The sequence below is a fragment of the Bombus vancouverensis genome, unplaced genomic scaffold (genome assembly GCF_051014615.1).
Source record: "Bombus vancouverensis nearcticus unplaced genomic scaffold, iyBomVanc1_principal scaffold0030, whole genome shotgun sequence".
Classification (NCBI taxonomy): Eukaryota; Metazoa; Arthropoda; class Insecta; order Hymenoptera; family Apidae; genus Bombus; species Bombus vancouverensis.
Window position 1 is genome coordinate 726,627 of NW_027468921.1, and position 54,013 is coordinate 780,639.

Genomic DNA, 54,013 nt, shown 5'->3' on the forward strand with positions numbered 1-54,013 from the left:
TAATAAAGTTTAGAAAGCGTGCTGGGAATTGTTCTTTGTTCAAGACCTGATGGAAGATCACAGCGTGAAGTAGAAGTTTCAGATCGTCGATTGGGGTTAGGTTGATTTCCACTCGACGCTCATTGTGTACATTGACGTAAGAAAGAGCAAGTGTCGTTTGTGCAGTGTACGTATAAATCTATTGGTGTATTTGCGAACAATAGCTTATCGAGTAGGAATTTCACAAGAAGCAGTAAGAAGAATAATACGTAAAGAAGGTCTATGTTTTTATATGGTTCATATAATGCAAGAACTTTGTACGGTAGATTATACGGTACGGTAAATAAAAAAAAACCGATATTTCTTAGGCAATCTGTCCACGATACTACATATCTGACTTTAAAATATGAACAAAATCAGTTTAAAAATTCAGGACACTTTAAATACCTGTTCCTAAGAGAACAGATTTTTGCAACAGCAAAAAATTTGGCCTTGTTAATCATGTTCAGTGTTGAGGTTATTCGATGTGTAAACAGAGAGAACACGTGGATAAATTGTAAGACAGAAAATATATTTAAATAGAAGTGTAATTATAAGTAAGAATACAATTTGAGCTGGTCCAGATCCGCACGCTAGCTGTGTTACCCAATAACTGAAAACCCCGAAGCCAACGTCGCCTGTCTACTGTTTATGGCCTGACTTCGTCGCAGTCTTTTGTCTACGCGCTGTCAATGGCTTCAGTGCTTGAGAAAACTAAAAAGACCAGATGTAGAATTTTCTTAGAAGTGGTAACCATTTCAACATTCAGGAAATTTAGCGTTCCACTTTTTTGACAAATAAATTTTTTAACACGCTGTACATAGTAGTAGCAATATGCTTCTGTTAATAAATTTTTAAGGACTAACGAGTGATGGCTAAAATCTTCTGGAAGTTAATCAGAAGTGTGTCCTTGTCAACATATATCAAGGCCCAAGGTATTGGTGCTGGCTTCCCTTTTGTTAGTATTTATTTGACTATGTAATTGTATATATGTACTATTTGATCCGCTTCAATGTGATTTCGGCCTATTTTCAAGAAGGAAAGGGGAAATATAACCCTCCCTCCTTTTTATCGATTTACTTTCGCGTTTCGTCTCAAAATTATGTTAAATTTTGCTTGTTACAGTACCACGCCAAAAGAATTTACCTATAATTCTCAATGAGAGTTGATTGAAAATAGTTCAGTCGAGTAATAATAACTCCATTTGATTTTAGGATTGAGTTCGACTCTATTTTATTTTGAATTTCTTGAATTTCCTTATAAGATTTCGAGTATGTTGCTGGTCCGTGATTGAATGTTGCTTTTTTCACTATGAAGTGATATGTGTCATCAACGGCATCAAAAGACACAATGAGGAACCGAACGCACAAGACAAGATAGATAGTTTATTTTCTAACTGTGAGCACAGGAACTACTACATACTTAATCCTTAAAGAACAGGGCACAGTAGATAATTATTATTATTAAATAATTTCCATTGAAGTACTTTTTACTATCAACTCAACATATGTATAAATATATGTATATAAATGAAATGAATGCAAATGAATTTTAGAGAATTTTAAAGAATGCTTTGCACTGTTTCGGTAAAGTTATAATTCAGTCCTAAGCGGTACAAAGTAAAGTGTATAATTTATTTATTTTAATTTACAATGAAGAACGCAAGAATGATCATTAGATCGCTTATGCAAATAATAAATTTTCATTATTTTTAAAAATGCAATAATTATTTTAAGTTTAACTGGGAATTGTCAAAATCTATAGCTACTTCGTTTATGATTAATAAATATTGATTGGGTGAAACTATAGAACCGTAACATCTTTTCCGATTTCAATGACTTTTGAATATGTTGTCAAGTGCATGATTGCGAACAACTACCTTCTTTAACTATCTAAGAAATCTATCTATATCATTACAATGAATTCTGTTTATAAATTACATATCATATATGTAGGGTTTACATTAGAATTAGGGTTAGGGGCGTGAAACGAATCTGCGTTTGGGTTACACGTTGTCGTTATGCAATAGAGAAGACATTGACTAGTGCAAATACGATTATTATAGAACCGGACAAGTAACCGTGGTAGTTAGGTACTCGAGAAACTAATGACAATGATCCTAGGTTCAATAACGAATCCGCGGTCGACGGGATGATAGATGAACGTACTCACAAAATCTAAGTCGGACGCGTAATATTCACTGGTCGTAAAGAGTTACTCCTTTCATCAGTGAGATCGCGAGCGAGAGAATGCCTTTCCCGTCCCGATGATGCCACAGAGGAAAACTATAATGGGGTGTGTCTAAGGACACGAGATCATCGGATTCGTCGAGAAAAGCCTTCGTTCAGAAAGTAAGGGAAATTGGCGTTGCTGCTAATTGGTCAATCTCCATATCGGTGGTTAGAAAAAGATGCTAGCCGCCCTCGAGGGAAAGTTGCTAGTGGGAGACGCCGCTCGTTGAAAAATATGTCTCCCCTATCTTCCCGTAGTTGGGACAAAGACTGTTTGTCTGTTTGAAGGACTTTAGTTAACTAAACCTTAAGATTTATAACGGGCCCTCGGGCTAGCCGAACATGTACTGCGGAGACGCATCGACATCTGGCAATCATCTTACTCGAAGAATAGGGTCTGCGTGTGGCGAGCCACGGGACAGAAACCGTTGGAATGTTTACAGTCGCGTGTCGCCACGAATATTTCTTTTAAGGAGAGCTATAGAATTACTCCATACCTTTGTTAGGCAAAGCGTTCATCAGACTGTCAGACAGACTGTCACCTCGAGCCAAAGCTCACCGTCACTAATCTCGAACAATTACAATCGGATTGAATAACTACAATAGTTTAGTTACAGTTATAGTAGACTTTAGATTGCAATGTTGCGGGGCTATCCAAAGGTTCCGATGTCCTTTCATCTCCGACATATAGATATACATGTATATGTGACGAAATATACTAAAGCAATATTGACCCTTTGTCGCTGAAAGTATCAAACTACAAAACTTTCTTTCAAATTTTCAGAATAAGGAAATCAGGATCATGATAAATAATTGGAACATAATTAAAAATAATATATCTTCTCTATAAGATAATGAATACATTGGTTCATTTAATTTTTATGGATATTCAAACGCTTCTGTGAAATAAAACGTCAAGATTATAGAGTATAAAATTCATAGCTATGAAATAACTAAAACTCTGATGTATTATTAAAAATATACGTTAGGTTGTATGTAGTGATACATACAAAGATTACATGTACAAACCCATAATTAACACAATGCTACCGCAACCATTCTGCAATCTACCTTGCCCAAAACACTCTTCCAGTCACCTCCAAACTCTTCAATTCTCTCCACCTAACCACCCACAAACCATTCACAAACATGCAATTCTCGACAAAAGAAGAACTTATCGTCAGTTGTCCTTAACATCTCGTTCATTCATTTGGTCCCTATCCCCCTATTTCCTCCCACTGCGATGATCGCACTACATTTTTCCACGTCTCTATTCTATTCTCTGGATGATCTGAATTCTCGAGCAGTCGAGTGACGATTGATCTGTACAATTGATCGATTTCTTTTTACTACAGACATGCAAGAAATTCCGTGTTGGAGAGCGATGTTGCGAGTTCGAGTGCCTGGACCATCTGAAGAACGTTACCGGAACTGGTATAGTTTATGTCGTTGATGATAAGAATTCCTCCACGACTCAGCAACAAGAGCTACTCTGGGTAATGAGCTGAATGGTGCTGTTGCGGCTATTTTAATTTTTCAACAAGGATCCAGATGGCGCCGTTGACGAAATTCTTTCATTATAAACGTCAACGATCAACATCAGCCATCAGGCAATTTCATATTTGTGACTTATTTCTTCTGTGTTATTTCTTCTAATTTTATTGTTAGTTCTTCAATTTGTATTCCAAAAGATTGAACTCTTTTTACGTGCGTGTGTGTTTTTCTTTTTTTTGTAACTCGTCGAGTTGCAATTCTAATTTTTGCACTTCCTCCTTCATGTCCTCTATGTGCTTCTCGAACTCTTGTGTCGTCCTGTCTTTGTCGGAACATTCTACTTGAAGATCAGCGAGTTGATGCTCGGGATCGTAATTCAATTTTTGGTCGTTAGCAGTAATAAGCTCACGTAACTTCACTTTTGAACTTGATCTTGTTTGGTCTTGATTGTGTTTTCGTGGTGCTTGTGGTGTTCTAAAAGTAATCGTCACGTCGCTTGCATTTTTAGTGCACATTGATACACTGCACTCTGCAGTTCTCCTATTTTCAAACTTGCTTCATTTAAGGTAACTTTATGAATTTCCGATTGGTGCTTTAACATTTGATGTAAGTCTTCTATTGCTGTTTCACGTTCTTTCAACTGTTCATTAAATTCGTTGTTTAGCATATCCACTCGAGAAATTCCGAGTTCTTGAGCATCGTTTCTTCTTTTAGAAATTTGGCTTATTTTCTCTCGCCTGCTGCTACATGTTGCTGTCATTTTATCAACTTCTTTCTTCTTTTTTTTTTTGAACTTAAAATCTTGATTTAAGGTTTGTGTTTCACTATATGATTTATTATTATTAACTAGTTCAACATTATTTTCAGTAGATTTTTTTTTCGCGTGATTTTTATACTTATTTAAATAGTTTAACATGAGCAAATGCATCGTACGTCAGATATACCATTTTTAATAAATTGTCGCCTTTACAACTCGAGTTACCTCTGAACGAGTCGCATGATTGATCAATAAGCCATGAGTAATTATGCAAATTCAGTTTTTTTTCATCTATCTATCTGAATATTATAACAGAGACTTCACATTGAATATTTTATTAAAATTGTAAGTTTTTCATAAACGCTTCAAAATCCACACTCTATTGATCAACTCCTCTATCCTTTCTCTTTGTCCCCACTAAAATAGATAAATTCCTAATGTAGTTTGTGGATAATATTTTTTTTTTTTTTCTAAAGCAAATCACATTTATCATCTGATATATTTTTTGAAATAATTTCTGTCTGTACATTTTCTTCTTTTCCCTTACTCCTCTTTCTCTTTCTAATGAATTCTTTTTATTCCGTAAAATAGTTTTTGTATATTCAATTTTGTTAAGTGCAATCCTTATTTCTGATAACTTACTTTTATTAGATAATTCTTGTGAAACTTCTACTACATCTTCCATATCATTTTGAGTGCGGCTTCTACCTTCAGTGAATTTAATATCTTGAACCGTATCATTAATTTCAATAGCTCTTTCGGTATCAAGTAAATCGCACTTATTATTTAATATACCTTTTGAATTGACTTCTGTCTCTGTATCTTCTTCGAGTTTTCTTCGTTCTTCTAATCCACCCTTCTCATTTTCTAGGATCTTCCTTGTTGTTACGCCGCCTAAAACATCTGCACGCCAGCCCGCGCCAGCCCGCGCGACCGGACAACAACCGGCCTGCGTAACGTCACTTCGACCCTCAATAAACCTAAGGACCCACCATAACTTTCACTTCCCTGTATTGTTTCGCCATGTGTCTTCAATCCGTTTGTCTTGAAGAATTTCTAAAGCTTAAAAATATTCTCGAAACACAGTCGGTTTTTAGAGAGGTCCTTGGGTTTATTAGGCGTACTTAAAACACGGAGAAAGCGGGTATGCACCCATTAGGAAAATCCGAATAGCCCTCTAATAAAACAAGCTATGTTTTCCTCACGCACACAGTCATCTATCCACCACGATGGTAGGAGACTTCCTACTCATCCCTTCGAGCAGTAGTGCAGGTCATGACCATCGACACCGCGGTTCGTTACCCTCACTTTTCCTAACGAAAGTGGGAACAACGAATCCGCGTTCTTTAGGCACAGGGGCACACCCACACCGAACTGTTCTTCTGTATTAGAAAAAGAGCGACAGTCAGTCTAAAAACTAACGCCTAACGCGGCAGTCTACACATAGCGCGAGAGTCGCATACTTCACGAAAATCTTTTGTCGGTTCTCGGTGTTGTCGAACATACATCTTCTCTCCTAAATATATTATAGTGCTAAGTCCATTAATACATTAATTTCCATTATAAGAGCCCTGCTCTAGCGTACATATCTATCACATCTTCGTGCGACAAGTTGTTAACTATTTATTTCTCTACGTCAGTGTAATCTAAGTGTTGGAAATATATAATTTATAATTCAGTGAATCACAGTGTTATACAAACTCAATCACCCCTATTATCTCAACGGAAATCAGGGGATCGATCAATTCGTGGTGTCGATTGTTATAATCGTAACGGGGATTTACGACCCCCGTTGACGTCTCTCCTCGCGGTTACGTCTCCCCGCAATTGGTCGGAATTTACACTTGTATTTTCATCTTCTTTAACTTCGACTTTATCCGATCTCCTAGGTCTGCCTCTATGTTTCGCTTCATCAGTTGCTATTATTACACCCGTTACTGCATTATCATTTTCTACAGATTTATACCTATCGCTATCACTAGCTGTGTTCGTTAAAAGAACTTCCCTTCGTTGACGAACTTATCAGTTGTTTCGTTTTCACTATCTGAAATTGATTTTTGTTTAACACCTCTTTTTTCTTCTTTGGCAAATTTATTTTCTACATTTTCCGATGCCTTTTGTTTATTAATTATTTCAGACTTGACGACGACCAGGAAGCGTTCAAGGGGTACGCCGTGGAACCAGGACCGGTTAACTGTCCCCCGGTAGTCGTACCCTGAAGAGCAGGTGCAGGCGAAGGTGTCGCCTGACTGGGTAATCTGGACAGTCTCGAGATATCAAAGCCTCCATTCGCTTTAGGTCTGCTGTCCTGGTGCAACGGCGCCGGGGATATCACCCCCAATGTAGTCGACAGATTATTATTATTGTTATTGTTATTCCCACCGGCAACAGGACTGACGCTGTTCACAGAATGCTTCGACGTGGACAACGTGGACAGATTAAGAGTGTGCGAGTGATTCAATCGTTGAGAAAGATTGTTCACGCTCAACTGAGAATGATTCAAAGGGTGTCTGTGAGTGGAAGATGGCGTGGTGGCAGCCTGATGCACGTTGGCTCTTTGATGGACCACCGAGTCGTAAACGTCGACTCCCCGTCCTTGGCTCCCCCCTGTCGTTCCACGAACGTTGCTGTTTTGGTTGTAATGATGGTGTTGCTGTTGATCCTGTTGGTGACCAGAATGATGGTGGTGGTGGTGGCCGCCGTGCAACGAGCCCGAGCTCGCCTGGTAGTCATTGTGCTGGTGCCTGGAGCCCGCTGACGACGGTTGCCCCGTCAGGATATGCTTCAGCATTACTCGACGCTGGAATGCCTGAGGAAGACTGCGCTTCTTCCTGCTCCTCTACATGGCGCTACGCGGGACTCGCTTCTGAGCACGTCTTTCTCGTTGAAGGTTTCTTCTTTCTTTTCTTTCCCAGTAGAATTTTTACACAATTCTTTCTCCCTTTTATCATTAAATTACCTTTAATTCTTAACGACCTTTAATCTTTGTCTCTTCTTTCCTATATATATATTTTTGTTTACTTTTCTCCGTAGCGAATTTTGTCTTTCTGACGCGGGATTAGGTTCCTGGACTTAGGGAGTTGCTACACGCCAGCTCCACCATGGCGACGGCATTCACTAGGCAGCCTACATAGCCACCTTTCAGCTCACGCCTCGGGACACTTTTTTCGCTGAGATTCTCCGCGATGAGGCATGAAAGCAGAGACCACCGTCTGCGGAGGCATGATTATTCTATTGTTCCTTTTAACGAGTAATCGTTTTACTCGAGTCCTCTTACTAAACAGTAAGTACAAAAGACTATTATACTTAGATATGTACTTGGTCTCAAGAAATACTTTTTTTGGTCTTTCGATTAAGTTCTTAATTAAATGCTCAATTAGATATTCATAAATATATCTTCATAATATTTCCCTCATCTATTTCTTTGACATTCTAGCAACCTCGTTAAGACGTCCGCCACTTCAACTTCTATCTACAAGTGGCAAAAACTGAAGCTGACCTTCTTCATGGAGAAACATGCCGGAAATGGCATCCGCACGTGTGAATAATTATACTCAGTGTCCAGGTAGTTCTTTCGATCATCCGATAGAAGTCGTTTCTGTTTTTCAGAGTTCGTTCACGCCTCCAGAATGTAAAAATATCCAAGGAAGTACCATTAGGAAGCAATGAAATTCAGAGCTTCTGTGGTTATTCCTTTTTCTGATTGTTTCTTTTCTTTGCCCAAAATGGATGATTTCTATATCAAATTGTTTATTCGTATTTTTTTTTTTTTTAATATTCCTTGAGATTTTCAATCAACTCGATTTCGAATTTTTTACCACCCGATCTTCTGGTTGACGTCGTTAAGAAAGAGGAACGAGTGCACAGGAAGCATGGTCGGCGTGAGCATGATTAGATCCGGTCTGCCCGATGACCTTGCCAGTGATAATAGCGGTTCGTTAAGGTGGTTGCAGTCTTGGTTTGCTTCTGTTTCGATTTCCAGCGAACTCGTCAGCCGGCATGGCTTCCGAGATGCTCCCCCTGAAACAAGTCGAAGGGAAATAATTAATGGACTCTCTGTTCGATTGTACGTGGATGACAAGCTGACCGTAAAAAGAAATATACAAATACGATTAGAAAATATAATCCGAACCCCTTTCGGTTTGATCTGAAGGTTTCTTTTTCTAGATGGAACCAAAGATTCTTATCTGGTTTATGGTGAGCTAAGGAACTCTTTGAAAACAGCATTTATAACTTTCGAAAAAGAGACAGGTACTGAGTATTTCTTGCGCGAACAATTGAATAATTAATTCGTTCTCTAAATATCCTTATTTGTTGTTCCTAAAATACATAATGATTGGAAGCTTCTTACGGGAAGCGCAATCAGCCGCTGATATCATTGAAGTCGAAACGCCATTAAAACCATATTACGATTCGCATGCAACATGCTCCATTCATGAAAACACAAAAGCAATAAACAAGTACAAATCAACGAAATAAATCCTCCGAGAACGAGACGTTACAGGAATTATACCATTGCGAGGATACAAAAGACTTGCTCATGAGCTACTTCCTTCAAGTAGTCGAGCGGTGTATTTTCCGGTCGTTAACTTCCATATAATGGGATATTAAAGAGTACGGACACAACGCTGCTATTTTTCAACTGTTCATTATCAAATTACGCAGCGGGAATCGTTGCAACGACAAAACTGTAACGACTCGTACCTGCGTATCTCCCATTTAGCTGCGGTAAAAGCTGACTTATCTGCGTTTTTTTTTTCACTTCCTCGTTACGGAAACCAGGAAAAGTGATTCACAATACAGTTTCTAACTGTACTTCTCGCGATTCTTTCTTAGAAACAAGCAATTGCTTCTTTTCAATTTCCTAAACCTATAATAAAACAGTCCATTCCTTGAATAGAAATTAACTTTAAAACTTTAGGCGCATACATTGTACGTATCGTGTGTATGTATTTTGATTTGAAAAGAAACGCGGTAAACGCCTTTGAAAAGACGTTAGGTTTTCAACACCTTAACTAACTTAATTCCAGCGAGTCGTAAATCTGCTGCATCTCCAACATCTGAACATCCATCTTTTACAATGACTTGTTCTCCAATTTATTAAAATTACATCTCTCCCGTTGCACCGACCTTCTTTAAAGGTTCCCGCGGCAGGTTGAACCCGCATCACGTATCTTCCCTCTTCCTTCCACCCCCTGTTCCCTTTCTCTTTCTATCGGACGGGAAGAGCGGGAACGCTTAAAACGCGCGAATCACGCGAGCGCCTCACGATTTGCGAAACATCACGTGAAAATCACCGATCCGATCTCCGTGCGCGCGGTGCACCGTGGGGGTAACGATTAAATCGACAGGATATACTTTATTGGCTATTCCGTTATTACAGGCTGTAGCTGGCGGGGAAATAGTCATTATGGATCGTTGAACTCCATTGTAACAACGCACCTTCGAATTGCATCGGAAACGCTTCTGTATTGCGTCCACCGTATAACCTATCATCGTCTGTTTAGGGTAAATCAATGGATCGGAAGTTACGTTTCTATGTTTCTCGCCTGTCAGTATAACACTGTGCAAGAGATACAGCAAGATCCTAAAATCATTCGAGTACAAGTAGCGTAAAATGGTCGTTTAAATTTTAATAAATTAACTATTCATACGTTAATTGTTCGCGGTCAGGATTAAGGGGTACGGCGATGGAGAAGATTTTGTTAGCTAGATGTTGAGTAAACAATCGAAGATGATAATTTTATAAATGTTTCGTATTTATGATGATGGAAAAGATTTAATTTGAGTTACGTTACGTTTGAATAAGATAGACTTTTCCAAGAGTAGAGGAGTTGTAGAGATAGTGGACGTAATAGTAGTATGATTTAATACTTGATGTGTCTTTTTTTTCTTTGACATATAGGTCACTGTGGGGAGTAATATTGATCTAGATATAACTATCTTTTCTGAGAAGTACGTATATGCTTGCTTATGGGAACTATGTTTGGTTAATCAATAGAGCCATTCTTTTGAGAAATTGAATCTAGAAGAATTCGACGATATTTTGCCTTGTTTCAATGGTACATCATTTTAAAGAAACGCCTGCGATTATAGTATATAATTGCACATAGGTATATGCAAAATTGCATTTTCAAAAAATTAAATCAAAAATATAGATTTGTTAAAGATCTTTCCTTTTTAATCAAATTCGTCCAACAACCCCATTCTCGTCAAACATAAAATGAACGGTGCCTTTCTCAAAGAAACAAGAAGAAAATTGCTGTCGTTCTAAAGTTCTTCTCCATTGCTAAACTACCGTTCGTGTTTCTAGTTACACTCCAATTATTCGATTGTAAGAAGCAAGCAATCCCTCCATCCAAGGGCTAGATATAGTTTCTCGAGTAGTTCTCTTCAATACCGTTATATCGATGAACTCTTTTTGAATAAAGTTCACATTTATAAAGCAAACACAAGAAAATACGACAGGACAATTGTAATCGATAAATAACATTTTATTAGGATATTATAAGAAGCTAAGATATCGAGTTCTAATTGTGAATATCAAGCGCTCGTCGTTAGAGGAGATTACCAATATTTTCTTCCTTAACAGTATTAATTACGAAGTTTCGATACCGTTTATGACATTAAGATCTCTTGATAAAGTTGTATCGTTAAAATCTTACTGTTCCTAGGGAAAATATATAGTTAATATATATAGTCAAATATATGTCGGAGATGAAAGGAAAGCCGAAGCCCTTCCTTGGAAATTTTGGGAACATCCTCTAGTACCTTAGCCTAGATTTTATTATAGTTGTAATTGCTTAAGATTTGTAATAAGCGAGATTGGGTTCGAGGTGACAATCGGTCGCTGAACGTAGCCACGGTCACGGGATGGATGTTTTATCTAACGGAGGTCTGGAGTGGTTGTATGTGTTTTCCGAGAAATGTGGTTGTGGCGGCATGCGGCCTCGAGAGCGGGCCGAGCCACGTGTGATGTTGCCTCGGAGGTGCCGATGCAATGGGACATACATTGTATTTAGTAATCAAAACTCCAGGCAGAAACTGCCTAGCAACGGCGTTTGGAACTTTCTCGATGCTTCCAACGAGTGTGCCTAGCAACGGCGTTTGGAACCTTCTCGATGCTTCCAAACGGGTATAGAAAACAAAATGCAATCGTACAGGGAGAAAAATCTCCACGAGGCTGGCATTCTTGCGATTGCCTTGGAGAGTGATACATCGAGCATTTTCGACGATCGCATTTGCGTCTAAGTTAGTTTCGCTTAGTAAGGAGTTATCCCGGTGACCGTGGATTCGTTTGAACTCAAACATTGCTAATAGTATTATTTAATTTAATTATTCGTAGATCGTATTATTCATTAGGCTTAGTGTTTGTTAGACTTATTATTAGTTGTACTTATTATTTGTTAAGCTTAGTGATAGACCTGTATATACGTGTAAATAAAATCTCGGCTTTGTGAAACGATGGCTAGTCCACATGAAGAGTCGTCGCGCGCCCAAAATTCGAATCGTGATCCGACATATATATTCAGATTTCACCATCACATAAACGGTGCTATTGGAAACGTTTCACAATGGACGTCTTACAAGCGCCTGCGATGTCCGTCATATGTAAAGCTATACCACTGAATCACGGCCGCCATTTAGTGATTAAGGTCGATCACTTAGAGCTGTTAATCCGACATAATGGCGAGCAATACACGGAAGACATTATTGGAAACACAGTTACAGTTCAATTTCATTGAGCTTATTTGCAAATAAATGTGTACAATATATTTTAGAGGTTTTAAATATTATTGCTGACTAAACTTCGCGTCTGCGCATCATCTTTCTTTAACTTTTTTTGCATTTTCTTATCGACGCATGAAGACGAAATACGTCAATTTTATTATTTATTTAAACATTACTATATTGTGCTCAAAGTAGCGGAATATCGTTTTATTATCAATATATGAAGAACTAAAAGAATTAAAAAAGAATTAAAAAAATATGTAGTTCAATCAATACTTCGTGTATTTTTCTATCTCCACAAGACAATATCCGGACCAGTTACGCTTACAGTATCAACAAAGATTTGTCCAGCCATACGGAATAAGTCGTACTCAGTAGTTTAAAAGTATTAACCGCACGAACTCCAGAAACACTTTTGAAGTAACTTTCGAACCAATAAATCCCGGAACTAAGAACTGTCATATTTCGTCTCTATTTATCGAATATTGTTAGAAAATGCAAAAAAAAGAAGTTAAATAGAAAAAGTACTTGGAAACTTAAAAGAAAAAATCTCGAAAAATCTCTTAATACTTTTTACTGTCGTCTTGAGACGCACCATATGTTAAGCTTCTTCGTAGTTACAACTTTTACCGCAGATGTAACGAACTGACAAATGCTTCGAATGGCGCGCGCGCGTCGACGCCTACACTTTAATTTTAAATAAATGTTTTTAAATAAATGTTTAAAATAATACATTAAATGTATTAACTTTGTTGCGCAGTTTCATTTAATTTCTTACGATATGGAGGGTTTAATTACGTTTAAGATATCTATTTGAATCTTTTAAATTCGAAGTTTTTTAAAAAATTACCTTAAACTTTATAAAATTAAATCGTCTTTCCACTTTGTTGTATCATAAAACAGTTACTTAAATTCAAACCTTACCCTCGTCTTAAAATATTCTATATTTTCCTCGTCTTAAAAAATCTCCCTACAGAAAGAATAAAGAAGAATAAATTCCCATACGTTAAATTTCGCGTGATTGATGGAATACATAACGATAACGAGAACTAACTAGCGACAACAAGCAACCATTAGCAAGGACAACTGGCGACTATAACTGTCGTCTCTATGATGTATGGCGACTAAGGAGAACAGCCAGCAACTACGGATTACATGTAACAACCAACTGCCCCACTTCTAAAAGGCAACTAACTTGCAAACCCTTTGATGGTTTCTGTAGCGTGATATACCCCTTGAACGTGGTTAAAGAATGTGGTCGCCGCTGGACGGCGGTTTGACAGCAGAGCGATCTCGTCAATTCAAAGCTTGACATTACAAACTACCGAGAATCATTAGGCTCGTTATCGAGCATCTAGCTTTCAGAAGGTGCTTTATCATATGATATGACTTCACGATATTTTTATAGCAAGAAGAATGGCCAACCTCTAACAAAACAAATTTTTACTAAGTGCTGCATGTGAGCTGCAGGCCGGCCTACTAGGGAAATTTGACGAATGAATAAACTAAAATATATACGAATATATTCGTTATATCATAAAATGCCCGCATTATGTTCTCTAACACCATAGAGGAAACTAAATTTATATATTAAAAAATTGGAATACCTGTTATAAGAGAGTTAATTAAATTCTAACCTATCGATGACTCCATAAAAACCTTTATTTCCTAAAAATGTATATCTTCCAAATTCTCCTTAGAAAGTATCATAGAGGAAATATGAAACCTGAAAAGTACATCACGCTGATACCTCGATCAACCCTCGTGCTTCGCAGTCCATGTGTCCGAGCGATGAATTCCCTCCAAACAAGGAAAAACCAAAGGGAGGTCTTCTTCGAAGGACGTGAGAGGGTAAGGGAAGCAACGGGAACGATGATCACGCGATATACTGGCGGCGTACGTATAGAACGGCTGTTGCGAGAGAGTTCGCAAGAAACAAGAAGAAAAAAGGAATCGTAGGCCGACGCGACTATACGCTGTCGACGGACAAACAGCGACTGAGCCTAACTGAAACGAACTCTGTCGCAGTATGAGCACGGGCTACGTTCGCGGGTCGATCGAACACGTTCTGCGTCTCTCCTCGGCACCGGCGTCAAAACCACCCCCGACGAGCGCAACGCACTGGTGCACATGCAATATTAACCACTGGTCTTTCCTTTTTCGCGCGATATTATATCAGCACCTATGATACCATTTCAAAGACCGCAATCAAAACATTAAATACCGCATTAAAGCCATACAATAATTCGCAATATTCATTCGTAAACGTTATTGTATATGTACTTAATTAATCGTTATTATGTTTCGAATGATTTACTACCTCGTATTCCATAAGCAGATATATGGTTCATTTTCACCTCAAGTACGATATAATTTCTAACAAATGTTTATAATTCACAATGTAAAATATTTATAATTCATTGGAAATATTTTTCTATCACGGTATAGTGGTCAAATTTCACATAAATCACAAACATATGGTAGTCAGAAGCTATACTCACGACATGACAAATCATGAAGATGTCATGAAAAATGGCGTCCGTCCATATATATTCAAACGCAACGAACAAGTTCGAACTTTTCGAGAACAAACGATTTGTTCGATAACATCTGTCGCGAGCTTCTCTTCCTTTAACGATAACAATTGACAACTAAAGCTCGAGAGGCTCGTAAGGATGAACAGCGACGAGTATCTAGAAGCTATGTACTCACCTGGGCAAGGAGACTCCAACACCAAGGACGTTGGAAGTTTCGAGAAGCGAAGATGGAAACTGAAGTAGCACGTCAGGTCAACTCCGGCGAAAACTGCTAAAGAAAGAAAAATCCAACTAATTTGTTTCCAACGATAAAATGAAATTAATTTGTTTCACAAATTATTAACTGGATATTATTCAAAAATTATTCAAAATTCGCTTGATTGATTCACGACCCGGGACATTTGGGTCATACCATTTTGGTAATGGACGAAAATGGCAGAAGGAAGAACGACCGTTTTTTTCATATTTCTCTTTCCCCGGGAAACGATGGAATGCCCGAGCACCTTGTTTCATTTCTTCTCGACATCAATTTCAATCTTTTTAAACGAAATATAATCTGAACGATGAAAAGTTCATTCAAATAATGCTCCGCGCCAGACACTCACGAAAATTAAGAAGAAACACGGAAAATTCGCGAATAAAACGGATTTCTTTGTCCCAGTGAGATAATAAACCTCGTTCACGTATTGGTTTTTAAAATCAATATATCCACCAATGTGCACTCGTTTAACAAGGGTGATGGAACGTGCCAAAAATCTCTCAAGAGGGTCTTGGCAACGGAAGAGTCGAAAACGTCACAATTATGAATGAAAAATTCGAATAGTTGCTGATTTTACAGTCGAAACCGATAAAGAACTCCAGATATTCCCCCAATTAATTTACAATAAATTCGCGAAAATGATCGATTGCTGACGTCATTGTATTCTAGAAAGATTGTAAAACGATAAGAATTTATTGAAAAAACTTATATTCGATGATAACACTTCTAATAAGAGTACTAAGAGGAGCGATTCTGTACTCACCTTCCTGCCTCGAAGTACCGAACGCAATTAACCGTCCGCCCAGGATGGAACCGTTCGGAACTTTTGTAAGTCACTGCACGGCCGCTGCTTATGGTGGAAATGTAATAGATATAAGTACAGAGCGCGTGAGCGAACTAAAAACGCGATAGAGAAGTAGAGAGAGGATGTTCCGTCCTTGTCTAATGACGCGCACTTGTACAGGAAATATGTAACAGGGGTATACGAGCAGCGTCAGTGTCCACTAGTGTGCATGCCTGATTAAACAAGAACAGGAAGTATCTATACATGGTGTTCTCTTTCTATTTCCACGTTGCATCCATCTTACTATACAGTACACACACTCAGCTATTCTATCATTATATTTGTGCGTTGCTTATGTGTGAACCAAACATTTCCATGGCAACAAATCGTTTGTCTCTTGTTTGATGCTCGGTTTTCAACGGAGTTGAAAGAATTTTTTAAGAGAAACGTAATGGACGGGTTGTTTTTAAAGTAATAAACGGAAATTCTCGTATCCATTGAGAAACGATAGGCGATTTGAAAGTGTCACTATGAACGGTGATTTATCGATGCAAGGTAGTATGAATAAGATATTTTATAATCTGCGAAAAAAGGTAAGGAATATTCTAGATTTTAGATTTTAGAATTTCCACGTCACAGACGAGTGTGTTTTGTTATTTGATTTGTAATATTGCTGCAGTTCTCTTAATAGCTGTTCGTTTCATGCGATACTCGCACATAGTATCTATGACTTTTGCTTCTAACAATTTTTATAATTAGGCTGTATCAAATATTTTTAACGTTCGTGTTTCATGAAAAATCATGTGTAACTCGTTGAATTCGCAAATGTAACAAAAAATTACATGAAAAAACTTATTATTGTAATGAAAAAATAATTATATTAGGAGGAGAGTCGTATTTCGGAACGTCATCGGAACATATTATACCTTGTATGTGATTATTTGGAACACAATGGGTGAGTATATTATAATTAAAATATATTCCTAGTTCCAATTCTCTTGAATAGTGTCAGTGACCAATCGAAATAGAAATCAGTGGACATCGTGGAAAGAGAAGGCGAAACCAAATTTGAAAATTCGACATCGGTAATTCAGTAGTTAAGAATAACTCAATCGATAATGTAGATTAACTAGTTATAAACAAATATATGAAATATAAATTCAAATTATTCTTATCCATCTAAAAATTGGAAATTAAAGAGCAGAAGACAAGAAATTATCTTCGAGGATTTATATAGTAAATACATTCTTTTGCCTGTCTTACCTAGAGATAAAACAGTTGTTTGATGGTTATCTTATAGTGTTCAGTCATTGCGAAAAATATTTTTAATCGGTTAAAAACTATAATTAATTAAAAACTACATTTCTTTAGGTATATAGACATTAGCGATGTATTATTCCGGGAAGCTCGTCTATCTCCCGAACATCGGGTCTGCGACAACATCGATTTGGAAATTATCGTTGCAGAGTATGAAAATTATTACAAGATGAAATTTCAAAAATATCCCATATTGTGTAAGAAAATAACTGGAAGGGAAATGACGAGGGAAGTGACAAATGCAAGCAAAACGTAAGAATTTAAATTATTTAACGATATTAAACGGTATTCAACGTATCGTATTCAACGTATCGTATTCAACGTATCGTATTCAACGTATCGTATTACAATATGATCCAGTGTTTGTAGAAGTATTGAGACAAAAGCCAAATCTGTTAGTAAAGAAGCGAGAAGTGAGCCTGTGAAAGAGACGAATCTACAGCAGAAGATAACTGATGACAATACGAATCATATTAATCTCGCAATGACAGTGACGTCACTATTCCCCAATGAGAGTGATGGACGTTCATCAGAAGAGCTATTTAACGTCCCAATGGAACAATCCATGCAATCGAAGATATTGAAATGCATTGAAAAGCTTTATTCAGATAATCCGGAATTACGAAAGATTGCTGAGGACATCTCATGCGTAAGTTATTTTCGATTAATATACGTATCGTAAAGCTTTTAAACGATAAAATTCCCGTCGATAAACCGTCCAACGTATATCGACGATGACGTGATTTCAGTAACGCTTCAAATATCAAATTACGTAACGTTTACTTAATATAGAGAAGACGCCATTTTATCTTTGTATCGTCACAGGAGATCATAGTAAACAAATTAAATGTACATTGGGATGACGTTATAGGCCTAGAAGAATGTAAAACCGCTGTTAAGGAGGCCATTGTGTATCCCCTTGAGTATCCTATCTTTTTTGATGGCCCGTTTTCCCCCTGGAAAGGTATTTTGCTGTACGGCCCACCTGGTACAGGTAAGATACTCGCATTCTTTTCATTTCTGTACGTGTTTACAAGAAATATACAAAACAGGGAAAACGATGTTAGCGAAGGCAGTCGCGACAGAATGCCATTGCACCTTTTTTAACATAACTGCCAGCTCATTGGTCAGCAAATGGAGAGGCGATTCCGAGAAGTATATACGTGTAAGTTGCTTTGTCTATGTAAGTTTCTTTGTTCCTTTGTCTATGAAGGAGAGATTCTAGGTATAAAAAGATTTGATTTTATTTTTCGTCATTTATATATAAATAGAATAGTTGTTTGGAAAACGAAATGTTATCATATTCGTGATGAGGCAATGAATTTAAGGAATTTCGAATATAATATTTAATGAATAATACATTTGTTAAACTGAACAGGTTTTATTTGAACTTGCCTATAGTCATTCGCCTACAATTATTTTTATCGACGAGATTGACTGGATCGCCACAAATAAAGGAGACTGTATATTGTCTGAACCTGCAAAGAGATTCAGATCAGAACTTCTTTCTAGATTGGATGGATTAGCGTCTAATGAGAATTCTAATGTAGTTCTTCTGGCTACAACTAATTCCCCTTGGTACGTATATCACGTTATTTCAATGTTTTCTAAGTAGAAAATATCGTAATATTTCTCCAAATTCCAAATATGTTATTGTGTTGTTTGAAGTATTCCTTCATTATTATTAGTATAATAGAACGATAATATTTATTGTAAATATGTTATTAGGGGCATTGATGCAGCTTTACTCAGGCGTCTCGAAAAGCAAATATACGTATCATTACCCAATGAAGTTGCTCGACTTGGTATATTCAAATTGTACCTTAGCAACCACTTATTAGAAAATACAGATATTGTAAACCACATAGTAAAATGTACTGAAAGATATTCTTGTGCAGATATAAAATTGCTTTGTAAGCAAGCGTGGCTACTAGAAATAAGCCCGATATGGAGGAGACTTGAAAAGAAAGAAACACCTGTTACCACTTTGAAATATGAATGAAAAAGTTATGAAATATTAGCAAAATTGTTTAAAAAAATGTCACCTACAGTTATGCAAATAGATAAATATGATACGTGGAACAAATAAATACGCAATCGTAAGGACAGATATTGAAAAATATAAATAAATGGATTATCGTTCGAGAAATCATTCGCATGTGTGTGCATGTGTGTATGCGCGCGTGTGTATGCGCGCATGGGTGTGCGCGCATGTGTGTCATGTGTGTCATGTGTGTGCGTGTGTGTGCGCGCACGCGCTATAGGCTAAGTTTAAAATGTTCGGTTGTATTATATCCTTGTATTATATATGTCGGAGATGAAAGGAAAACCGGAGCCTTCCCTTTGCAATTTTGAGGAAGCCTTCTAATGCTTTAGCCTAGATTTTATCATAACTGTAATTAAGCAATTGTCATTTGTAATTGTTTGATATTTGTGAAAGCGAAAGTGGGTTCGAGGTGACAACTGGTCGCCGAACGTAGCCACGGTCACGGGATAAACGTTTTGCCTGACGAAGGTGTGGATCGGTTGTATTGTTCTCCCTAGAAATCACATAGAATTGTACTTTAGAGATGTCGATATAATGGGACACACGTTGTATTAGGAATCAATCTCCAGACAGAAACTGCCTAGTAACGGCGTTTGAATCTTTCTCGATGTTTCCAAAGAGTATACAACAAACTTTTGACAGAAATTGCCTAGCAACAACGATTGGAACCTTCTCGATGTTTCCAGCGAGCATATAACAAACAAATGCAGTCGTATAGCGAAAAAGATTTTCATCAGATATTCATTCGTGTGATCGCCTTGGAAAGTGATACATCGAGCAATTTACCGAGTGTCTCAGCAATTGTATTTTGTGTTTAAAATTATTCTACACATAGTAAAGAGTTATCCCGTTGACGGTGGATTCGTTTGAACCCCGGAACATTGTTAATAGCGTTAATTAAATTCATTATTCGTGAAACCTATCAATCGTTAATCTCATTATACGTTAAATTCATTATTCGTAAGACATATTATTCATTCCTCTTATTGTTCGTTAAACTTATTAATCTTTAATCTAATTATTAGTTAAACTTATCGTTTGTTAATCTTATTATTTATTAAACTCATTATTCATAATATTTTGTAAAATCTTGTTTATTCGCGTAAATATATTCTCTGTTTCGAAAAACAATGGCTAATTCAAACAAAGGATCATTACGCGCCTTAAATCCTAATTATAACCCGACATATATATGTGAGTGTATTTTATCAAAAATATGTTTTTTAGTTTTTCTTATCTTAGTAATTATTTTTAAAAAAATAAAGTCTTATATGAAAATAAAGCTGTTCTTTATTTCAAATAATTGAAGTAAATAAATACAATGAGTTTTATATTTTATATTATCTTATATTAATATCTTATATTTATCTTATATCTTATTATAATATCTTATTTTAATATCTTATATTATCGTTATATTGTTATTGAAAAAATTGATATAATCAACAGTTCTTCCTGTTCTCTTGATTGTTTCTTGCTTGTTTCAAACCATGATAATAACCTACAAAAGAAATAACATAGTCCATTGAAAATTTAATATACAATAAAATACTTATGTGAAATAATTACCTGTGTGAAAACCACTAATATACCATGACATCAACATACTTGAAAGTGCGTCTGTATCATTATCTGGTAATCTAGTACATTTTATTAAAATTTCGTATTTTTTTTCCAAATAAAATGTTAAACTTATTCCAAATTACTTATTAATATTAGAAGTATTCAGCATTCCATTAGAATTTTTAAATTGTACTTACTTGGCCATTAATTGTGGTGGTAAAGGAGGTGCAGGTGGCATTATATCAGTCATCGAATTGAAAGATGGTCCCGGTATGAAGCGATGTTTATACGCATTTGCTTCTTCAGAGTCACAATCCATTTTTTCTACATTATATTTTTTCGAATTTACATTTGTAGAAAAATTAGTCTCACAAGTCTCATCGTTCTCTTCATTGAATTTCTCTTCCAAAGCTTTCTTTTGTTGTGCTATTTGACTTTGCAAACCTTCTGATTCTAAAAGAGAACTCAACTCGACTTTCTCTGTATTACCATAGCCTAAACACAGAGTAAAAGAAATTTTTGTCATTTAATAGAATGACTGAGTGCCATTCAGTTACCGTCCTTACAGGCAATGTATTAGAATTTCCCGTGCATAAATGTATATGTATAAATGTTTGCCTTGATATATGTAGTAATAATCACTCGTCTAATGAGGAGAATTATATTCCAAGCAGCTAATAATGAACAATAAGTAACATGCATGTTTATGGTTCATGACCCTATATTCCACTATATCATCTATGGGTCTCCCCATAGACATTGACAGGTACTCCTGCCCAGTTAAGGACCTGCTGAATGACACTGTGATAGACTATGCGAAAGCCTTTACTTCATATATATATGTATTTTTAGTACATTTCTTAATTGACATAACCATCATGCTAAAGGTATTACCTACAAATTTTACAACACACGTGCCATTGTTTTCGTAAATTTTTTATATTATAGCTTCATAAATTTCTCCATCCTCTGAGTATATTGCACGACAAGGTGCTCCTATGATCCATTTCTATAGAGAAAAGATGTGTATACAAATAAATATAAGTAAATAGCAAAATAAAATAATTTGCTTCTTAATCAATATATTTAATAATATTCTGTATCAAATTTGTAATATTCTATCAAAATCACAACCTTGTGTAATTTACTTGCGTGTTTAGGCTGCTTAAGATTTTGTAGGTTTTCTTTCGGTTGAGAATTTCCAACATCCATTCCCATTCGCTTGATAACTTCTTCTTTTGCTAAATTTATTGCTTTATCATATGCTTCTATTAATGCACTATCATCCCAAACATTATCATTGGCTGTGTCTGTATCCTTTTGAGATAGCAAATTATATGTTATTAATATTGATACAAGTATTTTATTATCAAACTATTGCAAATTATCATATATGTCATTTTTCAAAAATTGACTAAAAGGTAATGGATACTGTTAATTACTATTATGCTAAGATCTTGTACTAAAATAATGTTAAAACCATTACGTTTCCATTACCATACATACGTTTCCATTTCCTCGTATAAAAAGAACATTCATATCATCTGCCATTTTAAAATAACATCATTTAAATATTGAATTTGCTTCTGAAATATTAATTTGTCTCATTTCTTTAACTCTAACACATTGTAAACAATGATGACATTATACCAACTATAATACTAAAAATCTATTCCCCATTCATTCGAAAGATTATTTTTTGAAGCAAGGTTAACATTGAATGTTCCCAGACTTCAATAACTGTATTTTACTTTCTTTACAATATCTAACAATATATTAGAATACTATAAAAAAATATTGTATGCACAAAAAACTGTTTATAGCGAAATAGCAAAAGAATTAATCACATATTATAACTAAAACGAGATTGTTAAGTAGATTATATTATACTGCATATGCGTTAGTGTTTCAGCTGGTAAATATAGTTTTTATATCTGAAGATAAATAAGATTTAATTCTATAAAATTGCATAATGAATTATACATCTATCTATTACTATTCGTATTTCCCCTTAGTTGTATGTTGTCAATAGCATCAATCACGAACATATAAATAAATATAGAAGAAACCGTTCGGAAATGGAAAGGGAAAAATGAACATGGAAGACAAGAAAGTTTTCTTCAGGTTTAGCGTATGCGTGATACGCTTTGAATGTCTCAGATAAAGATAAAGATACTCTGCTCATTTCTATTTGTTCCGCAGAACGAGAAATTTGTTGTCTTTCATATTGGTTTTTACGATTCAATTTTTGGGCAGTTTTCCCTAGCGAGTGTCGGTCCCTGTTTGATATAACCAGACCGTAATTTATACAGATATGTATTATAGATATATATTTGTAAAACTGAAATCAGATGAAATAAATGTTGCCTGAGGTTTTAAACGTTTAATAAAAACAATATTTCATTTGGAAAAAATGTAAGATATGTAAAATTACACATTGATCATTTTGCTGGTCTTGTATCATAAAACGTGTGGCCCGAAGAGCACGTGTCCGGTAGAGATACGTCACTTGCGTTAGGAATCGTTTTATAACCTATCACAGTAAAGGAACGTCCCAGTATAGCAGCCGAAGAATGCCGTGAAAGTTTCTGTACAAAGTACAATTGATCTACAATTGATATTTTCCGCAATATCTGGTGTTCGGTCAGGGTGTCCCATACTCATGATATTTATGACAGTGGAATGGCGTTAGTAAATCAATTACAAAAATTTTCGAGATCAATTCTCGGTATTGCATCAAATTATTCAAAATATACAAGCAACACAACGTTGCCCTTTTTGCAGGCAACAAGAGGAATATCGACCACGCAACCACTTTCAGAAAAACAAGAGTAAGTGATACAAATTTTCTTGTGCTTTCCTTCTTTTTTTAATAGAATTTCAGTACTTACCTTCCAATATAAAATTGGTGTCAAAATAATAATGCTAATAATAATGTCTAAGAAATTTTTCTCTTTGTAGGAGTACAACATCTAGAAAAATAACATAGTATTAATAGAATAGTATTAATAAGAACAACATTGACAGTGAACAACTAAAAATATAACACTGTTATAAATATATGATATACGAATTTTATTTATGTATTATTAAGACAAGTATATCTTATTTTTAAATTATTTCTATTATCATAAGTGATACATATAATTAAGGTATAATTAAGAGAAGATTAATTGAAGAAACACAAAAAATAAAGAAAATAATTATATTGAGATAATTTTTATCTTTCATAAATATTATTTTCAGAGTAAATATAACGTTTGTTAAAGCAAGTGGAGAGAGAATCAAAGCAAAGGGAAAGTTGGAGATACTATATTAGGCATAGTAGTAAATAATGAAATTGATTTAGATGGATATGGTATGTTTTAAAGAAGCATAATTTACTTAATTTAAAATAAATAATTTTGAGGTAGAAAATATTTGAAAATTTTCATTTTTATCAAGTTTAATATTCTTATTATTTTTAACTTTTGATACTTTATTATATAAGTATGTTGTAATATTAAAATATAATTGATATAGGTGCTTGTGAAGGAACATTAACTTGTAGTACGTGCCATTTAATATTTTCGAAAGAAGTTTATGATGCACTTCCTGACAAACCAACAGATGAAGAATTAGACATGTTGGATTGAGCATATGAATTAACAGATACGTTAGTTCATAATAATCAGTATCAAATCATTCACATTATTAATTCTATTACCTTTTAATATTTTATAAAGTGAATTTTTCTATTTAAATTTATGTAAAAACAGGTTAGTATTGGGTATTTCGAAATCTGCATCTCAATGTAGAATTTCAAATCGCTGTCTCTGAATACTACGAAACTGAAATTATAATAAATTTTCATAGTTTTTTATTTATGACCCTATAATCATTACAAATCTATGTTGGAATTAGCATATTTACAATGTTGATTTTCAAATGGATAAATAGAAATCTTATTGTGTATTAGTATTAATTTGTATAGCAATAAATATATTTATTGACATATTCAGTTATATAATATTTAATTTCAGGTCACGGCTAGGCTGTCAAATAGTAATGTCTAAGGAACTAGATGGAATTGAGGTAAGAGTTACATCAACAATTAATGATGCAAGAGCATAACTGAAATTATCTATAGGTTTTTGAAAATTTGTATACAATGTTATACATCTCTTGTTAAAAAACCCCTGTTATAATTATTAAAATATTGGTATTAAAAAAATATAATAAAGAATCTTGTGTTTAAATGTGAAGCTTATATATATATACATATGTTATAGTATAATTGCAATTTTGATATTTGTACATTGCCATTGTAAAAAGCCTATCCAATTATGAAGAAAATATATCTTTTATTTTTAATATACAGGGTGTCAATTTTAAAACGTTCATCTAAATTATTTTCGTTACTATTAAAGATAAGAAGAAATTACTAAGGAAGACTTAAATGGTTTTAAGATGTGTACTTGGTTATGATAAAAAAGACTCTTGTGGAATAAATTTTGCAACTTCTGAAAGATTAGATAAAAGCTTAGAACCTAAAAAATAATTTGAAATTAATTTCGTTTAGATATACTGTTTGATTTCTTAGCTGTGGGCAAGTTTAAAAGATCATCAAACTCATGGTCAACAAAACAACAGAAATGTACATGCAATGCTTTTTCGTTTCACAACAAGTTATCTGACACTATCATCATTTTCGTGGCACATGCAACATTATCGATTCAGTATAGTAATGTTTTGGATTAAAACAAATGTCTCGACATTGGGGCAAAATATTTCAACCTTTAAGGACTAAAATTAAAACTTATGAGTTGGTTTATAATTTTAATAGATTTTATTAATATTGTGTTTACTGGTTTATTAATTACAAGAAAGTTTGTAAAAGACTGAAGCTTTACGTAAAAAGTACAAATATTCTTTCAACAAAATTAGTCAAATCACATCATTATTTATACATATTGTATATAAATAAAATATGCGGATATATTACTTTACCCTAGAATTAAAATTCAATAATATTGAGGAATCTTATTTATTCAGATTTTGTACATTATCGCTTCTAACTTCGGATAATAGAACAACAAATTAAATATTTTTAAACAAAAGACTTTGTTCCTTTGTTTGATTTCCCTTGCTCGCGTTTCTTAACTACTTAGATATAAAATACTTACGTTTTCGAAAATTCATACTTCACAAGCTACTAAACGCTTTATCTGTTCAGAATAATTTATTGTTTTCTTAACTAGGTACATACCAAATACATCTATTAAGTTGGTATTTCTCATAATTACCAGTACATAAAGCTAAAACACTTTTATACTATGCTTGTTATACATGGATCTAACAAATAATTTAACTTGTGTATTGTCGTTTGTATATTTTGTTACGTGTAAAATATTCTATTTCTACACTACTTACAAGTTCGATAAAGTGTACATTACACATCGTGAAATTTACATATTTTCACTTGGTTACCCTGCACAATTCGAATATAATTCAGAACGTATGTGCTATATTTATATATTCTGCATTTGTTTTGTATATTATGTACACTGATCTGATCTTTGTAAACACGAGTTTTACGATATTAATGAGAAATTTGCCAATTTAATGGAAGTTGTTAATTTTTTCTGGCACGTTTCACGTTAGCAGACATTTTTCTTAAGTTACAGTCGAAAAGTGTTTTTATGTAAAAGAATAGGAATGATCAAGTTATTTTAAGATGACAAGATATTTCACGTTTTCTATTTAAATATAGCGTTAAATTTTAATTCCGTCAATTCGTATATACTCATACATCGAATTTCCTTTTCTCATGTCATTTCTTTTCTTTCATTTCACATTTAATTACAAAGATAAAGTGTAAGTACGTTCCTCATAAAATTAATATCAAATGTCGCAAAATATACAAAAGTAAACTAAGAAGAGGGGTACATATTATTACACAAACTGTCGTTCATATTGCACATGTACATATGCAGTATAAAAACAATACTTTTTAGTTTTTAATCTCTTGTTTAAATAATCCTAATATCTAAATTTGTATCGGTCATTGATTCGATATAACTGCGTTTATTGGAAGTAATTAAGCTATAGCCTGCGCACAAGAGAAGAAGGAACAAACACGTATAGTATACACGCTTAAATAACAAAATTAAGTCAGTTTACGTTCAATGTGAACTTGATCAAAGTTCCAGTCTCGAATTATAGAGTTTCTTACTATCAGTTTACAAAATTCGATATTACGATTATGTACCGTATTTGAAAAACATAAAATGCTTTGTTCAATTTTAAATAAAACTAATATTTACCAAAGCGAATACGAAAAAAATGTTATCATCAAACTCAATTTTCAATTATCAAACTTAATCCAGCACAAATACAAATGTTATTCGTGCTTTTTTACTTTTACTACTTTTCAACTCTCTATAGTTCGAGATTTGAGTTCCGCTAACTTTCTTTCTACTGCGCATGCGCAACAGGAAAACTTGAATTACACGTAATAGTCAAAAATTCGACTAGTCAAAAAATCTTATCCTTTCGTGGCAGCGAAAGTAACCTAGGACTAGAGGTTCCATAACATTAATAATAATAAGGCAATAATATTAATATTAATAATAATGTAATCAAGTACTACTAACAATATTAATAATAATAATAATAGTGTGGTAATGGCAAGATACAGGCGGGTATAAATTAATCATTCCTTTCGTAATATCTACGACGTCTTCGGGATATTCTTTAGAAATTACTTTATTTCTGGTCAATATTCATTAACGAGCAACTTTTCTCTCTGTTTCTTATCACGATCTTTTTCACTTCATCACAATTGTACCGTTAGAAATTATTCAAAACATTGTTAAAATGTCCATGAAATATATGCAATTGCCGTATTGAATAAGCGAGTAATGAAGTTGCTGTTTCACTGAATAAAAGTGAAATCTCCAATGCGTGTGCTCAAGTATATAAGTTAAAAAAAGATTGGTACATCAATGCCTATTATTCTTAATCAATATTCATCATTTAACAATTAGGACCGAATTTTTACAAACCAACTCTAAACCACGACCCAATTTACAAATAAAAAGATCGATGTGTAAATTAACTATCAACTATTAATCTCCAATCCTATGTGAAGATATAATGTTCGGACCAAATTTCTAAACTAACGTGGACAATTCATGCGGACTATTGGTGGTTGCTGCGCTACTTAGATCCAATGTGGCAGCCGGAAGACCAGGACTGACGCTGCCGGTTGCTTCCCGTGGCAAATGCTGCGATCTATTTAGCTTATTTCCAGGACTCGGTGGCGATCTATCTGCTGATGTATCCGGTGGCGTAACCACGTTTCTGTGTCCGCTCACGTTCTGATGATTGTGCGTCGCCGCGATCGGAGCTGGCGATGAGAGCAACAAGGGCGGTGGGGACATTGACACGTGTCGATGATGATGATGCTGATGATAGTGTTGGTACTGTGCAGCTCGGCCGTGCATTGCGTGGCTGGTATTTAGTTGGTTCGTCACGGGCCCGACTTTCGTTGGGCAGCCAGCATGGTGGATGGTTAACGGGCCACGTAGTTGTTGTTGCTGTTGTAGCTGGGGCTGGTTCTGGTGCTGTTGCAGCTGCTGCTGACGCTGCAGCTGTACCGCCGCTTCGCACTGTTCGCGCGCTAACGCCTTCACGGCATTCGTCTTCTCCTACGAAATAAGAATGATAGGTTAGGTTGTAGTCAGGGGCCATAACAAATTAAAAAAGTTATAATATAAGAATTTACATTTTAGTTGAAATGATTCTAGTTACGAATAAGTATTAAAGATGATTCAAATCTTTTTCGTTACCGATAACCATGGTGAAAACTCTTTTGGATTACTTTCAGCCATTGTCAATCTTATTGTCAATACTACATGCTTGAAGTAGAAGGAGGGGTACAGAGAAAAAGACTTTTTCTCAGCAAATATAATCGTTACTCAATTATTTTGTTCAACAGTTTTACAAATCTCCTAAAAATAAACGAGAATACGAAAATACACTGAATATCGTGTGTATGGTTATTTATAAAATCCCCTTGAAATAGTTGCGATCGCGGATCACATAAACAAACGAACCTGTCATTCTACAGAGTATCTTTTTCGGTGAAATTATGCAAACGTAAATGTAACTTCGGTAGAACTCCTCGAGAACTTGTAAGCTTATATGACTCTGACCCAACCAGTCCATTCTAAAGTGTATAATTTATAAAAGGGGATTATATTAATACGCGGAGGATGTGGTAGGTGGTAAGTTTTGCATATGAATGTTTGTTGATACAACGAATGGTTAAATGGAGGTTTTCATGAATGTGATAAGGACTAGATCGAATATTTTAACACTTATAACTAGAATGCGTATTTTTATACAAGTTTGTAGTTTTACGAACATAATCAAAGAAATAAAATTTTAATCGAGATTTGTTTTCTTATATACGTATATTTTAGCGCATTTTATGCATTTTGCGCCATTTGCGTACTTTTCAATTTCGCACGAACGTATAAAGATCAGCAATATAATTATAACGCTTCTTAAAAATGTGAAAAATCCTGGTTTCCTAAAAGCTTGCAATTGATTTCAGAAAAATTTTTATGAACTCTACCAGATAAATTATGGTAACTCTGAAAAACAAAATTTCACGATAAAATGATTTCCGGGTAAAATACACATAAAAGATGATTTAGACGTGTTTGAACGTGTTCGTTTTCTTTTTTAATAGCGATATGTTCTTACCCTCTGCCACACGAAGACGTTATGGACCATTGCGCATCCACAAAACACGATGCCAAGGCCTATGAAAACCGACGTAACGATTGCCGGTGTGACACCAATTACCTCTCAGAGAAAAGACATCGACTCCCGACTGTCGGACGCCAACGCCGCGACGCATCTTAGTCCCCATCAGAGATAAGGCCCCAACCCCGACTTTCGGACTCCTTGGAATCCACACCAAACTCCCCAACATCCCCAAGCCAGGGTGTATATAAGCCGAGACTTCACCCAGCCCGGGGAGTTCTCGTTCTAGTTGCTGTTCTTGTACAACACCCCTTTCTCTGTTCAACGTTATTCTACTGTAAGTGCCAAAATTATAATAAAGTTCGATAAAAGAGAATTAATAGTTGGGCTACGACTCAGCTTTCTTTTCTCTCGCAACCCAAGTATCCATTTTACGTGACACCGGCGTCGAATGAAACTGGATGAATGTATACAATATCATACCTGAAAGCATTGTTAGAGGATCATTATAACACGTATGCGATAACAAGCGGGACAAAGAATCAGCGCAAATACATATTCTCAATACATATAATTCTCGAAGCGTAAACTATATACATATGCTTTTCATTGAAATTTTCAATACTAGTCGCAAATTATTTTTCAATTAATTTATTATTTAAGTCTTTATATATCAATTCTCGACGAATAAATTACTTAAATTATAGAGAATCTATCTTCAGACAATAGAGAATTCAATATTTTTGGTCGTTAAGTAATTTACAAATTTCTAAAACGATTACGTTCGAAGTTTTGGACAGTATTTGAAGTTTCTAACATGACATTAAAAAAAAATAAATAAATTTTATGATATAATTAAAAAAACATTGTAGTCTATCATAATCTCTATTCCGTCAAATTTATTAAAATGCAGTTTTCTTCTGAACAGAGTCAAAATGTCCGTCTTGAATCGAGTTCAACAGCTTAACGATCGATCGAGCGAATGATAGCTGTGTAAACTAGCATGACACAACATAAACTTTAGATTAGATCTCGATCCATCCACCAGCCGTATTCATGCATGACATGAATATTCTGTTTCAGCTCTTTATAAATTAATCTGTTAAAACTTCCCTAAAGGACGATCATTTTTTATTTTTCTAAGAAAAATAATGACTATTCGGCGTTAAAATTAACTTTATTTCCATTGGATTTCTAAACTGATTTCATACACTCAGAGATAGTTCACAGTATCTTTTAGATTCATGCCTGAATTCAAGAAAAATTAAACGTATAACTTATGTACTAGTATCTTTCAAAAGGTTAAAGTTGACAGAATTGAAGGAATTGGTTCTTACCAGTTAGAAAGACGGGAATGCTAATGAAAACCCTCCGACAGCACATATCCGGCTGATGGATGATTTTTGCAGGTACTTGTTACTCCTGAAACAGACAAAATTTGAAGTGAAAGTCAGTTTCACGATTCTATGATAATTGAGCGAAATATAAAGGAACCAGTTTTTTGTTTAACAGCCAAGAATCTTTCAAAAATTCTACTGTAATTGATACTTCAAATATATTTAGTCAGACAAAGGATAATCATAATCGCAACGTTAATCTTAACTTTAATTCAAGGATCAAACAGTATCATTATACATATAAAAGTAAACATAAAGTCTATCCACATTATTGTTATTATTATTATTATTATTATTATTATTATTATATGTTATTCTATAATTGATTTTTATTTCTTTATTATCAATATTATTCTATTTTCTATAATGATTCAATTATAGATCTTATTTTTTGTCAATCATATTTCACTGAAAAGATCACTTTGAAAATAATCTAATAGTAAAAAATGAAAAATAATCTTTTTCTGCCTTGTCTTCATTTTTTACAAACTCTGTCCACCGCCGTAAACCTATTAAATGCATGAAACGACAAAGCAAAGCTGCTTCACATAATTCCCCGCTCACGCAGTGTCAATCAGCTCACGACCGCAAACGATACTGCTAATTTCCAGCGACCACGAACGATTTCACCGTAATTGCCGGTGTGAAATTTACCAATACGTGCTCGAATTGGTCAATAATGGATAGAGCGCTCTTGCACACACTAATCTACCAACAAATAATATTGACTCAATTGAACAACAGCGCCTAGATTAACGGACAAACCGCATGTTCCAAACAGATTTACAATCACGGCAGAAAATACATGCCGTTATAGATGTTTCCTGGTCAAGACTAATTTCCACGCGTTAAGAACATTGTAACCGGAATCTAGGAAGAACTAGCACTTCCTGGAATAATACTATTGTGTCCTCGATGAATGTCTCTCCGCAATGCCCTCGAGTGAGTTGCTTTTGTCTTTGGTCGTACGACGTCCGGGATGAGAATTCGGGGAACGGTTTTGCGCTGCTTTAATACTCGCACAACCATCCATCCATGGGACTGCATCTTTTTAGGAGGACCAGTGATTAATCTTTTCCCACTCATTTTCATCTCTAATTTCTCATGAGGCTAAGATTCCTGCATCTTTTATCATAATAATTTATTAATACTATTAATAAATTGAGACAATTTTACACGTCGTATTTTGCGTTATAAGATGACTTGTAATTTGTAAAATTTACCTGTAAAATTCCTTTGTTTGTTTTACCGAAGCAATAGTTGGCATTTCTATACGACGATAAGAATTTGTTAATACTAATAATTTGTAAGGTTATCATGTTATCATTCTTCTAATGGATAGTATATTATTGAAACTTTTTTCAATATTGAAACGCGATATTTTTTTGGAGAAGAAGTGCATAGTAGTAAAGAGTTGAATTCTACGGACGTAAAAAGTGGACATAACATTTTCTGTACATGGAGTCGCCTGGCCTAAACATTTTATGATTTCCGGGCAAAAAACAGACGAATCCAGCGCTGATTTTAAAGCAGCTTCATCCAAATAAGCCACAATAAGAAATTCCCACGAAACAGTTGCGTTCATCCCCTTTCGAGGTCGCCGACCTCTTTGAATGCGTTTCAAGTGCGTCGTACCAATGAAACTTCGAGTTTTAGACTAATTTCTCAGCCTTTTGCGTTAAATTTAACCTTCCGCGTTAGTGTATTTCGGACGAGCTCCTATTTTACGCTTTCGTCGACTTCACCAACGTAACACGCAGCATCCGCAAGTAAAACTGTCTCTTAAATTTGATGTGACACCGATACACGACGAGAAGAATCACAATGCCATTTTTATTCCACTTCGTTAATTTTTCGTCGTAAGGTTTAGCTGTAAATAGGATTAAAAAATTTAGATTAACGAGGAATTTAAAATTGATCTGTTAAATCAACAATTTCCATTAGTTGTCAATAGATTTTATAAACCTCAGATTACTGAGAAATTATACACATTGCAAAATATTTACCATTAGTTACCCACGCTACACGTAAATTTGATCAATCTACCAATGCACTAACACTGCAATAAATTTCTATTGCAACATTCCACGCTCCTTTGCCGCACCTTAAACTCCTCGCTAGATTTATTCCACCTTAAAGTGTCACATAACTCCTACGACACCGATATCAAATCTTAAACTCCACCAAATTCCAGAGAAACTTGATTTCGTCGAAAGTAAGAGATTAAACTTAAAAAGCAATTTATTTCATCTTTAAACTATCCCAAACTTCTTAAATATAATTTATATATATATTTCGGAGATGAAAGAACACCGGAGCCTTTGGAATTTTGGATAATTCCGCAACATTGTAACCTAGAATCTACTATAGCTGTAATTGAACAATTGTAGTTATTCAACCCGATTGTAATTGTTCGAGAGTCGTGATAATGAGCTTGGGCTCGAGGCGACAGTCAGTCGCCGAACGTAGCCGCGGTCACGGGATGAACGCTTTGTCTAACAAAGGTATGGAGTAATTCTATAGCTCTCCTTAAAAGAAATATTCGTGGCGACACGCGACAGTAAACATTCCAACGGTTTCTGTCCCGTGGCTCGCCACGCGCAGACCCTATTCTTCGAGTAAGATGATTGCCAGATGTCGATGCGTCTCCGCAGTACATGTTCGGCTAGCCCGAGGGCCCGTTATAAATCTTAAGGTTTAGTTAACTAAAGTCCTTCAAACCATATTTTTCAAAGAGCGGCGTCTCCCACTAGCAACTTTCCCTCGAGGGCGGCTAGCATCTTTTTCTAACCACTGATATGGAGATTGACCAATTAGCAGCAACGTCAATTTCCCTTACTTTCTGAACGAAGGCTTTTCTCGACGAATCCGATGATCTCGTATCCTTAGACACACCCCGTTATAATTTTCCTCTGTGGCATCATCGGGACGGGAAAGGCATTCTCGCTCGCGATCTCATCGATTAAAGAGTAACGCCTTCGCGATCAGTGATTATTTTCAGACTTAGACTTTGTGAGTACGTTCTGTTGTCATCCCGTTGGCCGCGGATTCGTTATTGAGCCCGAGAGCATCGTCACTAGTGTCGCGAGTGCCGAACTGCCGTGATCAATTGTCAAGACTGTAATAATTCTATCATTGCAATAAACTACGCCTGTGTGTACCGTATCAATGGCTAATCCTCGAGAAGATTCATTTGACGCCCACAACCCCATTCCCAGTGACGATCCGACATCAGAAGTGGGATCAGAACGGTTGCGAGCGCTGGAAGGGCAGGTCGCTGTCATGAACAACCTAATTCATACGCTAATGCAACGACCAAATACGGGAATCACCAAATTACCACATTTTAACCCAGAAGTCGCAGGTGCCGACCCAGCCGCGTGGTGCGCGGCTGTTAGTAGGGCCATGCAGAACAACCCCCTGCGAGATGACGCGCTATACTCTGCCTTAAGTGACTCTCTACAGGGTTCTGCAGCACATTGGCTGGCACGAATGACGGGAGACGGAGAAGTTACTTGGTCTAAAGTTAAGGAACGATTCCTTATACAGTTCGGTGGCCGAGAGACGACGTCCTCATCGTTAATCAAGGTATCCAGGGAATCGCGGGGAACGGGCGAATCCACGGGGGCGTTTGCCGGCCGTGTCCGTTCCCTCCTGCAGACGCGGTGGCAACATTCTACGCTAGACGAAATACTTAACGCTGTCACTCTCTACATATTAATTCCACACGACCAACGTCTTAAACGATTGGCCCTCACGAGCGATATCAGAACGGAGGACCAATTTCTGAGCGAAATGCGACCCTTTTGTTACGAAGAAGAGTCGACATTTTCGCCGAGAGATGCACCGGCGGAACCCGAAGCTAAGCGACGCAAGTTATCGGGCCACCAGACGAGGTGTCATTACTGGTACTCTCGGACACAGAATAAAGGACTGCCGCAAGAGGATGCAGAATGAACAGCAGAGGGATGCACGACGCCAGGAAGGAAGCCGACCGGCCGCACCGTCCAAGGCGGTTTGCTACAGGTGTCATGCGGAAGGCCATATCGCATCTAACTGCCCGGCACGACGGGACGGTAGACCAGGCCCCAAGGATGAGCGTAAAGTCAACTCCTGTGTCACGTAATTTTTGGGTTGGTTGGTGAAAATAAAATATAGTTGAGTCGTAACACAACTATTAACTTGGTTTTAATCAACCTTTATTATGAATTCAGCAATCACAATGTAACACGCACTGAATTAACATAAATCACAATTCACTCCAACCACGTTATGTCAGACTTAGTTACAACGATACATTAAGTACGCGACTTATAAGAGTAGAGACCGACATAGATATGTTGACTATTCTAAGGATACAGAATAAGTGAAGTCTTACTGACGATACTGTGTCTGAAGAAAGCTAGGGGTGGGGGTATCTAAGGACAAGGGACGGAATTTACGACAGGAAATACTCGCTTGGTCCGAACGACCTTAACTATAAAAATGCCAAGTGCCCCTGGTAGGCACTTAAGACTATTGAGGGTGCGCGTCAGGGATATGCAGGTATCTGGGTGCCATCCTGTCCGTGGTGTATGGCCTGGTCTCTGATATGAATTGACGTTACACCTGCGTGGTGGAGTCCCCAGCCGGTAGTTTAAGTCATCTGGGTGAGTCGTTCCCATTTTACTTCGATTCCGGAGCCGAGTGCTCATTAATTAGAGAATCTGTCGCTCCGAAATTCTCCGGTAGGAGAACGACAGATATAGTAGTTATGCGAGGAATAGGAAACACCTGCGTTAAGAGTACATCCCAGATCTTATCTACGGTACGCATTAACTGTTTTACATTGGAGATAACCTTCCACGTTCTGGCCGATAGTCACTTGCATTATGATATCATGATTGGCCGCGAGATCTTAAGCCAGGGTTTTGATGTAACTATTACACGGAATAGCGTCGATATTTGTAAAACGAAGACTATTAATGCCTGTAGTAAAACCTCCGAGGACGAGATCAATATCAATGCGGTTGACACTGACGTGGTTGGTAATGATAAAAGTCGGTTAATTTCTGTCCTCAAGAAATTCAAAGATTCATTCATTACGGGCTTCCCACGTACTCGCGTAAGCACGGGCCAGTTAGAAATACGGTTAATCGATCCTAATGTTACCGTGCAAAGAAGTCCCTACCGACTTAGCGAAGAAGAGCGTAGGATAGTGCGTGAGAGAATAGACGAGTTAATTAGAGCAAAAATCGTGAGGCCGAGCAACTCACCGTTCGCGAGCCCTATCTTACTTGTAAAGAAGAAAGACGGCTCAGATAGACTGTGCGTAGATTTGCGGGCATTAAATAAAAATACGGTCGCGGACCGGTATCCCCTACCCCTCATCGCGGATCAAATCGCGAGATTGCAGAAGGCGAGATACTTCATTAGCCTGGACATGGCCAGCGGATTCCACCAAATCCCCATTCATCCCAATTCGACGGAATATACGGCGTTCGTTACACCCGACGGGCAATACGAGTACGTGACTATGCCGTTCGGATTGAAAAATGCACCATCCGTTTTCCAGAGGGCCATTCTCAACGCCTTAGGCGACCTCGCGTATTCGTTCGTTGTTGTTTACTTGGACGACGTCCTAATTATTGCCGACTCAGTAGATCAAGCCCTAGAAAGGTTGAGCACCGTATTAGATACCCTCGTGAAAGCCGGATTCTCCTTTAACTTTTCAAAATGCTCCTTTTTAAAGACATCGGTACTCTACTTGGGATATGTAATTCGTAACGGAGAAGTCCGTCCAAACCCGGGTAAAATACAAGCCTTGAGTTCTTTACCTGCACCGTCGACCGTCACACAACTTAGGCAATTCATAGGTTTGGCCTCTTATTTTCGAAACTTCATTCCCAAATTTTCACAAGTAATGAAACCCCTGTACGCACTTACCTCGAGTAACAAGAATATACCTTGGACGGATAGGCACGAACAGATAAGATAAAAGGTAATTTCCGTCCTGACTGACGCGCCGGTGCTAATGATATTTGACCCCAATTACCCCATAGAACTACATACGGACGCTAGCTCTGAAGGATATGGAGCCATTTTAATGCACAGGGTCGAAGGTAAAAATCGAATAGTGGAGTATTACAGCAAAAGAACTAGCCCTGCGGAATCTAGGTATCATTCCTACGAATTGGAAACGTTAGCAGTTGTAAACGCCGTCAAGCACTTCCGTCATTACTTACACGGACGAGAATTTCTCGTTGTCACCGATTGCAACTCCCTGAAAGCATCCAGTAATAAGGTACACTTGAACGACAGGGTTTACAGATGGTGGGCTTACCTGCAAACTGTTACCTTTGACATTATGTACCGGGAAGGTAAACGAATGGCCCACGTAGATTTCTTTTCGCGAAATCCCGTAGACTTGGATCGCAGTACGTTCAGCAAAATTGTAGAGAAAGAAATTAACCTAACCGAAATCTCCGACGATTGGCTACTAGCGGAACAACGTCGCGACCCACAAATTTCCGAGATCGTCGATAAATTACAGAACGAAGAGCTCGCGGAAGCTCATACGAGAATATGAGTTACGGTCCGGCACCCTTCATCGTAAAATACAGAGAAAAGATAGAACTCTCTGCCTGCCCGTCGTTCCGAGAGGGTTTAGGTGGTCTGTTATTAACCATGTGCAACAGTCAATTATGCACTTAGGTTGGGATAAAACGCTTGAGAAACTGTACGAGTGTTACTGGTTCGAAGGAATGGCGGAGTATGTTCGCCAATTCGTAGAGAACTGTCACGCTTGTCAAGTTTCGAAGGCCAGTTCAGGTAAAATACAAGCTGAATTACATCCTATACCTAAGACCAGCATACCTTGGCATACAGTTCACGTGGACATAACGGGCAAACTAAGCGGTAAAAGTGGTTCGAAAGAGTATGTCATTGTTTTGGTCGACGTCTTCACTAAATTCGCATATCTGCATCATACTCGTAAAGTAGATTTCCTTAGTACCGTTAAAGCACTTAAGTACTATATTTTTATTCGGCAGTCCCTGCCGGATAATAGCGGATCAGGGAAGATGTTTTACGGGCAAAGAATTTCGAGACTTTTGTCAAGATAAATACATAAAACTCCATTTGATTGCGACCGGAGCTAGTAGGGCCAACGGACAGGTAGAGCGTATTATGAGTACGCTAAAAAACATGTTCACAACAATAGAAACCACCGGGCGGTCCTGGCAAGACGCGATCGGGGAAATACAACTGGCCTTGAATTGTACCACCAACCGCGTGACTAAGTCAAGCCCGTTGGAACTACTAATCGGTAAAACAGCGAGACCCTACGGCTTATCCCTACCCGACAGTATCGAAGAAAGAGAAGTAAATATCTCCCATGTAAGACAGCAATCATCGAGAATACACCTAATGGCTCCATTCACAACCAACACACCAACTGGCAGCTCTTCAGAGAAGTCTTTACACACTCAACCTCAGCCTTCACCCCACTAAAAACAAAGGAAGATATCGAAGCAGCCACGGAATACTTAAACACGAGCATAATAAACGCAATCCGCCTCTCCACACCGACAAAGCCATCTAACAGCAAACAAGAATATCCTCAATACATACTAAAAAAAAATAGCAGAAAAACGTAGACTAAGAAGAGTATGGCAGACCCATAGAACACCGGAGGACAAACGCAAACTTAACAACGCAACTAGAAAGCTATCCAGAACCTTAAAAAACTATAAAAACGACTGTTTCCATAAATACCTCGCCAGCTTATCCCCCACAGCCGACGCCAACTACTCACTATGGAAGGTCTCCAGGAAACTCACACGCCCCCCACAAATAATCCCACCTATCCGCCGTCCGCAAGGTGGATGGGCGCGAAGCCCTATAGAAAAAGCCGACCTGTTTGCTAAACACTTGTCAAAAGTATTCAAACCCCATTCCCCCAAAGCCGCCGCGGACGTTACTGAATACCTGCACACCCCCTTCCAAATGTCCCCTCCTATCGAACCCTTCTCCTCTGCAGAGACTATAGAAACAATCAGTCGCCTAAACCCCAAGAAAGCAGCAGGACACGACCTAATAAGCAATAAAGCAATCAAGGAACTTCCCACAAAAGGGATAGCACTCATCACATCGATTTTTAATGCTATCCTTCGCCTGGAACACTATCCTAAGGCCTGGAAAATCTCATTGATTACCCTCATCCCTAAACCCGGTAAACCGATATACGAAACCTGCTCCTATCGCCCAATCAGTCTTTTACCTACCCTGTCCAAACTATTCGAGAAGATGCTCACGAACCGACTCCTTCCAATCCTAGAGAACTTGAAAACACTCCCAGATCACCAATTCGGCTTCCGAAAACATCATTCTACAGTAGAGCAAATCCACCGCTTAACTCATACGATCAGCCAAACACTCGAAAAGAAAAAATATTGCTCAGCGGTTTTCCTAGACATCCAACAGGCATTCGACAAAGTATGGCATGAAGGGCTACTATACAAGCTTAAAAAGATCCTACCTCACCCTTACTACTCCATCCTAAAATCCTACCTAATCAATAGACAATTCATGGTTAAATGCCTAGACGCCACTTCCGCAACATTTCCAATAGAAGCCGGCATACCCCAAGGTAGTGTCCTCGGACCCCTACTGTACTCCATCTACACTGCCGACCTACCTATATCAAACGATATAACAATAGCGACATTTGCAGACGACACAGCGCTATTAGCTACCCACGCAGACCCGGTAATAGCCTCATCCACTCTCCAGCGAAGTCCCGACTCCATGGAAAAGTGGTTTCACAAATGGGGCTTCAAAGTCAACGAAAAGAAATCCTCACATGTAACCTTCACGCTCCGAAAACAAACCTGCCCCCAGGTCACCATCAACAATGCAACAGTTCCTAGCAGGGACACAGTCCGATACCTGGGCATGACCCTGGACAGGAGACTAACGTGGAAGACACACATCTCAGATAAAACGAAGCAACTAAAGGACAAACTAAAAAAACTCTATTGGCACACGGGCCGACGCTCCAAACTAAACATACACAATAAAATTACCCTCTACAAGACCGTAATAAAACCTGTCTGGACCTACGGAATCCAACTATGGGGAACAGCAAGTAACTCCAACATTGAAATACTCCAACGCTTTCAATCGAAAACGCTAAGATCCCTAATTGACGCACCTTGGTATGTAACCAATGAAACAATACACCGCGACCTCAAGATACCCACCGTCAAAGAGGAAATAGCAAAATATAGCGACCGATATAGCAAAAGAATCAACAAACACCGAAACCCCCTAATCACTGGACTACTCGATACGACGGACCAGATTCGCAGGCTGAAGAGGCACTACCCGCTAGACCTAAACGTTAGATTCATTTAATTATCCAAATTGAGCATATGCACTTACTTATAATACTTATAAATTATACCTATCTATAATAAGTATTAACTTATTGTAAATAAACAGCCATGTCACTGCGCCACGCCAGAAAAATTACTGAAAATTCTCAACGCAAGAATTGATTGTAATTTCAACAAATAAATAAAAAAAAAAAAAAAAATGTAAGACAGCAGGCGATAAAGAATATAGAAGCAAGCGTCAAATACGATAAGGATAGGTTCGACGAAAACAACGCTAAAATAGTTAGGTTCAACCTTGGCGATTTCGTATTACGTTATAAAGGCATACCATATAACGTAATACGTTCTAACGTCATACCATATAACGTAATACGTTATAACGCCATACCATATAACGTAATACGTTATAACGTCATCCCATATAACGTAATACGTAATAACGTCATACCATATAACGTATTACGTTATAAAGTTATAGCATATAACGTTATACGTTATAACGTCATAGCATACAACGTATTACGTTATAACGTTATAAAATATAACGTAATACGTTCTAACGTCACACCATATAACGTAATACGTTATAACGTCATACCATATAACGTAATACGTTATAACTTCATACCATATAACCTAATACGTTATAACGGCATACCATATAACGTAATACGTTATAACGGCATACCATATAACGTATTATATTTCTGTTAACCGACTGAACAGTTTACATTCATCTGTTTTCGAGACGCCGCGCACACACATACATCCACACGCTGATATTCACTTACAAGTATCTCTACTACACATTTAACCCAGTCCAACACAGAAAATTATACATATCTCAACAAATGTTATAAATTAATAGTTTAGACGTTATAAATTAATTGCTTATATGTTATATATTAATGGCTTAAATGTTATAAATTAATAGCTTAAATATTGTAAATTAATTTCTCAAGTATTGTAAATTAATGGCTTAGACGTTATAAATTACTAGTTACAATGTTGTTATTTGATATTTTTTTTTATTTACCTTATATTTAAATTCTTCTTGGATGTTCACTGTCCGGAATTTCAGGCACGAAAGAGCTCGCGCGCGACTTCCGCGTTCCTTATATATCTTGACAAGGTGTCGAGATGTCAATCAAACGTTAACGATCTCTTGACATAGGAAAGGACGGGTTTTCCATTATAACAAAATCAAATTGAACAATTTTAATCGTAATTTTTAATTTTTATCGTAAATTGGCGCCTTCGACGATTTAATACGGTATCCATTTTTATCATTTTAATAGTTTCTACAAACTAAGACTAAATTCACACCTCCTTGATACTAGTTTTCGACTATCAATTAGTTTGAACAAAAAGGGAAAAGAGCCTAACGGCAGTCGATGACGTTACTGTGAAATATGTTATGGTATTTAAATAATCAGCCAGATAAAATTCATATTAATCATTATATTATATTATCGATATTCGTTCATTTACTCGTGCTAATTACAAAATAAAATGTTCTCTTTTCTTGAATAACACCTACATCACCGTCTGCGATATTTAAATTTCTTATTTAATGCTTATTTAAAAGTCAGGTACCTTTTTAATTCCTCTCAAGTTAAACGAGTAAATTTACTCGTTATAGTTGTAACATAAAATGGCTATTTTCTTCAATACCACTTGCATCGCTGTACGTGATACAAATATTAATTATGTATCGAATAATACGTACCAATTGGCTGTAATCGCGGTTAGGTATTTCTTCGTTTGATCTATCAAGAGATCTATTAGGCTATTAGCGAAACACTTATTGATTCCTCAAAGATGTATCTTAACTTAAATCTTAAAGATTAACTAAATGATTATATTTGATTAGTATTCGACAGTGTCTATCATATTCAGCCATCTTCTTTTATAATTGATACTGCTCGGATCAATTATTTTATAATAAATTGCAGATTATGCCACGGTATATTATAAGATATTTGTCTATAGCTCCTTTTTTCTAATTCATTGATTTTATTAGTAGTCTCGTTGGTTTTTCCTGTGAGTATCTGCTGTACGTACATTTCCATTATGCTCAGATTTTTAACATCGTTGTACGAATATGTGCGTGTTCTAGCAGTAAACATTGGTTTCGTTAAAATGAATGTAAGTAACCTTGGAATTATAATTGTAATTGACAACGATGACGATTAAGAACGTGGTTACACTTAATCGTGTGCATGATATTATCAGAAATTGTGATTGTAATTAACAATAATTCAAACAAAATTCAAAGAATTGAAATACGATATATCACCTATTTATATGCTTCAACACCTTCTTTCTTTTTTTCTTCTACGTGGAGAAATCCTCATGGACACTCCGCTGCATTCTGGAGAATTAGTGGAGTAGTTCCAGACTCCTACTGACAAAAACTCCACGGTGGCCAACCTACACGTTTGGCAGCAGTGCCCGAGACCTCTTGGAAATTACTGCCGGTACACTCCCCGCGTCTTCTCGTTAGGCCTATCCTATGAACTAACTAACTAAATGTGGCGTTAGGGGAGACGATTGTCCTCCCCCCCCCCCCCCCAAAGTAGGCCTACCCAAATTTCAATTAAAAGTGAGTGTGTTAAGAAGTTATAAATACCCTGTTTCGAGGAAAGTTTTTTCTTTTTGGCGCAGAGCGCTTGTCACGCAGGAGAAGCCGCCAGTAACGAAAGGCTTAACCCGCCACGACACCCGATCGGGTCTGCGACGTGTGATTGTTTACGCCATGATGCATGTTCTCTTCCTCGGGCAGGATGAGTTCTTAAGCCACGTCGCCATCTACGTAGCCACTGACAAGTCAGAATTTACCAGCCCCACCGACTTGGAGGAGGAGTTGGCACTTGGCACTACTGGGCGTGAACAGTGCAATGATACCACTAGCACCTTTGGGACCCAACATGCCTAGGTATCCCTAATAACAGCGGAGATTCGTGGAATTCAATATTTAACCTCGAGCATTAAAAGTTCTAACTCCATTGGATTTGACAGGGTCCAGGATTAACACAATGCAAATCAGCTGATGTGCGCTGTATAAAGCAGCCAATATGGAGTACAATGCGCATCGAACTGCCTCTGTATCCCGAATAGCAGCGGAGATTCGTTGAATTGAATATTTAGCCTGGAGCATTACAAATTCTAATTGCATTGGATTAGACAGGAAAAAGAGATGACATAGTGCAAACCGACTGAAGTGCGCTGTATAAAGCAGCCAATGTGGAGTACAACGCGCATCGAGCTGCCTATGTATCCTGAGTAGCAGCGGAGATTCGTAGAATTCAATATTTAGCCTTGAGCATTAAAAATTCTAACTGCATCGGATTTGACAGGCAAAAGAGATGACATAGTGCAAACCGACTGATGTGCGCTGTGTAAAGCAGCAAATGTGGAGTACAACGCGTATCGAATTGTCGAAATTTGTCCAATAGCAGCGGAGATTCGTAGAATTGAATATTTAGCCTTGAGCATTAAAAATTATAATTGCATCGGATTTGACAGGAAAAGAGTGAACATAGCGCAAACCAGATGATGTGCGTTGTATTTGACATCAAACGTGGAGTATAACGCGCATCGAATTGTCTACATATCCTCAATAGAAGCGGAGATTCGTTCAATTACATATTTAATCTTCAATATTGATAGCTGTGGTTGCATTGGATTTTACTTATACTATATAACGTAATGCGTTATAGCGTTATACTGTATAACGTAATACTATATTACTGAATGTACTCTATTACGTGAAGGCTGCCAACTTAATACGCGGCGCTTCGTTCCGCAGTTCGTTTACTTTCTTGACCAGCGACTTCTTCAGAACTCTCTGGTTGCGATTCCTACTGACGACTGGTTACGGGCAACTGCTGTGTTGACCCACTTGCCTCCCTTTCTATTCTTACCATATCCCCACTCTACCTGTCTTAATATCCGTCCGCGATCATGGTAACGTTCGCCTTCTGCTCAGCATGTGAAGGAACGGCAAAACGTAATATGATATAACGTAATTCAATTTAACGGAATACGTTATAATGTAATGTATTATAACGTAATACTATATCTCGTAATCGTAATGGCAGTCGCCTACCCCGTCCAAGAACTCCTCGAACGCTGTCCATTCGCTGTTGGGCGACACATATACGGCCACTACCACCATTCCTGACCATTCGACCGCTGCGTATCCTTTGCCGCGCTCCAGCGGATCCCTGTGGGCGGACGATGCCGGCGCTGATGTCCAGGTGACAGCCGTCTGTATCTCCGGCGCAGTCCGGAGCGTCCAGGACTCTGTATGGCTCGGCCACCACCGCTAGGGCAACCGTGCTCTCCAGAATGGTTTGGAAAAGCAGGTCTTGACTGTCCCAGATTGTTCTGGAGGGTGCGCACCCTTAATCTTAATCACCTAAGTTCATGGCTTCAATCGCCGCTTCCTCCGCTCCAACCTCCTTGCTCGCGGCTTTAGGAGTCAGCGATTTCCTGCCGCCATCCTTCCTTGTTACCGTTTTCTACCGCGGACCCATCGGTCGACGGTATGGTTCTGTACAAAGAGAAACTTAGAAACGAATTAATCGTCCTGCGTAATGTCTATCGTGATCGTGATGTATGTGAAACTTTCCAAAGTGTCTAATTAGTCGTCATTTGAAGTTGATTTTGAATTGATAGGGCGAGCCTGTAATTCAATGTTTCCCCTTGACAAAAGAAATTGTATTTTGATGTTACTAGCGGGTCCAGCCGTTGATACATGTTAATCGACGTTACGATCGAACCGGCCGCGGGCCATCGTTCGATAGATCTGTCGCGGCACTCGACAACAAATACCGCCACTAACTAATACCGGACAACGGTAGCGCAGTGGTTAGCGCCTTAGGTTACGAACGTTCGGGACTCGGATTCGGATCCCGGCGCCCGTAGTCCGATTTTTCTTCCACGCATCTAAATTAGAAAAATATAGCAGTACCCCAGCAGCGACATCTACAGCCAGCAGCTACAATTATTACAGACAACATAGACGCCTCAGATCGAATTAAGATCTATTTGCAGATGCTTCGATGAGAAATTATCCAAATGTTTTTCAATAGCTTTTCTACCCCTCCAACATCATTTTTGCCGATTGAAAGTATAAAATCGTACACGAACGTACCATTTCTCCCTTCTTATTAAAATATTATACTATTGTATCATTAAAATGTTGAAACGTTAAAATATAAAATTTCTTTCATCGAGGCATTAAGGTACAACCTGTTATCGTTCTTTTGTTAAGATCTCTTCGATAGAAAAAATGAAGCTTCTACATCTTTTATTTCATCGACAAAACGTTGTTTTAATTGAATTGTTGAGGTTCTTTTGATCAAAATGATACCGAACATGAAAGTAACCCCGAAAAGTTCGATTAGACGCATAGTTCGATTAACTACGTTGGAGATGGACTTCCTTCGGACATGACATTCTGAGATTGAATACGCGAGGCTTCTTTTCGCTCTAACATATACAACTTCCATCGTTTGCGAATTAGTCCAAGTTGATGCAGGCACCGCTACGAGGGTGTAATTAATTTCTAATTTCAATATCGTGTTATATCTCAGTTGCTTTCTGTGTTCCTTATTGTTACGTTCGATGTATATAGAACGTATAACCCCAAATCAGGTACTTGCCGTCAATTTGTAAACAGTGATTGTTAACAAATTTTAAAATATGATGTAGAAGAAAATGTTCATCACGTTAAAAATGAAAATTGCCGGACAAAATAGAAGAAAGGCCTCGATGTAACAATATAGATAATTGCATTGTAATGACAATTCTGCCCGAGCAGTCGAGGTAAACAGGCGCGAGTAAATGTGCTCCAGTGTTAGTGCGATAAATAGTGAATTTAGGAGGTTAAAACGTTAACGAACACTGTCACATGGTAAAAGTTTCAAAATGCAACAACCAATACCGCCGCCAAACAAAAAAGGGTGACATGTTTCATAAATGAAGCTACAAATACGTTAAGCAGAAAACAACCAATTAACAAAGAACAGGAAAGCCTATAAAAGGAATGGAAACGTTGCAAAAGCAGGAAGAAAACAGCTACAATAACGAACTATCCTATCAAGATGAAAACTGGAAGGTAGCAACAGCTCACAAAAGGCGTAAAATAATCCTAAATACAAGCGCTATAAAAGTTCCCGATACAGAAATGCACCAGTGGCTACAGGACATCCCACTCCGAAATTCTTTCAGCTCACTGATAAAAGACGGAGATACGAGTTCAGAGGAAGAAATGACAACACATATCGTTAAACCACCACCGATCTACATTCATGCTCAAATAACAGATACCCTTATTGAACTATTAAACAACACTGTCGGAAGAGAAAACTACAGTATAAAGGAATTAAAACTGGAACAAGTCAAAGTGCAAACAAATACTCCAAAAATCTTTCGAAAAGTGGCGCAAGTATTAAACATACTATACATCATACATACCAGCTCAAAACAGAAAAGAACCACAAAGTAGTAATTAGAGACCTATACCCAAGAACAAACACCAAAAATATATGCAAGGAACTAACAAAAATCGGGCACCAAGTAAGAACAATAAATAATATAACCAGATACGATACAAAACAGTCATTGTCACTGTTTCTAATAGAACTCACGTGGCGTGGAGTCTGCTTTGTGTAGAGAGTCGCCGGACGTAACAAGTAGATATATTTACGAAGGCGTTACCGAAACCAAGATTTCAATATTTACGACAAAAATTAGGTCTGAAAAATAACAATGATGTTAAAAAGTAATCGTTTGTAAAGATTTCGAGTGTTAGGGAGGGTGTTGAAGTAATACTCACTTCTAGGAAAACTACATCTTCTCTAGCATTTAGTTCTCTTAGTCCCTGATGTTATTGAGTATTGTTTAGCTCTAAATCAATTTGAAGGGCCTCTCAGTCTCATAGCCTTTTTTAGGAATATGCCATGCACAGATGGTGCAGCAGGGTATATATAGACGGGCCAGTTTTCGTAATTATATAAATACCCATAGACTCATGGCTTCGAAGCTCTGTTGTAATGTAACGCTGCCACAGTGTGGTTCTGGATTAGTATACACTGTACTTATACTTATGCTTATATTTATACTTATACTTACAGTTACACTTATACTTAAATATATTTCTGTTACACATTCATCACGCGTTGCTCGAAGAGATAACTTCAACAAAGGTGGTTGGAAAATTCTTCAGCTTGCTCTTCGGTGCTTCTGGCTCATGTGTTGTCCGTTAATCTGATTGCTGGGATTAGTTTAATTGGCTCCTTTATTTTGTTCGTGGCTTTCCATAGGAAATAGTTGGAATTCTCGTACGCAGAAAGTGAATCTATGAATTTTGAGAATTCGTTATTATTATGATCTTTTATTTTACTTTCTATTTCCTTTGCAAGTTTGTTTAGATGTTTTTTTGCTTTCACGTGCTCTATGTTTTTGTCATTTTGCTTTCGCTTACCTTTTTCCCTCTGATTTTGTCAAGAAAGTCTTGCGGAATTATTTTTGTTTGCCTGTTATTTGGTTCATAAGTAGTAGTTGCCAATGCTACTTCTATAATCTCTGTCAATGTACTGCCTGTTCGCAGTGGTGCATATACTGCTACATCTGGAAGTAATTGCCGTTAGTTAGTATTGTAACGGTGGTTGCTTGAGCGTATTACTGATGGATTTGGCTATGTTGGTGTTAAGGGTGGCGATTGGTTAGTTACTTGTGCATAACTTCGGCTACCAAAGGTGTTGGTGTTTCCATGATTAGAGTTCTATACATATTGTATTGTTTGCTGTTGGATCTGATTCCGTAATATCTACTCGCTGTATGTTCTGCTTCGAAGCGTGTAGCAGGAGGGTGTGAGGAAAAAGCAACACCATGTTAATGATCATAGAGATCAACTTTTATCTTAGATATATGATTATTATGATTATATTATTCTTATTTTATATCTAACTAATGTCTAATAAATGTTATATAAAATAAATATTTTTTCATTATTAAAATCCTTTGTAAACTCTATAATTATATTATAATTTAGCTTCCTCAATAAAGAATTTAATAACATTGAAAATTTTTAATCATGGGTAATATTTTAAGTATGACACTATTTACGTATGTTATAGGTAATGTTAATAGTTACACAATTTTTTAATAAATTAAGAAAAAACTAAAAACAAACTTACTTTCCAATATATGCGTCAAATATAAAAGCATTAAAGATATGTGTACATATTTAATTTGAAAATTGTGGTCTTGTTAAACTTGTTTGTTAGTAATAATAATGCATGTTTAATAATGGTTCATAATTAATATTCATTTAAACAATGCTTTCTGTAATAAATGGAGTATTGTATCTACAATACTCCATTTATCTGTATCTGTACATCTGTATCTGCTTGAAATAAATGGTGAGAAATTATAATAAATACATAATATAGTATTAGTTATTGAATAAGTTTACTGCTTTAGTTTATATTCTTTACTTTTAGTGCTTTCACCGAAGAATGGCGCCAAACACAAAATCCTAGCTACTCGATCGCAGTGTTCAATGGTGACCGATTGGTAAAGTACATCTTGCGACATTAAGAACCTTATCTCCTTTGCAGCAGTTAACAGACCTGTGTGTACAACTATGGCCTAGGGAAATTAACAGCGTAAAGTCATTAGTGTCTAATTTTATTAATGAAAACTTAAATACATTTTTTATGCTTATTATATATTTTTTTTAAATACTGTATGACTGGAATAATGTAATGCAAATACTTTGTTAAACATAATATATTAAAAATTGGATTTATATTCAATTACATTCTATTTTCCACCAAGAGTTACGCAATTAATTCGCAATTACTCTCTTCGTTTGGGATCGTTTGGAAGATAATACATTTTCTTACCACTCTTTGACTTGTTTCTGCATCCCTTGGCTGAGTAATCAGGCATTTGAACTAACGTTCCAAACTTAAATGTTAATTCTGTATGTTCTCTATGATGACTGCAAAAATTTGTAATAAACACGAAGTATAAATCACCTTAAAGTAAAAACGGATAACACCATACAGATTTAATTACTAAGATGTGTGTAGCTCAAAATTTGATGTTAATTTAAAATTGTAATATAATTTATTGTTAAACTTTGCAAAAAAGTTGTATTTTCTTTTGAGGTTATCTTTAGCAATCTTATGAAAAGGTTATTCAACTATTATTTATATCTATTAATAAGAGCGACTTTTAATAATATCTTACTTTTTCTTATTATTCTTTATTTCCGTCGTTATATACACTCCAATACACGGTAAATATTATTACACTTTGTTTACAGACAACTTTGTAAACGTATACTTTATACATTTATATTTATACCAATCTATACATAACTGCTGCAGGAAGCGCTTTTATAAATGGCGGAACCAATCAGCGTTGAACGAATAGATTTGCCACACTGTCCCTGTCAGGGACAGTAACTGATTCCGTCAGGTCTGTAACTGATTCCGAATTTGAAAAATCACCGTACGTGTAATCGATCCAATGATCGAATTAAACTGTCAAAATTTCCAATTAGTTGTGGAATAACAATAATTTTTTGGCCGTTATCTTTTCTGATTGAAGAAAACAGTTACAAAACGAAGTGTATTCATTGAAACTTTTATTGCATGCAATTTTGCATAAATAGAAAAGTTTTATTTTTTTAGGAGTAGAGTTTTAATTAAACAAAAATATTTATTTTGCTTTGATAAAATTAAAATTGAGTGTTATTAATGTCTTAAGACGAATATTAATGAAAGTAATCTGGGAAATACAATATATTACTGTAATATCGTGGAAATAAGGATAGCATTTTTTTTCCGATTACTTAGAATTTATTAATATTAAACTGAATATAAGGATATAAATTGGACAGAGAACGATATTTATTTAACGGAAACTAAATGCAATACTCGTATCTATATCAAATAACTTTGCAGTTATTTGACCACCCTCGTCACAACGAATCTAACACACACACTCTCTCTCTCTCTAACAACTCTATCAATTCTCACGACTCTACTCTTCGACGACTCAATTAGCTCTGATTCTCGCAACACGCACACTTTTCGACTCGCACACTCTGATCTTTCGGTCGTCCCGCCTTGGATAGCGAAACCGTCCTTCTTCTAACGTTGTCTATTGTTTCCCTCATACCTATGTAAGAACTACCAACTACGTGCCTTTAGTCACGCAGGCTCTCTTAAATGTAAACGAACCACAGAAAGACGACGTACTCGGTTTTATCTATTTTCAACTGATTTCTAATTCGAACTACCTTACGATATTACATTACTCCTAAAACTAAGCTCTGAAATCTGAGCATATATATATATATATATATCAGAGATGAAAGGACACCGGAGCCTCTCCTTTGGAATTTTGGGAAAGTCCCTTAACACTTTAATCTAGATTCTACCATAGCCGTAATTAAGCGATTGCCGCCATTCAATCCGATTGTATTTGTTCCAGATTTATGATAGTGAGCTTGGTAACAGAGGTATGGAGTGATTCTATAGCTCTCCTTAAAAGAAATAGTTGTAGCGGCACGCGACAGTAAACATTCCAACGATTTCTGTGCCGTGGCTCGCCACACACAAGTCCTATTCTTCGGGTAAGATGATTAACAGACGTCGACGCATCTCCACAGTACATGTTCAGCTAGCCTGAGGACCCGTTATAAATCTTAAGATTTAATTAACTAAAGTCCTTCAAACCGACAAACAGTCATTGTACCAACTACAAGAAGATAGGGGAAATCTATTTTTCTCACGAACGACGCTTCCCGCTAGCAATTTTCCCTCAAGGGCGGCTAGCATCCTCCTCTAACCACCAACATGGAAATTGACCAATTAACAGCAACGTCAGTTTCCCTCACTTTCCGAACGAAGGCATCTCTCCACGAATCCGATGATCTCGTGTCCTTAGACACACCCCAACGCGACGGAGACTTATTCCCTCGTGAGGTCACATTAGCCAGTTACATAGCGTCCTTACGCTCGGTGGATATTCTATGTTTTAACAAAGAGTTAGTTCAGTAATACTTGAACCGTAAACAAGGAAGTTGGGTACAACGTGGACCTTGGAAGAAGGCGCATTCTGTTATCCCGTTAATCGCGGATTCGTTATTGAACCTAGGATCATTGTCATTAGCTTCTCGAGTATCTGATTACCACAGTTACTTGCCATATTCTGTAATAATCATATTTACACTAGTACATATCTCCTCTATTGCATAACAATAATGTCTAATCCAAATAAAGATTTGTTTCACGCCCCTAACCCTAATCATAATGTGAACCCGACATATATATGTAATTAATTAGCTTTTGTTCAATTTTCCTCTTATTGCTAGTATAGTAAAACAGTTATATCAATAAAAGTCACAACCTGCTTTCTCTCTCATACTTATCCTTCTTTCAATTCTTTAAATAATGCTCTCTTGCATATTTTATCTTAAAGTTCTTGTTAAAAAATATATGATCCGTCAGAGTTTTTGCTAATGATGTTCGCTTCGATATATGTTGTCAAGGACATTTTCCTGAGCAATTTCTAGAAGATTTTAGCGATCGCCTGTTATTCCCTAAGAAATTATCAATAAAAAATATTTATAAAAAACAATGTATAGTATTCATTTACATATAGTAGAGAAACACTGTTCTCGTTGCTCGCTCTACTCGCTCGTAAAAAGAGTAGTCCAACCTAATACCAGTTTCATATGCGAGCGAACAAGAAATTTTTAGAAATGTTTCTTTGGCCGAAAGTTAGAGAAGCCGCTTCGCTCGCATATGGAACATTGGGTTGGAATAGATTTTTATGAACTCGCAGAGTTCGCGGACCGAGTGGAACGACCAACATATGTGATGTTCCTTTCAAATAAAAACTAGGAAATAAACACGTACGTCCGTATTTGCAATTCACAGTCACATATATTTACATATAGGCAGAATATAATGTACAAGGTATTAAAAAAATTATTTGTAATTGCTTTGGGGGGGGGGGTGATGCTACATCTTTAAATCTGCGGAGATCTGTTGAAAAAATGATTCGCAAAACTGATTTTAAACATGATATTCAAAATCAAATTTTTTTACCGCGTCATATAGTACTTATCACGAAGAACAAATGTCTAAAAAGAATCATGGTTTGCAAATGACCCGTTCATTTGAAAAAAATCTTTAAGGTTCCATTATCCCTTAAACTAATTTTGTTATTATATTGCGATAATATATTACGAATAAAAGACAATACAAGCAGAAAAATAAAGAAATAATATAATAATGATACGATATTATTATTGTATTAATACAAAATTAATAATATTATGAACATAATAATAAGTAATAAAGTTTAGAAAGCGTGCTGGGAATTGGTCTTTGTTCAAGACCTGATGGAAGATCACAGCGTGAAGTAGAAGTTTCAGATCGTCGATTGGGGTTAGGTTGATTTCCACTCGACGCTCATTGTGTACATTGACGTAAGAAAGAGCAAGTGTCGTTTGTGCAGTGTACGTATAAATCTATTGGTGTATTTGCGAACAATAGCTTATCGAGTAGGAATTTCACAAGAAGCAGTAAGAAGAATAATACGTAAAGAAGGTCTATGTTTTTATATGGTTCATATAATGCAAGAACTTTGTACGGTAGATTATACGGTACGGTAAATAAAAAAAAACCGATATTTCTTAGGCAATCTGTCCACGATACTACATATCTGACTTTAAAATATGAACAAAATCAGTTTAAAAATTCAGGACACTTTAAATACCTGTTCCTAAGAGAACAGATTTTTGCAACAGCAAAAAATTTGGCCTTGTTAATCATGTTCAGTGTTGAGGTTATTCGATGTGTAAACAGAGAGAACACGTGGATAAATTGTAAGACAGAAAATATATTTAAATAGAAGTGTAATTATAAGTAAGAATACAATTTGAGCTGGTCCAGATCCGCACGCTAGCTGTGTTACCCAATAACTGAAAACCCCGAAGCCAACGTCGCCTGTCTACTGTTTATGGCCTGACTTCGTCGCAGTCTTTTGTCTACGCGCTGTCAATGGCTTCAGTGCTTGAGAAAACTAAAAAGACCAGATGTAGAATTTTCTTAGAAGTGGTAACCATTTCAACATTCAGGAAATTTAGCGTTCCACTTTTTTGACAAATAAATTTTTTAACACGCTGTACATAGTAGTAGCAATATGCTTCTGTTAATAAATTTTTAAGGACTAACGAGTGATGGCTAAAATCTTCTGGAAGTTAATCAGAAGTGTGTCCTTGTCAACATATATCAAGGCCCAAGGTATTGGTGCTGGCTTCCCTTTTGTTAGTATTTATTTGACTATGTAATTGTATATATGTACTATTTGATCCGCTTCAATGTGATTTCGGCCTATTTTCAAGAAGGAAAGGGGAAATATAACCCTCCCTCCTTTTTATCGATTTACTTTCGCGTTTCGTCTCAAAATTATGTTAAATTTTGCTTGTTACAGTACCACGCCAAAAGAATTTACCTATAATTCTCAATGAGAGTTGATTGAAAATAGTTCAGTCGAGTAATAATAACTCCATTTGATTTTAGGATTGAGTTCGACTCTATTTTATTTTGAATTTCTTGAATTTCCTTATAAGATTTCGAGTATGTTGCTGGTCCGTGATTGAATGTTGCTTTTTTCACTATGAAGTGATATGTGTCATCAACGG

General features: G+C 36.6%; 2 protein-coding genes and 1 pseudogene across 4 annotated transcripts; 1 reads left to right on the forward strand and 2 right to left on the reverse strand.

Moving 5' to 3' along the window:
• Nucleotides 1-17,176: 17,176 nt before the first annotated feature.
• LOC143304316 (katanin p60 ATPase-containing subunit A-like 2) lies at nt 17,177-25,093 on the forward strand. The gene is made up of 11 exons (XM_076626775.1): nt 17,177-17,380; nt 17,498-17,777; nt 17,954-18,122; nt 18,181-18,293; nt 18,507-18,706; nt 18,857-23,425; nt 23,523-23,569; nt 23,700-23,890; nt 23,985-24,096; nt 24,261-24,496; nt 24,761-25,093. The coding sequence occupies exons 1-6, from the start codon at nt 17,298-17,300 to the stop codon at nt 19,128-19,130; spliced, it is 1,119 nt and encodes a 372-aa protein (XP_076482890.1). The 5' UTR covers nt 17,177-17,297; the 3' UTR covers nt 19,131-23,425; nt 23,523-23,569; nt 23,700-23,890; nt 23,985-24,096; nt 24,261-24,496; nt 24,761-25,093.
• On the reverse strand, nt 20,502-26,005 carry LOC117165068 (survival motor neuron protein-like; annotated as a pseudogene). The gene is made up of 7 exons (XR_013061041.1): nt 25,904-26,005; nt 23,630-23,710; nt 21,873-22,055; nt 21,633-21,747; nt 20,936-21,233; nt 20,745-20,815; nt 20,502-20,676 (listed from the first exon to the last, which is right to left on the reverse strand). The product of XR_013061041.1 is annotated as a survival motor neuron protein-like (transcript).
• Nucleotides 26,006-29,178: 3,173 nt separating this feature from the next.
• LOC143304317 (uncharacterized) lies at nt 29,179-49,695 on the reverse strand. Of its 2 annotated transcripts, XM_076626778.1 has the most exons (10): nt 49,540-49,695; nt 49,191-49,288; nt 48,780-48,933; nt 47,765-47,910; nt 47,413-47,638; nt 47,117-47,341; nt 46,929-47,036; nt 44,381-44,827; nt 41,306-43,213; nt 29,179-30,917 (listed from the first exon to the last, which is right to left on the reverse strand). In XM_076626778.1, exons 8-9 carry the CDS (start codon nt 44,447-44,449, stop codon nt 43,100-43,102), a joined length of 183 nt encoding a protein of 60 aa, XP_076482893.1. In that variant the 5' UTR covers nt 44,450-44,827; nt 46,929-47,036; nt 47,117-47,341; nt 47,413-47,638; nt 47,765-47,910; nt 48,780-48,933; nt 49,191-49,288; nt 49,540-49,695; the 3' UTR covers nt 29,179-30,917; nt 41,306-43,099. The 2 variants fall into 2 exon arrangements, with proteins under 2 accessions (XP_076482893.1, XP_076482892.1); XM_076626777.1 differs by lacking the exons at nt 29,179-30,917; nt 41,306-43,213 and having other exon boundaries at nt 43,821-44,827; nt 49,540-49,694.
• Between the last annotated feature and the right edge of the window lie 4,318 nt (nt 49,696-54,013).

What these genes read in the sequence shown, in the direction of transcription:
- LOC143304316 (XM_076626775.1), top strand. Translation starts at nt 17,298, where the DNA reads ATGAAATTTCAAAAATATCCCATATTGTGTAAGAAAATAACTGGAAGG. An exon ending in TTGCTGAGGACATCTCATGC is followed by an intron (nt 17,778 to 17,953) that starts GTAAGTTATTTT and finishes GTATCGTCACAG; the next exon opens with GAGATCATAGTAAACAAATT. An exon ending in GCTACAACTAATTCCCCTTG is followed by an intron (nt 18,707 to 18,856) that starts GTACGTATATCA and finishes ATATGTTATTAG; the next exon opens with GGGCATTGATGCAGCTTTAC.
- LOC143304317 (XM_076626777.1), bottom strand. Translation starts at nt 48,879, where the DNA reads ATGTCGCAAGATGTACTTTACCAATCGGTCACCATTGAACACTGCGAT. An exon ending in CTTCGGTGAAAGCACTAAAA is followed by an intron (nt 47,911 to 48,779) that starts GTAAAGAATATA and finishes AATTACTTCCAG; the next exon opens with ATGTAGCAGTATATGCACCA. An exon ending in ACAAAATCAGAGGGAAAAAG is followed by an intron (nt 47,639 to 47,764) that starts GTAAGCGAAAGC and finishes CAAAATTCATAG; the next exon opens with ATTCACTTTCTGCGTACGAG.